Source organism: Acipenser ruthenus, chromosome 38 (assembly GCF_902713425.1).
Source record: "Acipenser ruthenus chromosome 38, fAciRut3.2 maternal haplotype, whole genome shotgun sequence".
NCBI classification, from domain to species: Eukaryota; Metazoa; Chordata; class Actinopteri; order Acipenseriformes; family Acipenseridae; genus Acipenser; species Acipenser ruthenus.
Genome location: NC_081226.1, coordinates 5,868,320 through 5,940,408, shown reverse-complemented (window position 1 = coordinate 5,940,408; position 72,089 = coordinate 5,868,320). Strand labels below are relative to the sequence as shown.

The window sequence follows — 72,089 nt, the reverse complement described above, 5'->3', positions numbered from 1 at the left end:
GGTAGAGCGTCAATAACTAAAGGCAAACGTTTGCTGTATTTATTTTAATAAAAATATGTGCAGCCCATTTACACTGTTATTTCAGAAATGGGATTTTTCACTGGGAACTACATATTACACAGAAATGGGTACATTTCACGGAAATTGTGAAATCTGCATTTCACGGAAATTGTGAAAGCCTCAGTCCTGAAGATCGTTGGTATGTTTCAACCGTCGAAGGCACGAAAAGCTTTGATCTCAGCAGCAGCTTTAGAAGCCAGGATAGCAAGGTTCTTATATGAGATCATTAGCGCCGCGCTTTTATGCAGGACGCAGAGTGTAACTGCAACTAAACATGGTTTTTCACCACGCTGTGCACGTGTTTCTTTAGCTGAAAAACGACATTATAATTGGCATTGCACATACGGGACATGTCTTCGGTTTGACCCATCTCTTATCTTTAAAATAATAACCCTATTGAAAGACCGTTTCAAGAGATATTGTCACAATGTTTAGCAACTGCTATTGCAAAGATATAATGGTCGAAAAGCGTAGTTTAACACAGAAACAAAGTTGAAACTGTAACTATAGCGACACGATCATCAGTAGTACTCAGGGCTCCAACACCTGTTTGACCACTGGCACCAAATGTGACACCTGATCCAAAATATGAATGATACCTGATATATCGAGTGACACCTGATCCAGAATATGAATGATACCTGATACCAATATCGAGTGACACCTGATCCAGAATATGAATGATACCTGATACCAATATCTGATGACATCAGTGAACTTGACTCACTTTCTTCTCTTTAAAGGCGGTGATGATCTGAGGCTGGTGAATGGAGGCAGTCCCTGTGCTGGGAGAGTGGAGATTCTTCATGCGGGACAGTGGGGGACAGTTTGTGATGATGAGTGGGATATAGAGGATGCAGGAGTTGTGTGTAAACAGCTGGGCTGCGGATCGGCTCTTTCAGCACCAGGCGGGGCTCACTTCGGAGCCGGTTCTGGTCCAATCTGGCTGGATGAGGTTTCCTGCAGGGGTTCTGAGTCAGCTCTGCGGGACTGTGGATCTGGAGGGTGGGGAGTGAGTAACTGTGATCACGGTGAAGACGCTGGAGTGATCTGTTCAGGTAGGAAACACTTAAATATAAATCTCTTGGGCTATGAAGAGTTTGGACAAAACATTAGAACCACCTTCCATCTGTAGCACACATGTTTTAAATGGGCCGCGCATCACATGACCGGTTTCTTTTCTTTTTTTAAATGGCATCCCTGACCTGTATTGTGCAATGTAAAAAGCGGGCTCTCCCTGTTGCAAATCACAATGGGCAAGATAGGGCTGGGGGTTATCAATTGTTTTGCAGGTGCTTCCATATTTTCTATTTTTTTTCCTTTCAAAAACATTTAATTGCCATGGTGTAAACTGTAGCAATGTGGATAATTGTTGTAAAATTGCTTGAACAGTAGGGGTGAATATCGTATTCCTTCGAATTTAAAACACACTTTTTAAACCATTTTTTTTATAAAAAAAAAAAATAGTCTGCATCATAAATTCGAGTACAGTATAATGATGCGTGCAGTAAAATCACCAACAAAAAACAACACTACTTGAGTACACAAGCAGCAATGTGACTGACTGACGAGAAAAGACGAACAAAGACGGCACTGACCGATCTAGAATCATCCGTGACATAGAGCAGCCATTTTCTAAGAAGCGTCATTATTATTATTATTATTATTATTATTTATTTCTTAGCAGACGCCCTTATCCAGGGCGACTTACAATATACCACATTATTTTTACATACAATTACATTATTATTATTTTTTACATACAATGACCCATTTATACAGTTGGGTTTTTACTGGAGCAATCTAGGTAAAGTACCTTGCTCAAGGGTACAGCAGCAGTGTCCCCCACTGGGGATTGAACCCACAACCCTCCGGTCAAGAGTCCAGAGCCTTAACCACTACTCCACACTGCTGCCCTATTATCTTATCTTAATGAAGAATTAGTAGCTTTTACAATTTCAGCGTTTCGTTATTAGGCTCAGTTTTAACAAACAGTACCAGCTTGGACAGATCGGAAATGCTGACCAGACCCCTGTATTTTCCGACATGCTAAGCAATACCACAGTTCACAAATTGAGAGAAAAACATGTGTGAGTAATCACGAGTAGAAATGAGAAGCACCACATCACTGTAATTATGTGTGATAGCAGACGGTTGCAAACTGCTTCCATATGTGTAATTGAGGTTGTGTCTTTGTAAATTCATTTGATGTTTTATTTTTTCCTCAAATTGAGGGTGGGAAATTGTGCTGCGTCTTAAAATTCGAGGGCGTCTTAAATGTGAAAGAATACGCTATCTATATTACACCAACATACACACAATCTACTCTGGCAAGTCTTCATTCCAGTTCTCACATTGTGTCCTTCCCTCACCTCTACAATTGAGTACCAATCAATGGCAATTAGTTTCCTCAGCGAGTGTTTTATAAGCCGACTGGAAGCGGATTTTCCTCTCATCCAGGACGCTGTCGTTTTTACTGCCGTGTTGATGTACCGAGGCCAGAATCTTAAATTATCTTTCAGCTGTACCTGAAGAATATCCTGTAACACAAAACTGAAACTGAGCTTTCTGAAAAAAAAAAATAATTCTAGAAAATCTGCACACACAAATTTATTTGAAAATATTCAGAACCCCCTTCAATACTTAGATCCACAAACAAGGCTGTCGTTATACACGTGTGTTGGCTGTTTGATTAGTCAATAAAATATACAAACAAATAAAACATTTCATTGTATTACCTGTTCACCAGAAAACAGGGATTGTGACCCTTTTGTCTTCTCCAGATCCACACAACGTTGTGGTATCTGAACCCAGTATAAAATGCATGTTTCAGGAAAATAATGTAGGATTCTCACATTGTTTCATTCTTCTTATGAACTGGAATATGATACTAGACAATGAATGATAACATATAAGGGCAAGGGCAATTTATTTATTTACAGAGTTTCAACCTCTTTAAATAGATGTACAAATAACCCTCACTACTTTTTGTAATAGGCCGTTATAACAGTTTGCCTGCAGGATCTTGGCAGAGGTTAGTGCTGCAATGTGTCCGCTAGGTGGCACCAAAACACTGTTCAAAGTTTTTACATTCCAAAGGTCAGACTAATGCATCCTGTTTAGCTGCATTAATTGCTGCATTGATTAGTGAAAAAAGAGAAATAATTAGGCTTCCTCTGCATGTGATCAAAACCTTTTGTTATCCTCCTCACTCAACAGCTTCCTCATTAGAAAGTATCAGAACTCCCTCACATCTTTTTTCTGATATGGCAGGGCAGCTTGCTGATCTTGTCGAAACCACAATACAAATTCACTCTGTTGTTAATATGAGCTAATCTTATATTGCTGCTCTTTCAACTAAGCTCAATGTCCTTTGGATAGGACAGGAAGTGTGTTGTTTGAATAAACAAAGACAGAAACTGACGTTTTAAATTACCAATCCCACACTGCTACTTGTCACTAATGACGGTTTTGCTCATTTCACATCTATAGACTACTGCACTGTGGCAGCATAAACTGTTCACTGCTCTGTATATATATATAAAAGAAGCATGACTACAAACAAAACAGGAATAGGCAGGTCTTCATTTTGTTGCTTAATAATGGATCATCTAAAAGCCTTTCAGTCAGTATGTGATTGCAACACAATATGAAAATGAACCAGAGAGATAAGTGAATCAGACTTGTCAGGTGCCCAGAGTTTTATAATGACGGAAATAAAGATGTTTAGGTGGCAGCCTTACTGACAGGATCCTTTATTGCTCTCTTGAACTCTCTGATTCAAAATATGTCGTCTTGCTATCTTGCTACATCAATGGCATATTATTTACTTTTAATTTAATATATTTGAATTACCATGTCATGTTCGTATGAGGTTCAGTGAAAGAACTAACTGAATAATAATATTCAGATGTTTTCCAAGGTGTAGTTTGTTATTGACTGTTAACTGTTGTTGCTTTGCTCCCAGAGTCTAATGTCTGCAGTTTTGTGATTTCAGGACATAGAGCAGTGCGGTTAAGTGGTGGCAGTGATCTCTGCTCTGGGAGAGTTGAAGTACAGCATGTAGAGACCTGGGGAACGGTCTGTGATGCTGACTTTGACTGGCAGGATGCAGAGGTTGTCTGTCGGGAGCTGAAGTGTGGAATTCCTAAAGAGGTGCTGGGAGGAGCCCCTTTTGGAGATGGGCAGGGTACAGTCTGGTTCGAGGAGATGCAGTGCCAGGGAAAGGAGCCCCACATCAGTAGGTGTTTGACTTCAGCCAGCAAGAAGCAGAGCTGCACACACAGGAACGACGTGGGCCTCGTCTGTTTCGGTGAGTCTTTAACTTTGTTTATTTACCCGGGGCCATAAATATTATGGGTGGATATCAAGCAAGTCATTTAGACAAATGTTTCAACGAGAATTCTGTATCAAAGTTTTTACAACGTGGGCTCTGTGATTTTGCTTTAGGAGGCTCAAGTGTAAAAGAAAGTAAGACATGCAAACTGAAAACTTTTTTTAACCAGACAGCATGTTTATATTACCCCTGTACAGCCTCATTACATTGGTTATCAGTGTGTGAATGGCCTTGCTCTGCCTTATCTGTCTGAACTGCTCTCTCTTTACATCCCTATCCACACTGCATTCTCCTGACACAGGGCGCTTGCAATTCCTTAGCAAAGGGAGAAAGAGCCTTTTCCTATTATCCTCCTAACCTAACCTATTTGGAACTCTCTGCTGGCCTCAGTCAGATTTCTCTTTAAACTGTTTTGTGAGTTGTGAGCTGCTCTGAGGAGTTGTCTTGGTGTTGCTGCTATTGTTTTAAATTGAAAATATATATTTTTACTGTGCTTCTTTTAAAACTGCACAAAGGAGACCTATACAACTAATGGAAGCTCACACCAGGACATATGGAAAGTAATAAATACAGGGAAGCTCAGGGTGCTGAATAGCATTTGAAATGTTTCTCCCCTGGACAATGTTCATACGGGAATAGGTTTTGCAGCATTGTGAGAGGTAAATGCCTGCCTAAATTACATGGTAGACTATTTTTATAAATAAAATGCCATTTGAAACTGTAATAAACATCCTGTGTACATCCAATACAATCTCAAGAAGCTTAGCATACAATAAAGCATTTTTATATGCATTGGATACAATGGAGCCATTACTTTCAATAGAAATTGACCAGCTTGATACCGCTAGCTGAATGCTGCTTCATTTTTGGCAAGCCTGTTGTTGATCATATACCCGAGGGTGTGAGGGATTGGGTTGTTCTAGATGAGTGTCACTCTTCAGAAGTCTGTAATTAAATGAATACTGATGCATAACTATTAGAAAGCTAAAGAAATGCATGCCCACCAATCATGCCCTTGCAGCCAATATTACAAGACCATAGCAACCCTTTTGTGATTGATAGCTAGAGTAAAGCAAACCCCATGTCCTGGTTCTCTGCTTGTGCTGTGCCCTGCTCACACTCTGCTGCCCTGTGTGCAGGGTACACTGAGTACAGGCTGGTGGGTGGCCCGGACTCCTGTTCTGGTCGAGTGGAGCTGCAGTACGATGGTCAGTGGGGGACGGTCTGCGATCGCTATTGGGATCTACAGGACGCCACAGTTCTCTGCAAGCAGTTGAATTGTGGGTACGCTGTATCAGTCCTGGGGCAGGCCTGGTTTGGTCAAGGCAGCGGTGATGTACGGGCTGATATATTCGACTGTGATGGCAGTGAGACACACATATCAAATTGCTCCATCTCTGCATGGGGACGAGGTGCCTGCACTCATAGCAATGATGCAGGAGTGAATTGTTCAGGTGAGTAGTAATCACTCTAATGGGTGGAAGATTGAATAGGTAACTTAACATCCTATCTGCTAAACATATCTCGGTATTCTAGGTATTCAGATCTTCTACTGCCATCTGGTGGAATTGTAAATGAAATCAATTTACTGTTACAGTATTTTTTTATACCCATTAGTATTGATTAATTGTTCCCATATTTGGGGTGTATTAGATGTGTGCAGTTTATGATATTTTATACATTATGTATGCATACAAATAAAGCAAACGGTCCCACATTTAAGCTTATATAGTTTGAAATGCTATTTACACTTTTAATTAAGTTCTCAATTATCCATGTTGGTTCTGAGTTCTAAAGCACAAATACCATAATGAGTTTATTCATTTCTCTATAAAGCTAAATCTCTGAATAGCTTTGAGCTTGCTCCAGGTGGAAGAACAGACAGTGCCCAAACAACAGAATTACTCTGAAACCATGTTTATGTTTTAACTGATTCAACATACAAGATAACAAACTGTAGACTGATGTAGAAGCTGTAGATGAGGTAAATAATGGTGCTGTTCCTTCAGCTCTGACGTGTTTCATTCTCCCCCTGCTTACTCTTATTATCTTCAGGTCCATTGCTAACAGCACAAGCAGGTCGAGTCAGGCCTCTACCAAGTAAATGCAACACCAGTAATGAAGGGACCACGTTCTGCTCAGGTTAGTGCATTTCAAACTCTTGTGTTAATAAGTTATATCAATGTGACTATACTGACATTACTGCCTGACATTACTACAGTCTGTGACAAGGATTCTTATTTGAAAATCGGCATGCATTATCATAGGGTTATTATTTATATTATTACTAACTGATTCTGTGCCTAAGCTGCAGTGATTGTGTTATTGATGTGTGCTTGTGATTCTGTCCCCCTAGATCACACGGCCCTCAGGCTGGTTGGGGGAGGAGGTGCCTGCGCTGGGAGGGTGGAGGTTTATCACAACGGCTCCTGGGGGACGGTCTGCGATGACTCCTGGGACCTGGCAGATGCTGAGGTGGTGTGTAAGCAGCTCCAGTGTGGGACGGCACTCAACGCCTCAGTGTCAGCCTCCTTCGGCCAGGGGACCGGACCCATCTGGCTGGACGAGCTGCGCTGTCAGGGGAACGAATCGACTCTGTGGGAGTGTGCCTCAGGAGGGTGGGGGCAACACAACTGCAGACACAAGGAGGACGCGGGAGTCGTGTGTTCAGGTACAGGACTGTAATAACTTACCATGCCTAACCAGCCCGCTGCCAGCCCCCCAAAAAATAAATGCAAAATTCTCATTTAGTATGCTGATGTATCAGTCACTACTGTGCCATCTTACTACTGTGACTCTGTATATGTTACACATGACTCTGTGAATCATACCCTTACACTTCAATTCAATAACTGTACCAATAGAAAGCTGCAGCAAAGTAATCACACAAACAAAATTCATTTTGTGTCTTCATACATGCACAGGAAATGAAACTACAGGCTATGCTCATTAAAAATACATTCACTGTATGCACATGTAATAATGTAAATTTGACACACAAATTGACTCTGCTAGATAACCTCAAGTTGCTTCACAATTGAGTAAGCGCTTCTCCAGATAAATGTAAAATAGATGAAGACGGGTAATTGGTTTTAAAAGAAAGGGAAAAGGAAGGAATATAAATGAAAACATAAACGCACAACAATGGTTTTAAAATGTTTTACTTGAGCTGTTTGTATTTATTCATTATGATTGCATTTGTACTTACTTTCATTGCAATTTGTTTAACATTTCCAATAATTAAGAAATGTACCAAGGAGTATGTATGCTCGCCTCCACCGGGCAGGGGGTAGTTCATCCATTTCATGATTTCACTTTTACTGAAAATCTTTTAATGAAGCAGAAGTTTTGTAATCTGGAATGTCTACATGCATCTTGCTAACGTATTTCTATTGTTTGTGACACAGAGTTCAAGAAGCTGAGACTGTCTCGGGGCTGTTCTGGACTGGCAGAGGTTTTCTACAATGGCACCTGGGGCAGCGTCTGCTATAACGGCATGGATAAAAACACGGTTAAGATGATATGCCGTGAGGTCAACTGTGGAGAGAGTTCTGAAATATCAATGCCACTTCCAGCATCTAGCACTGTGCGCAAGTGGCTTGATAATGTTGAATGCAGAAGGCATGACTCTACACTGTGGCAGTGTCCATCTTCACCCTGGGGTCAAAACGACTGCTGGATCAATGAGGTGGCTGAGATTGACTGCAAAGGTAAAGATCTCTCTCTGTTTTTCTTCTGCTGGTGACCTAATGGCTCAGCAGCTAAACAGCACCCGAAAGACCACAGCTTTAAATCCTGTTCCAGTGATAACCGGAACATGCCTCCCCGAACACCAGCAATACAACGTGAGGTTGTGTTATTGGAGGCAGTGCTCTTTCTAAGAGGGGTCTAGTTGATGTCTCCAACCCTGGAGCAGCAGATACTGAGCCCCGACCAAACTCACTGTAATACCCACCACACTGGAGAGGCCAGAGCAGGGCTGTGCTCAGCTACAGTGTTATTTGTTAATTGATTTAGTTATTTAATCAGGATTAATGCACTACGTATTCCAGCTTGTAAACTCATTCCTTCAGTATGAGTTTACAAGATGAAACTTTAGGGGTACAAGTTGGCATACTGCACCTGTGAGCTTCCCTGTGGACATGTCTCCACTATACTCACCACCAAGAGACAAAATATACCCATGCTTTAGCAGTGTGAATAAAACACAATTTTTTTGTTTGTTTTTAGCAGTGGAAAAGAAGCCAACTGTCTCCAGCATACCCAAGACCTGCTCTGAAGACCTCACTCAGGAGCACTGCTCAGGTGGGTTTGTATTTCATTGACTTGACCCTTGAATTATTAGATTCATTCTAACTGATATCACACATAGAAATATGCAATTGTAAAAGTAATGCATACAATTAGTCATTTTACAGAGACATACTGTATTAAGTACAGGTAGGGAAGGGTATCCAAACATGTCAAAGATGTCTTATTCCTACACAGTTGTGAATTATTACCTGTTTACCGTTCATTTGAGATAAATTTGTAATTTATTGTAAAATGCAGTGCTGATTAAAATTAGCAGTCTCATAGTTTCCAATAGTAAAGAGACTACAAAGCAGGACAACTCATAACAGACTGTGGCGGAGTGTCCCGCCCCTATGTATTATTATTTGTATTTTTGTTTGCGGCGCAGTTAAAAGCACCGCGTCTTTTATTATTTATAATTTAAAACCCCGTGAGGATGCATGACTGATCAGCTACTGATTATTTAACTAGCTGACAGTCATGCATCCTTACCAAATGCGTGCAGACTGTGGCCGAGGGGTAATAAGATAATTAACAGCTAGTTAACCCCTCAGCCAGAGTATAAGAACCTGCAGCTGCCCGTGCTGCGGGGTGGAATGTACAGAGGAGAGTACGGGGAGAGAGCGAGAGCGAGGAAACATAACGACATTTAAAAATGACTGCTAAACAGTCTTTGTTTATTCGTTTGGCCCTTGTGCCTTTTTGTTTTGTGTTTTGTTCATTGTTTAAATCTTTTGTTTTTGTTTATTTGATTAATTAAATACGCTGAATGCAGTAGCATTCAGCTTCACCTGCCCATCCATTGTTTCGTTTCTGTACTTCCTGGTCCGTGACGTCACCACACCTCACCACTGCGAGCCAGACTGTCACATATGGTGTCCTGCGAGGGACAAACAACGCCTCCAAGAGCTGGACCAGGACAGAAAAGTGCGTTTTTGTTTGTTCGTTTTTTTTCTCTCAAATTAAATAATGGGAAGAAGGAGGAAACAGCAGCAGCAAGTGCAACAGCGCAGGGCAGGTCGCAAGTCCCGTCGGGTCTCTGCTGTGCTGGACGTCTGCCTCACCTGTCTGAGGGGTGAGGAATGGTGCTTTGCCGTTGGTGAGGTTGGGCATGTAGCACCCGACCAACCCCCTCCATGGCAGGTGAGGGAATAGCCTGAACATCCTGCGCCCATGTGGGAGGAGGATGGCCCAGAGCAGGAAGCGGAGGATGAGGGGTCGGTCCGTCCACAGCCCAAGAGGGGGAAGGCCGAGTGTCCACAGCCCAAGGCTCCACTAGGTGAGCCTGAGAGGGATATCGTGGACGCCCTCCCTGCTGTGATCAACCTCCTGTGGGCAAGAGATGGGGAGCGCTGGTAGGCCTGGGAACAGAATCACCACCCAGCATCCCTCCCAGAAATCGCAGCCATGGTGCTCAACTACCTGGCTGCAGATATGGGAGGGGCCCCGCTGCTGTTTCCAGCGCCAGAGGGAGAGGAGCCATCGCTGCCTTCTCCAGCGCCAGAGGGAGAAGAGTCATCGCTGCCTTCTCCAGCGCCAGAGGGAGAAGAGTCATCGCTGCCTTCTCCAGTGCCAGAGGGAGAAGAGTCATCGCTGCCTTCTCCAGCGCCAGAGGGAGAAGAGTCATCGCTGCCTTCTCCAGTGCCAGAGGGAGAAGAGTCATCACTGCCTTCTCCAGCGCCAGAGGGAGAAGGGTCATCGCTGCCTTCTCCAGCTCTGTCTCCACCACCACCAGGAGCAGAGCAGCAGGAGCTGCCTCTGTCTCCACCACCACCAGGAGCAGAGCAGCAGGAGCTGCCTCTGTCTCCACCACCACCAGGAGCAGAGCAGCAGGAGCTGCCTCTGTCTCCACCACCACCAGGAGCAGAGCAGCAGGAGCTGCCTCTGTCTCCACCACCACCAGGAGCAGAGCAGCAGGAGCTGCTTCTGTCTCCACCACCGCCAGGAGCAGAGCAGCAAGAGCTGCCTCTACCTCCGCCACCTCCACCAGCAGAGGGTGAATGCTTGCTGGTTCTGCCTCAACCGCTGTGGGAGGATTGCTTGCCCCTCCCACCTCCACCAGCAGAGGGTGAATACCTGCTGGTTCCGCCTCAACCGCTGTGGGAGGATTGCTTGCCCCTCCCACCTCCACCAGCAGAGGGTGAATTCCTGCTGGTTCCGCCTCAACCGCTGTGGGAGGATTGCTTGCCCCTCCCACCTCCACCAGCAAAGGGTGAATACCTGCTGGTTCCACATCCACCGTCATGGGAAGGACTGCTCCTGCCCTGCCTCGCACCGCCCAAGGATGCCTGCTTTGCACCGCCCAAGGATGCCTGCCTTGCTTCGCCCAAGGATGCCTGCCTCACTTCGCCCAAGGATGCCTGCTTCGCACCGCCCAAGGATGCCTGCTCCGCATCGCCTGGGGCTGCCTGATGCTCCGCATCACCTGGGGCTGCCTGTTGCTCTGCATCGCCTGGGGCTGCCTGTTGCTCCGCATCGCCTGGGGCTGCCTGTTGCTCCGCATCGCCTGGGGCTGCCTGTTGCTCCGCATCGCCTGGAGAGCCACCAGTTACATGGTACGAGGGAGAAGTGGAGCTCCCGCTGCCGCCTCCATGGCCAGGGGCTCCTCTCCCGAGTTCGCCTCCCGACGGTCCGCTGCTGCTTCCGTCGCCTCCCGACGGTCCGCTGCTGCTGCCGTCGCCTCCCGAGGGTCCGCTGCTGCTGTCGTCGCCTGCCGAGGGTCTGCAGCTGCTGTGGTCGCCTCCCGAGGGTCCTGTTTTGTCTGAGGTCGCTACCAGTCCTGCCGTGCGGCAGGAAATACTGTGGCTGGAGCCCCATGAAGGGGAGCTGCCGGTAACGGAAAAGGGGGGAGAGGTCAGAAGACCAGCTCCCCCAGCCGCACTTTCACGGCAGGAAATACTGTGGCTGGAGCCCCATGAAGGGCAACTGCCAGCCATGAAGAAGGGGGGGGGAGGTCAGGAGACCAGCTCCCCCCGCAACAATTTCGCTGCAGGAGAAAGGGTGGCCGGAGCCCCACGGAGGGGAGCTGCCGGCCATGAAGAAGGGGGGGCAGGTCTGGAGACCACCCCCAAAAAATTTTTGGCCAGAGGAGCCGGCCTGTGCGCGGGCCATCGGAACGCTACGGCTGTTTGGGTGGGAGGGGAGATGCTCTGTTGTGTTTGAACTTCCCTCTGGCTACTATGATGTGGAGAACAGTGAGGGGAACCCCATCCAAGGTAAGGGGGAAAGGAGTCTACAGTGGGGAGGGATTGGGAGGGCCCCTCAGATATCCTGCCCTGCTTCAGCACAGCACACCCTACTGCCCCAGGAGCAGCACGCTGTGGGGTAGCCTGTAACTGCCCCACTCCCACCTCTTCCAGCAGGTGTCACTACCAGGCAGTGGAGTTTGAGAAGTTCTGAATCTCTCAGAAAACACCCATGGCACTCTAATCACACCCATTGCTTAAACCAATCCCTGACCCCAGATCTGTGTGAACCCTCCCACTGTGTAAACCCAACCAGTCCCTGATTGTGCGTGTGTCTTTGGCAGGTTTTCCCCTCACTCCCCCTGGAGAGGAGAGTGCCCGGGCCGCACTGCCCCCTGAAGAAGGACCCGCTGCACTGGAGCCCCCTAGAGTTCTTGATCTGTAAGAGCGCCATTAACTGTAAACCTGCCAGACAGTTTCACTGCAGTTCCAGCCTTCCTCTGGGATTTCACTGTGAAACTCCATTGGCTGAATATTTAACAGGCTTCTCATAAAAGTGCTTCATGTAAAAAATGAATGTTGTTGCCCGTTATGCTGCAAAATTGCATCTTGTTACAAACAAGCTGCTTAAATTAAATCAGTAAACATGTCTCAAATGCTAATAGAACTTTGAAAGAAATTAAGAAATTATATTTTCCCTAGAAAAATAAATCGTTGCTTTCTCAAAGATCAGTATTATGTTAAAGAAAAATCCACTGGTTTTGGCAACTAAAATAACTGAAACAGTTCAGAAATGTAACTAATAGCCAGTGGGTGGGTGTTTTCAATGTTTTGGGGGAACACTTTGTTATAACAATGATTTATGTATCCCCCACCTCCATCACCCATCACAATTTTAAAGGTATAAGCCTACACAGACTTCCAAATGTATCCAACAATATTTTCACAAGTTATAAGGTTATAATGTGTACAGGAAAATTGGTTGTCAGTCTGCTATAAGAAATTCTCAATGCTAGAGAAAGACATAAGAATATATCTGGCATCTTATTAAAACCAGAAAACGTATTTTAATTCAATATTTTACTGTGAAATTCCCCATTAGTTGATTCTGACTCTGTTAAGGTGTAGCTGGGGAGTAATCAGATACTAGTGTCTGGGAATAGTGCATTAAAATTATTAAAAATAAATAAATATTGTCTGAATAAAAAGTAATCGGTATATTTTGTATCCTTTTTTCTAGCAATGTCTCTCCTTGTCTGGCTTTCTTTTAAATCCAGTCCATAGTCTTTAAATACAGATTGTGTTTTAATAGGGGTCTGTGTTCCCTCTTTCAGCCTGTAATTGTGGTGGTGTGCAGTGTTGAAAGTGATCTGGTTTCAAAATGGATTGTTTTGAAAGTCTATAGTAAAGTTTGGACTTTGAAAATGTTCTGTGACCCAACTTTTGGCAGTTACCCTGTTTGTAATTCATTTAGAGCTTGTTATACAGAATAAATACACATTTAAATGTGTTTATTTTATTATTTTAATATGTCTGTTCTGCTTCAATGTACCCTTTCTAAGTGTATAGCATTTCTTGCAGAGTGTGCAATGGCTTGAAGGCTGTATTTAAAGAATAAAATCTCATTTAACATCTGGCCCATGCCATGTGTTTTTATTGTAAAATGTTTTCATGTAATAAACTGAATTGATTTAAACTGTTTAATGATGTACAAATTAGCAGAAATGAGAAATGTGGATTCACAGATGTATTTTTTAAAATGATATCACATTGTCTTTAAAAAAAAATAATGTAGAGACAAAACGTTTCAGACAAGGAAATATTTATTATCTCAAGAAAACATACCAGAAACAGAAGCAGTTTCTTTGCAGACAATGTACTTGTTTCTACAACATATGAGGCTTGATCCATAAAATCTAGCAAGAGTCTAAGCAACTTTTAAAAGTTTGGGCACATTTTTCAAACAGCTTGAAATTGGGAACGAAATCGTAAATTCTGGACATTGATAAGATTGCTGCTGGCTTTTATAGTTCAGGACCACTGTTAAATAAAGTAAAAGAAAGTATAAAGTAAAACAAGATATAAGATCCCATTGAAACGCATTGTACTTTCCTGCCTTCTTCAGTATCGTTTGAAATTAATTTCATTGTAATGAATATATAGTACTTCTCCACACCCCCAAGGGGTTTCACCAAAGCTGGTGTTGCTAAAACTGGAAACTCCCCCCCCCAAAAGAAACATGTACAAGTAATAAGCTTTATACTTGTGTGTTACTCAGACAAATGGTCATCTTCATTACTGGTACTCAACTATACTTGTTACAAAGAACACCCATGATGATTTCTAATGAAAACCCAACGTTCCATTCAAATAGATAGATGTGATTAATATGTTAAGTAAACTAGGGCAGGGTTTCCCAATCCTGATCCTCGGGGACCCCCTGTGTCTGCTGCTTTTCATTCCAACTGAGTTCTCAATTACTTAATCAAACCCTTAATTGAACTAATCATGTCCTTAATTAGACCTTTTTAATTGTTCTCAGCTCCTCAAAACTTGCAGATTTAAAGTTCCTGTATAGTTTAAAAACTATACAGGAACTGTTTAAAAACTGAAAACAATTTTAAAAAAAGGTCTAATTTTAATTTAATTAAACTGATTGCCAGAAAAAAAAAGTTACCTGGTTAAACATGGGCTTTAGTTTCTTATAATTTTGTCTCTGGGTTTGTGTTTTAAATAATGGATGAATAACCGTAGTGGTAACATTCATGGCTTACTATACAGCTGCCCTTGTGCTGTTATTATCTTACAAAAGCACTGCATTGTCATTAGAGATCATTTGTTTAGGGACGTCATGGACCATTTGCAATTCAAACATGGGGAAAGCATAGTGAAGTGCAAACTTTCACTTTGAAATTGATACTTAGAGGAATGATCGTTGGGCACCTCCCCAAAAAGCCCCATCTTTTAAATCCCAGGAAGGAGTCATTTGTGAACTGTTCCTTTTGCAGGATCTACGATGCATTCTCTACATTTTATCTGGGATCAGATGGACTCATTCACTGTCACAAGGTAGACAAGGTGGGTGCTGCTGTCTCTCTAGATGTATATGTAGGGTTGAAAACAGAGACGATTGAATAAAGATCATTTCTAGATTATCTATTACATATCTGGCCAAAAGGTTTGCATCACGTAGAATTTTAGAATAGAGTCTTCATTTTTTTTTTTTAAGAAAATTATATATATATATATATATATATATATATATATATATATATATATATATAACCCTGTGTATGTGTGTGTGTGTGTGTATATATATAGAGAGAGAGAGAGAGAGGGGCTGGAGAGCAACGAGACTGAGCTGTGAGGAGAGACAGATAGATTTTGGATTGAGCTAGAATTAAAAATACCAAACGCAAGTATTAGTTTCCCGACTAATAAATACTAGCGACATGGTTATCTATTTCAGTGCACGAGGCATCTACTCGGAGTATGGATATAACTGAATGAATAGAGCACAGTTTGTATGCTGCGTACCGCATTACTGTTACATTCTATACACGTCAGCTGTATATATTAAGTAAAGATCTCCGTTTTTACGAAGTACATTGATGTGTGTGAGGATTAATCAGAGACTGACATTGTGAAAGGCAGCCGCGACTGTAATGCTCACTGAACATAGCTGCTTGGAATCCTGTTTGGCGCCGAGTAACTGAAGGATACGCCATTAGCAGAGGGAGTTTGCAGATCACTGAGGGAGACGCCATTTCGCTGGGTGAAGCACGGATGTACCGGAGAAGTGTGAGTACTACATAAGAACATAAGAACATAAGAAAGTTTACAAACGAGAGGAGGCCATTCAGCCCATCTTGCTTGTTTGGTTGTTAGTAGCTTATTGATCCCAGAGTTTGAGAAGTTCAAGAATCTCTCAGAAACCACCCATGGCACTCTAATCACACCCATTGCTTAAACTAATCCCTGACCCCAGATCTGTGTGAACCCTCCCACTGTGTAAACCCAACCAATCCCTGATTGTGCGTGTCTCTCTTTGTCAGGTTTTCCCCTCACTCCCCCTGGAGAGGAGAGTGCCCGGGCCGCACTGCCCCCTGAAGAAGGACCTGCTGCACCTGACAGGACTGACTACGATGATGTTGGGGAGGAGTCTCCAGGAGAGGGTGGGGCGCTGTGAGGCTGGCAGTGTGTCTGGAGGAGAATAGAGGGGCAGCTGGAGCCCCCTAGAGTTCTAGATCTGTAAGAGCGCCATTAACTGTAAACCTGCCAGACAGTTTCACTGCAGTTCCAGCCTTCCTCTGGGATTTCACTGTGAAACTCCATTGGCTGAATATTTAGCAGGCTTCTCATAAAAGTGCTTCATTTATGCTGCAAAATTGCATCTTGTAGCAAACAAGCATCAAATTAGCAAACTGTCTCGAATGATAATTGAACGTTGAAAGAAACTAAGAAATGATATTTTCCCAAGAAAAATAAAATCATCAAATCATGAGTGTTGCAAAGCTCTAAGTATTATATATGTATTTTAAAAATCCACTACCAAAGTAACAAACAGTTCAGAAATGTAACTAATAGCCATTGGGTGGGTTTTGTGAAACACGTTGTTATAACAATGGTTTTTCTGTAACCCCCCTCCCCCCCTCACAATTATGAAGGTATATACAGATTTCCAAAAGTATCCAACAATTTTATAAGATTAGAATGTGTAAAGGAAATTCACTTGGCAGTCTGCTGTCTGTGTATTTTGTGTCCGTTTTTTCTAAAAATGTCTCTTCTGGTCAGGTTTTCTTTTAAATCCAGTCCATAGTCTTTAAATACAGATTGTGTTTTAATAGGGGTCTGTGTTCCCTCTTTCAGCCTGTAATTGTGGTGGTGTGCAGTTTCAAAGGGGATCTGGTTTGAAAATGAATTGTTTTGAAATTCCATTGTAAAGTTTGGATTTACAGAATTCCTGTAGCCCAACTCTTGACAGTTACCCTGTTTGTAATTCATTTGGAGCTAGGTGTGCAGATAAAAAATGATTTCTATATTAAAATGTTAGTTTGTTTTTTATTATTTGAATATATGTATTCTGCTTTAATGTACCATTTCTAAACGTATAGCATTTCTTGCAGAGTGTGCAATGGCTTGAAGGCTGTATTCTATTTTTAAACAATAAAGTCTAATTTATCATCTGGCGGATGGCATGTGTTTTTGTTGCAAACATGGTTAGTGTAATACACAGAGAATGTATTCAAGGTTCCTTTAACTGAAGTTACTATATATGTGCAACAGCCTGCAAAAAAAGTCTGCACTCTGTCACAAAAAATAACTGGCCAAAAGTTTGGCATCATCCTTTAGAATTAACTCATTTTGCTTCATAAAGTCGAATGAAACCTGCTGAATAATGTTATGCTGACATATTGACTTACATACCGCTTTGTAGTTTTCAATCTAGTCTCAGTCCTAAAATTCTAGGTGATGCAAAACCTTTGACCATAGCTGTACATTCCCTGAGCAAGTTTCACCGATACCTCTTTCCCTGACAGAACATTTTATGAGACAACCTCTCTTGTTGAACACTTTATTACTGGAGCTCTGGCATAACTGGCTGAGCCGCTGAATTACCAACTGAAGAATCGAGGGTGCAGCTTTAAATATACAAACTTGAGTATTCACTGGCCCTTCCTATGTTAAACACACTACAGGCTAAATATGTTCTTAGGTATGGTGACACGTCATAACCCTTGGTCTCTGGTCACGTGGGAAAGCAGTTTTGATCTCACTGGGAGACTAATCTTGTGGGATTGAGAAACTGCGCTTTACAGAGACAAGATTTCAATAAAAAAATGTCAGCTCTGAGGATGTAGCAGCACTTCTAAATGCATACTATGATCTTTATTGCAATATAATTTATTAGTATGCAGTTATTTGTAAACGAGCAGGAAACAATGCAGACAATTTTTTTTAAATATCCACAAGCTACTGTTTCTGATATCATGTTTGTTTTTTTTCATTTTAACAAAAGGGTTTTCTGTCCGGCTAGATGAATATTTGAATGCTTTTCAGTTATGATTACACAAAGATTTGAACAGAACAATGTAAAGTTGCATTTTGTTTTTCCTGCGGTAAACCAGGAGAAAAAACTCTCTACGTTGGCAACCAAAATCTAAACTCAAGGACCCATCCGTTTATCTTATTTTATATGCTATATTCCTAGGAAAACGCATGCATTAAATGATGTATTTTATAAACACAGCAGGTGAGTGTTTAATATGTTTAAGACACAAAATAATGAATTACCTTGACAAAGCAGACATGAAAACATGTTTTTTCTTTTCTTTTGAGTATAGTTTGACACACGTGGACATATAGGTGAGCTTTATGAAAATCTATAGCCTTACATATAGATGGAATACACACCTTTACTATAGACGAGCTCTTAGGTATATTTTAGGAAATGTAAACGTTACAGCAGCCATTGTATAAGTCAGATATTAGAAAGAGATAGCGAGGCTGCCTTGGTGTCCAGATTAGTAATGATAAACAGAGTGGTTAAGTGCTTGCACACACATGAAGCCTAACACCACAGTCGCTGCATGACATATTAATAAATTAATATCCATCACCGTCTAGCCATTACATTAGCATTAATTATATGCAAACTTTCTTCTTGAAGTGGCATTTTGGATCCCTGGAACTAAAATATTCCTTTTCAAGAGAAAAAAAAAACAAAAACAAAAAAAAAAACGACTTCAGACAAACACGATTTCAAATCGGGTTTGAATGCTAATGTGAAAAAACACAACATCGCTGCCCGATTGAAGGATGTCATCTTGCACGGCCGAGACCAAGAGCATTGCAAGTAACAACAATGCCAGCTTTGAGAGCTTTGCAATTACAATGTTCTTGCTAGCGCTCAGTCCACATGCGTTTGTGTCGCTGTGAAAGTGCTTCGTTGGGCTGCTTTTATTCTCTGCGATGCTACCTTTCCTCGAGGCAAACTGTGCTCTTAATAAGCAGGTGCTGCGATAACACTTCATAAAGGCTCTCGATGAACTAAATGGAGTTTTATGAAGGTGGTCCTAGATCTACAGCTATGGACGAAAGTTTAGCATCACCCTATAGAATTAATCAATTTTGCTTCACAATGTCGAATGAAACCTGCTGAATAATGTTACGGTAACATATTGAATGACAGAGCGTGTTGCAGTTTTCCATATACTTAATGAAAAAAATGACCAAAAAATTGAAATATGTTACATTTTTAAATCTAACATGAAATACAGTATTACTGTTTTTCCGGTAGACTTTATTTGCGATATATAACATAATTACATAAATTATGTTATATATATATATATATATATATATATATATATATATATATATATATATATATATATATATATAACATAACATAACATAACATAACATAACATAACATAACATAACATAACATAACATAACATAATATAACATAATATAATATAACATAGGGCAGCTGGCTCTTTGAGCTAATTATATATATATATATATATATATATATATATATATATATATATATATATATATTATGAAGACTAAATTCTAGGTGATGCAAAGCGTTTGGCCAGAGGTGTAATAGATAATCTAGAAATGATCTTATTCAATTGTCCCTGTTTTCAACCCTATATATACATCTAGAGACAGCAGCACCCACCTTGTCTACCTTGTGACAGTGAATGAGTCCATCCGATCCCAGGTAAAACGTAGAGAACGCATCGTAGGTCCTGCAAAGGGAACAGTTCACAAGTGACTCCTTCCTGGGATTTAAAAGATGCGACTGCTGGGGCTTTTTTGGGGAGGTGCCCAACGATCATTCCTCTAAGGCCCTGTCCACACTACATAACCGATCTGGTGAACCGTACTCGAAACCGCTCTACTTAATCTAGCTTAAAGCGTCCACACTGAAGTACCGTTTCATGTTTAGTCAGGCTTAATGCGTCCACACACCATTAAAATAGTTTAGTTACAATTCCCAGCAGCGCAACGAACCGTGGAAATTAATACGACAGTATCCCACCATGCACTGTATTTTATTTTAAAATAATGTGTTATGCCCCATATTAACAGAGGTCCATATTGCATAAATGAAATATAACAAGTATTGTGGGAAAAAGTAAATCCGAACACACACACACACACACACACACACACAAGTAGGGCTTGAAGTTTTCAGGTTTTATTTTTAATTAGGTGAAGTCCCTTTAAATAAATTGAGCGGATTCTGTTTTATAATTAAACTCAGAAAAGCTGTTAATTACAAAACAATCATTGTTTTTACCTTCATATCTTGTCTGAGCCTAATTCTGGTCCTCTTAATTTTATTTCAAACAGAGCTGAGAAATTACGTAATTTGTTCATCCCCGATCCTACTTTTAACTCGCATTTCATTTTTGCAGTCGCCTAATTTAACGCTGTGTTATTATTATTATTATTATTATTATTATTATTATTATTATTATTATTATTATTATTATTATTATTATTATTATTTATTAATTAATTAATTAATTAATTAATTAATTTCTTAGCAGACGCCCTTATCCAGGACGACTTACAGTCGTAAACAAAAATACATTTCAAGGATCACAGTACAAGTAATAATACAGTTAAGAGCAAGATAAATACAATGACTTTGGTTCTAGCAAGTACAAGTACGATTCAAGAAAAATACGATTTTCCCCACTAGTTTAACAGAGATGTCCTGAAAGATTTTTTGAAGCATAAAAATGAATACCTAGTGCGGAGTGCACACTGATAGCAAGTCCTTCCGGCGCCTGCTCAGAGTATTTCACCAAACATACCACAAAGCATTTGGGGATATTGGAGGATACACAAAAATGTAGTTTGGTATTACAGCGTCCACACTTCTGATAAACCGCACTACCTGATGCGATCTAATTAGAACCGGATTCGAGACTACCTCCTGAGGTGGTCTCGAGTCCGGTTCTCTAGTACGGTATTAAATGCTGCGTAGTGTGGACGCAAACCGTATTTAGCACTTTTAAGCCGGCTTAAATGCAACTAATACGGTTTAAAGGCATAGTGTGGACAGGGCCTAAGTATCAATTTCAAAATGTTGTTGGAACAGAAAGCAGACTGCACCAAAATCGCACGTGCATTCATTTTGCACTTCACTATGCTTTCCCCATGTTTGAATTGCAAATGGTCCATGACGCCCCTTAACAAATGATCTCTAATGACAATGCAGTGCTTTTGTAAGATAGTAACAGCACAAGGGCAGCTGTATAGTAAGCCATGAATGTTACCACTACGGTTATTCATCCACTATTTCACTGGGCGTGAGCTGGGGGGGGAAGATAAGGCAGAAGAAGGAGCAAGGAGCAGTTAGTAGGACAGAATGTGGTCACCGACTGGGGCCGACGCTGTCGACATCCCAGGGGCGGAGGACCCGGCAACCGAAGGAGGAGATGAGAGAGGTACCCAGCATCTGAGGCTTCTGTAAGGGGCGCTCGTAGAACCCCTGATTGGCCGAGACATCACGCTGCCTGGGACCTGAAAATAAGGACAAAGCATTGAGGTTAGTATAGGACTCGGCACGAGTGACCACGTCCTGAAGAGAGGCAGAATAGAAGAGAGCCTCGAGTGAGATGAGCGCAGGAGCTGCGACAGTACAGAGTTTGGCCGGGGGTCCGCTCTGACTCACGCGGTGAGAACCCCTGAAGGTAAGGGAGGCGGCTGCCTAGCCCTGAGGTCGGGGAAGTGAGCCTCACTTGCCCCCCAAAGGATGGACCCCCGGCACCTCACGAAAACTCCCACACCGTGAGACAAACAAGACAGCACATGCCAACACATAACATAAACAAAAGACCAGAAGGATGAACAGAGGGAGATTAATAAATTTGTTAGTGGGATGTGACTATGTATATACCTGCTGCTCAGTGGAGAGGAAAAAACCCCTTGTGGCAGATTAGGGGAAAACCTCTGGTGGCCCCGGCGAACAGGTAGCCCCCACTCCGGGCATGCTAGCGATTTTAAAATGGGCTGCAACTATATCAGAGGAGATGAATGAACGTAATAATCTACTGCGGAAGAGGACCAGCGGCCCATGGTCTTGATCAGACTGTGGTTGATGCTGGATCTTGCAGCGGAGGTAGCTGCACCTATGCGAAATGAATGGGGAGAATACAGCTGAGGAGGGAGGCCTGCGCTAGAAAGGAGGGTGGAGAGGTGGGCTGATTAGGAGATCTTCGTCGCTGCAGGGAAGCTTGAAGCCGAAGAAACTGTGTATTCTGAGCTTCCGAGGAAGCCGAAGAAGGCTGTGAGCGATGTTGGCCCTCGCAGCAGAGGGGGCTGTGCCTACGGAATGATTGGGGGGGGGGGGGGGGGGAGGCCCGCTCTGGAGGCAAGGTAGGTTGGAATCCAGTGACAAGTGATCCTAGGAGCGAGAGAAATCAATGAGGGGGTGAAGTAGAGGAGGGAGGCTTGCTCTGGAGGGTGGAAGGTGGGTTGAGAACCAGCGACGAGTGATGATAGGAGCGAGAGGAATCAATGACCCGAGGGTCCTGGGGGGGGGGGGGGTTCTTGCTGGGGAGATACCTTGATGATGAAAGGGGCAGATAGGGGACTCTACTTGACAGCTGAATGGACTAACCACGTTGAAATTGATCCCTCTTGGAGGTACGACCGAATGGTGAAGTAAATCAGAAGCAGAAGAAACTGCGAGTTCTGAACGTAATAATCTACTGCGGAAGAGGACCAGCGGCCCATGGTCTTGATCAGACTGTGGTTGATGCTGGCTCTCGCAGCGGAGGTAGCTGCACCTATGCGAAATGAATGGAGAGAATACAACTGAGGAGGGAGGCCTGCTCTAGAAAGGAGGGTGGAGAGGTGGGCTGATTAGGAGATCTTCGTCGCTGCAGGGAAGCTTGAAGCTGAAGGAAAGCTTGAAGCTGAAGGAACTGTGAATTCTGAGCTTCTGAGGAAGCCGAAGAAGGCCGAGAAGCAGATGAGATACCTTGACGTTGAAAATAAGGGGCAGATAGGGGAATCTGCTTGACAGCTGAATTAACTGACCGCGCTGAAATGGATCCGTCTGGAGGTACACGACTGAATGATGGAGTAAATTAGAACTGTGGATTCTGAGCTCCTATGGAGACCGAAGAGGGCTCAGATGCAGATGATCTCCATAGGTAGATCCTTGTATGGGGAGAAGTGGCGTTTCAGAAGAGTAGAATGAGCAAACTGAGAATGGTCATTTATGCGGACAGCGGGAAGGTGAGGCAGAAGGGAAGGCTCTTAAGAATCAGCTGTTAGGCAGATGAGGAGATCTGTTGATATGGGCAGGCGGGAAGGTGGGAAGGTGCAGCAGGGGGGGGGGGGGGGACTTTGAAGATTCCGCAAAGAGTCAGACAAACTACTGGTATGGAGAGAATGGTGGGAAGAAAAAATCCCTAGCTGGACGATGAAAGCCATGATCTGGTTTGATTTGAAGGAATAGGATGAATCCGATTCTGGCACAGAACGTTTAAAACACTGACCAAGCTGTACAATATGAAGCTGTCGAAGGAGGGAGAGAGCTGCAGATATGAAATGCTGAGCAGATTGAAGGAGGTTACTGAGAGTATGATTCAGTCAAATGACAGCTGGTGAATCGGGGTGGGCACGCAGCAGACGGGACCAGTCGACGGAACTTGAATACTAAAAGTGGAGGCCGAAGGGGAGCTGGAACTGTAAATCGACTGCTGGGGAAGCTCAGCACACTTTGTGCTCCATTTACTGGAATGGAGGGCAGAGATGAGATGTTGACTATCCTATGTGTCAGTTAATACGGGATCGATCTGCGGTCTGCTACTATCATGTCTGCTTGAAATGGAAAAGGTGAACTCACATTGAGAGACTGGGTTTCACAACTCCAGTTATTCTCCTAGAGTGGAACTCCTTAACTCATAAACAAGACAGATTTCCAGTCTCACCGCGTCTCTCACCATGTATTAATGCTGTATTTGAGAGGATGTGTGGACATATGAATAGATTTCTGAGAAAGACAAGCACCTCATATTTTTGATTAGATGGGGATTAGCGTTAGCCTTGACTGCGGAATGCTTCCACGATCTGCGTATTGGAGGAAAGCGGAAGCGTTGGAAGATCTGGAGTAGTGCAGGTACAGATTTAGACTGAACTAAAGCAACTTGCATGCTAGAACAGTGAGTAGATCTGAAGAGGGAGCAGAGATCTGCTGCAGTGAGGAGCAATTAACAGTAGAGGACGGGATCTGCTGAACGGTGCAGAGATCTGAGGAAGTAAACAAAGAAGTGCTGTCAATAATGAGCGGTGGTCTGCTGTAGAGAGAGAGAGAGATCTGCTGAAGCAGTGATCTGTTATTGTGAATGGTGGACTGCCATTGGTAGAGCGAGGTGGTCTGCTGCAGAACGCAGATATCTGCTGAAGCAGGGATCTGTAATAGTGAATGGTGGATTGCCATTGGCAGTGTGATAATCTGCTGTAGAGCACAGCCATCTGTTGAATGCGGTGGATATTGGACTGTGAGTTAAAGTGATTTGGATGAAGCCAGAGATGGAGAATACATAGAGCTGAGGCCGCTGTAGAACCTAAGGCTCTGAGGCTGTTGAAAAATCTATTGATTTGGTCGGGAGCAGTCTGCCTCAAAGGGGGGGGGGGGGGGGGGTAAGAGTTGAAATTGAAGAATGTCATTTGATATAGATAGACAGGGGATGAGGCAGGAGGGGGAACTCCCGAGAATCCATCCGAGTGAGAACTGCGGGAATAGATAGAAAAGCTGTAGTGTCCGAGCTTTGCAGCGAAACCAAAATGGTTTAATGTATAGAGAGAGCTTGTGGTATTATACTGCCATCCAGAGGTTATGATTGGAATTACATCATTGACTTGAGTGAATCAGGGTAGAATCTATGAAGTTATTACGATTAAAATCCTTGTCTATGTAGAACAACATTTGCTTATTCCTTTAGATTTGAATAATAAATATTCTAGACATGTTTAGGACAGATAGTCATGAATATAAATAAGTTAACACAGTATTTAGATGTCATGGTTCGGCGCGTTGAATTCGTCTCCGTCAGTTGTGAAAGCGCAGCAACAGGAAGCCGGAAGAATGCAGTGCTGAGGCGCAGAGCCTGCTGAAGCTGCCTGGTCACCATGACGACTTACCACTCCCCGCAGTCACTCAATAAGGGCGTTGCCGTGGTAACCATAGTCTGTGAGGCGCCGGTCGAAAGTTACAGTACAATAGTGTCGTTGGAGAATGTTGTGACTAGTCAAGTCACGAGCCGCCATTGGTTAAAAATGGAGTTTAGAATGGGCTGGATACGTCTTTAAAAGGTTGAACGTAGCAGATGGAGGTCCAGGGTAAGATCTTCTGATGAAACGGTAATTGTGCTGGCTCTGTGGGAGCGGGGGAGGGGCGTCTGATTGCAGGCGAGGAGTAAAGAAAGATTCCGCCGACAAAACTTCGTAGTAGAATTAAATAGAGCTAAGGTAAGGCAATCACAGACAACGGGAATGAGGATGTCATGTTGAAGGAGCTTGAAAGTTTAACGGAGGACCAGACTTTCTGATAAGGTTGCAGACAAGTTGAGTAATGAAGCTGCGCTTTGGACGGCTATGATGCCGAGGTGGAGACTGGATGGAACAGGAAAGAGTAACGTTGGAGCCGAAAAGAGAAGCTGAATGAAAAGAAAGATCACCTGAGCAGGTAAGAAAATGATTGATAATATCTTGGCAGCGATGTGCAGAGAAACGACCTGCGTGAGCGAGGCAACGAACTTTAGATATTAGCGATGAAGCACGAAACGACGGCGTCTGAGCGTTTGGTGCAAGTGATCAGGTCTTAAATAGAAAATAGATACTAATTAACGGGAGATTAGAAAATTGAAAGATTAGAGATTAGCGCCCCCCCCAGCTCTACGCCCCCCGAACCTCGCAAGCTAACATTTAAAACACAAACCCAGAGACAAAATTATAAGAAACTGAAGCCCATGTTTAACCAGGTAACTTTTTTTTCTGGCAATCAGTTTAATTAAATTTAAATTGTTGACCTTTTTTAAATTGTTTTCAGTTTTTAAACAGTTGGAGATTTCAAGTTAACTATACAGGAACTTTAAATCTGCAAGTTTTGAGGAGCTGAGAACAATTAAACAGGTCTAATTAAGGACATGATTAGTTCAATGAAGGGTTTGATTAAGTAATTGAGAACTCAGTTGGAATGAAAACCAGCAGACACAGGGGGTCCCCCGGACCAGGATTGGGAAACCCTGCCCTAGTTTACTTAACATATTAATCACAACTATCTATTTGAATGGAACATGGGATTTTCATTAGAAATCATCATGGGTGTGCTTTCTAACAAGTATAGTTGAGTACCAGTAATGAAGATGACCATTTGTCTGAGTAACACACAAGTATAAAGCTTATTACTTGTACATGTTTCTTTTGGGGGGGGATTTCCAGTTTTAGCAACGCCAGCTTTGGTGAAACCCCTTGGGGGTGTGGAGAAGTACTATATATTCATTACAATGAAATTAATTTCAAACGATACTGAAGAAGGCAGGAAAGTACAATGCGTTTCAATGGGATCTTATATCTTGTTTTACTTTATACTTTCTTTACTTTCTTTTACTTTATTTAACAGTGGGCCTGAACTATAAAAGCCAGCAGCAATCTTATCAATGTCCAGAACTTACGATTTAGTTCCCAATTTGAAGCTGTTTGAAAAATGTGCCCAAACATTTAAAAGTTTCTTAGACTCTTGCTAGATTTTATGGATCAAGCCTCATATGTTGTAGAAACAAGTACATTCTCTGCCAAGAAACTGCTTCTGTTTCTGGTATGTTTTCTTGAGATAATAAATATTTCCTTGTCTGAAACGTTTTGTCTCTACATTATTTTTTTTTAAAGACAATGTGATATCATTTTAAAAATACATCTGTTGATCCACATTTCTCATTTCTGCTCATTTTAACATCATTAAAACAGTTTTTTTAACCAATTCAGTGTATTACATGAAAACATTTTACAATAAAAACACATGGCATCGGCCAGATGTTAAATGAGATTTTATTGTTTAAATACATCCTTCAAGCCATTGCACACTCTGCAAGAAATGCTATACACTTAGAAAGGGTACATTAAAACAGAACAGACATATTAAAATAATAAAATAAACACATTTAAATGTGTATTTATTCTGTATAACAACCTCCAGATGAATTACAAACAGGGTAAATGTCAAGAGTTGGGTTACAGAACATTTTCAAAGTCCAAACTTTACTATAGACTTTCAAAACAATCCATTTTGAAACCAGATCCCTTTTAACACTGCACAACACCACAATTACAGACCGAAAGAGGGAACACAGACCCCTATTAAAACACAATCTGTATTTAAAGACTATCGACTGGATTTAAAAGAAAGCCAGACAAGGAGAGACATGGCTAGAAAAAAAGGTACAAAATATACAGCTTACTTTTTATTCAGACAATATGTATTTATTTTTAATAATTAGAATGCACTATTCCCAGACACTGGTATCTGATTACTCCCCAGCTACACCTTAACAGAGTCAGAATCAACTAATGGGGAATTTCACAGTAAAATATAACAGCAACATTTTGGCAATATTGAATTAAAATACGTTTTCTGGTTTTAATAATTTGCCAGATTTATTTTTATGTCTTTCTCTAGCATTTAGAATTTCTTATAGCAGACTGACAACCTATTTTCCTGTACACATTATAACCTTATAACTTGTGAAAAAATTGTTGTAAATCTGTGTAGGCTTATACCTTCATAATTGTGATGGGTGATGGAGGTGGGGGATACATAAATCATTGTTATAACAATGTGTTCCCCCAAAACATTGAAAACACCCACCCACTGGCTATTAGTTACATTTCTGAACTGTGTCAGTTACTTTAGTGGCCAGAAACAGTGGATTTTTTAACATAATACGGATCTTTGAGAAATCAACAATTTATTTTTCTTAATTTCTTTAAAAGTTCAATTAGCATTCGAGACGTGTACTAATTTGATTTAACCAGCTTGTTTGTAACAAGATGCAATTTTGCAGCATAAAGGGCAACAACATTCATATTTTACATGAAGCACTTTTATGAGAAGCCTGTTAAATATTCAGCCAATGGAGTTTCACAGTGAAATCCCAGAGGAAGGCTGGAACTGCAGTGAAACTGTCTGGCAGGTTTACAGTTAATGGCGCTCTTACAGATCTAGAACTCTAGGGGGCTCCAGCTGCCCCTCTATTCTCCTCCAGACACACTGCCAGCCTCACAGCGCCCCACCCTCTCCTGGAGACTCCTCCCCAACATCATCGTAGTCAGTCCTGTCAGGTTCAGCGGGTCCTTCTTCAGGGGGCAGTGCGGCCCGGGCACTCTCCTCTCCAGGGCGAGTGAGGGGAAAACCTGCCAAAGAGAGACACACACAATCAGGGATTGGTTGGGTTTACGCAGTGGGAGGGTTCACACAGATCTGGGGCCAGGGATTGGTTTAAGCAATGGGTGTGATTAGAGTGCCATGGGTGGCTTCTGAGAGATTCAGAACTTCTCAAACTCCACTGCCTGGTAGTGACACCTGCTGGAAGAGGTGGGAGTGGGCCAGTTAGAGGCTCCCCCACAGCGTGCTGTTACTGGGGCAGTAGGGTGTGCTTTGCTGAAGCGGGGCAGAATATCTAAGGGGCCCTCCCAATCCCTCCCCACTGTAGACTAGTCCCCCTTACCTTGGATGGGGTTCCCCTCACTGTTCTCCACATCATAGTAGCCAGAGGGAAGTTCATCAGAATCAAAACTCCCTAGGAACAGGAATCAAGGTTAGGTCTGGAGTTTGACCTGCTTTCACCCACAGTATATTAGGAGGCTGTGTGGTCCAGTGGTTAAAGAAAAGGGCTTGTAAACGGAAGGACCCCGGTTCAAATCCCACCTCAGCCACTGACTCATTGTGTGACCCTGAGCAAGTCACTTAACCTCCTTGTGCTCCGTCTTTCGGGTAAGACGTAATTGTAAGTGACTCTGCAGCTGATGCATAGTTCACACACCCTAGTCTCTGTATGTCGCCTTGGATAAAGGCGTCTGCTAAATAAACAAATATTAACTCCCTCCTATTGTCCACTAACAGTTACAGGGTTCAGAGTGCTAAATAAAACTGTTTACATAACATTAAGACTGATCCATCAAATGCAGAAAAACTACTTGGCACCCTAGAATCAAATACTGCTCAACGGGCATGGCGGGGGATGTTGCACAGTCCTGGGACTTACCTGCACAAACAATATGCAGTGACTGAGGGTTTGACAAACGTGAGCTAAATTAGGAACCTGATTGAATACATTTACTTTCTCCAAGACTGGGTTTGGTGCAGGGCTACTCTACAGGGCTTGTCTGCAAGACCTCACCTGATAAATCTTCTGGGTTACTGTTCATAGGGACGGCATCGTCATAGTGCCCTGGGGTCTCTCCTTCCAGAGAGGGCATCGATTCACCTAAAAGAGACAGAGAACAGCATTAGTGTTACAGACCAGAGAGAGCACTGCTTCACCTAAACCAGACAGAGAACAGAATCTGTGATACAGGTGAGAGAATTGTTTCTTCATAGGTTTGTAACACAGCACCCCCTTACCTGGGATGGGGTTCCCCTCACTGTCCTCCACATCATCGTAGTCAGAGGGCAGCTCATCAGAAAGGAAACTTCCTGGAACAGGAGACGGGGTTAGTGCTGCCTGCTTTCACTCAAATTCACTACCTGCTACTTGTTGCACACTGACTACTATTGTAGCTGTTGTTCAATGTTTGGATTACTGAATTCAGGATAGGAAATTAAAACAGTGGTTTTGTGATCTACACCCTAAGTAATTACATATTAAATACTGTGTGCTGCTCTGTTCCTGTCTGTCTCCCACTCTTTGTAGTGTTTCCTGTGATGAGAGGTTTACAAGTCTGCTGCTTGGAGTCATGTTTGTGGATTGTGTGGCAGTGTGATGTGTGTGTTGGCTCTCTCTTTCTCCACTCCCCCTCCCCTCTTACTCACCTCTCCCGGGCGCATCATAGGATCCCTGTCTGGCCAGTTTGTACTCAATCTCCTCGTAAACGGCTTCATGGAAGGGGTCAAGCTCCTCCTCAGCAATCCCTATGGGAGGAAACAGGCTCTTATTCACAGTGACACAGCTCTGCACACACTGTACTGAACAGCACAGCCTTCAGTGATCCACAGTGCAAGAACACCATTTCTTTTCTTTATTTAAAACTGCCATTTTAACAGCTCGTTAATGACAGAACTTGTCAAGATTGTGTCCTCTGTTGCCCCTACTGCAGCAGGCTGGTATCGCACATGTGGGTCAAGACAAGCTTTTTCTCTAACCAGATCATTAATAAAAGAGAATGATTTATAAATTGTCATCTGAGATGCACAGAACAATGATCGCTGCTATAAAGGATCTGGGTAGTGCATTTGTGTTGTCTGGAAAGCACTGCAGATTTAAAATGCCGGTGTAGGGCATTACTGAATACAATCCTAGAACAGCGCTCTAGGACCTGAGTGTGTCACCTTCCTGAGCTCGCGTCTCTTTAAAGGGATTTGTTCCCTACCTCTCCTCAGCATCCTGTTGTGCTGCAGCAGCCCGGCTAACAGGACCAACACCAGCAGAGCTCCCAGTACGATGCAGGCTATCACTGGGATGGTCATGTCTCTCTGTGGCTGCAGCCCGGATGGAGAGGTTCCTGTTGGAGAAGAAGACAGACAGACACTTCTGTAACCAGTTGGGTACTGTACTGTAAATAAAGCTGTATTCACATTGCTTACATAGGAAAGCCCTAACTGAGGCCTCCCATCGTTTATCCACACGACTCCCAAATTCAGAACGCTACACAATAAGAAACATTTCCCCCTAGAGCTGTGCTTTTGTGTTTATGTTTATAAGAGAGTAGTGTCTGTGAAGTTTAAAAGAAGCTGCTTTTACCTGTTTTCAATGGAGAGCTGATAGTAGTTGGAACACCTGTACAACAAAATGAAATGACTGTTAATATTTGCAATGTAAGCAAGTACTCCCTGCCTAACACAACAGAGCCTCTCCCCAGTACAGCTAATTCCCCATCTCCCCTGCTCAGATAACCCCCCCTCTCACCTGCACAGGTAACCCATGTGTCCTCTTTGTGGTCGCAGTCATTGTGTCTCAGTGGAGAGTGCCGGCAGTCCCACAGGTGCATCTCGCTGCCCCTGCAGTTCACCTCATCCAGCCAGATAGTGCCGTTCCCTTGTCCAAACGTAGCCTCACCCCCCCCTGTGCTCTCTGCTGCCCCACAGCCTAGTTGTCTGCAGACCACCTGGGCGTCCTTCAGGTCCCAGGAGTCATCGCAGACTGTCCCCCAGGACCCCTCGAACCGCACCTCCACCCGTCCGGAGCAGGGACTTGAGCTTCCAGCTAGCCTCAGCTCTGCTGGCTCTGGAATAAAACAGCAGGGCTTACTGAATCAGTTCAGCCCAGAGGCTGCTGTGTGAGTAGAAGAGAGAGGCTTGATATCCCTTTCTGGAAAAAAAATCTAGGTAACCAGTCTCAGAGATCAGAGGCAATCACAATTCAGTGTTGAATTATTAATTTAAAAAGACTCTTTAGTATTGGAAACTATAAGAACCGCTCATTAAAATTAGTTTACAGTAGAAATTTAAAGGCCAAACGTTGACAATGTTGTCTAAAATGTCAATGCATGTCACTATAAGGTCATGCTTTTGCAATTTTATGCATTATTTTTAGACGCTGTTAAATAAAAAATAACCTGAGCAGTGCTCTTGAGTGAGGTCTTCAGAGCATGACTTGGGTATGCTGGTGACAGACGGCTTCTCTTTCACTGTTAAAAACAAACAATTAAGTGAATTCAGTGTTTGGGGAAAAAAAAGTACATTGCATTCACACTCTGCTGAAAGAATGCTCCTGCTTTGTGTCTTGTTTGTTTTGAGCTGAAACAAGAAATGATGAATGCAAATTATTCTGAAGATATTGCTGTAGGGGTGTCCATAAGGCCTGGACATATTTCTATTGGGATCTCTTAAGTTTCATCTGCTCTCTATTCTAAAGAGGCCCTGCTTTTCTGTACTTTAACACATCCCTGCTCTGGCCTCTCCTCTTTGATGTGCAGGGGTTTGATCAGGGATCTGGGGACGCTATCTGCTGCTCTGCTTCCAGAAGTGTTGTTAACATTCACCAAGCAGAGGGAACATCAAATGGACCTCTCTTAGAAAGAACAGAATCCTCCAATAACACAGCTACCATGTTGTGTAACTTGCTAGGGGCAGCATGTCCTTGTTATCTCAGGAGGAGGATTCAAACCTGTGGTCTTTAACTGCTGAGCCATCAGGTGACCAGCAGAGGAACAACAGAGGGAGATCTTTACCTGTGCACTCAATCGCAGCCACCTCATAGTTAAAGCAATTTGTCTGACCCCAGGGTAAGGATGGACACTGCCACAGTGTAGAGTCGTGTCTTCGGCAGTTCACTCCATCAAGCCATTTGTTAACAGAACTCAACCTGGATTGTGCATCTCTAATGGCAGCACTTTCTCCACAGTTCAGCTGCTGACATATCACTGAAGCTGTAATCTGTGTCATTCTGTTGCTGCAGACACTACGCCAGGTGCCATTGTAGAGAACCTCTATTGGTCCAGAGCAGCCTTCAGCCAGTCTAAGATCCTTGAACTCTGTCAAAACAACATACAACCGTGAAAGTAAACTGCACTGCAATGAATGACATTCAGAACTATCCTGATTATAATACTGCTGCGAGACAATATTAAAAAGTTTTTTATATAAAAAGTTTTAATACAATCAGCTAGAAATTGGAGAGGTGGTATAAATGGTTTGAAATCTTCATGTATTACAGGATCACCAGTAATCTGCACTGCTTACTGAGCTCCTCCTCTCAGTTTAAATAAGTTGTATGTAGTAATTCATATTGCTTTGGTTTCCACAATTATTATATTAATGGCTAATATAGAGATGGCTCAGTTTCCACTGGTTAGGTATAGTGAGTTATTGCAATCCTGTACCTGAACACACGACTCCCACGTCCTCCTTGTGTCTGCAGTTGTGTTGCCCCCACCCTCCTGAGGCACACTCCCACAGAGTCGATTCGTTCCCCTGACAGCGCAGCTCGTCCAGCCAGATGGGTCCGGTCCCCTGGCCGAAGGAGGCTGACACTGAGGCGTTGAGTGCCGTCCCACACTGGAGCTGCTTACACACCACCTCAGCATCTGCCAGGTCCCAGGAGTCATCGCAGACCGTCCCCCAGGAGCCGTTGTGATAAACCTCCACCCTCCCAGCGCAGGCACCTCCTCCCCCAACCAGCCTGAGGGCCGTGTGATCTAGGGGGACAGAATCACAAGCACACATCAATAACACAATCACTGCAGTTTAGGCACAGAATCAGTTTGTAATAATATAAATAATAACCCTATGATAATGCATGCCGATTTTCAGATAAGAATCCTTGTCACAGACTGTACCCATGGCAGTAATGTCAGAATAGTCACATTGACATAACTTATTAACACAAGAGTTTGAATTGCACTAACCTGAGCACAGCGTGGTCCCTTCATTACTGGTATTGCATTTACTTGGTAGAGGCCCGACTCGACCTGCTTGTGCTGGTAGCAATGGACCTGAAGATAATAAGAGTGAGCAGGGGGGGAATGAAACACGTTAGAGCTGAAGGAACAGCACCATTATTTACTGCATCTACAGCTTCTACATCAGTCTACAGTTTGTTATCTTGTATGTTGAATCAGTTAAAACATAAACATGGTTTCAGAGTAATTCTGTTGTTTGGGCACTGTCTGTTCTTCCACCTGGAGCAAGCTCAAAGCTATTCAGAGATTTAGCTTTATAGAGAAATGAATAAACTCATAATGGTATTGAGTGCTTTAGAACTCAGAACCAACATGGATAATTGAGAACTTCATTAAAAGTGTAAATGGCATTTCTAACTATATAAGCTTAAATGTGAGACAGTTTGCTTTATTTGTATGCATACATAATGTATAAAATATCATAAACTGCACACATCTAATACACCCCAAATATGGTAACAGTTAATCAATACTAATGGGTATAAAAAAATACTGTAACAGTAAATTGATTTAATTTACAATCCCACCAGATGGCAGTAGAAGATCTGAATACCTAAAATACCGAGATATGTTTAGCAGATAGGATGTTAAGTTACCTATTCAATCTTCCACCCATTAGAGTGGTTACTACTCACCTGAACAATTCACTCCTGCATCATTGCTATGAGTGCAGGCACCTCGTCCCCATGCAGAGATGGAGCAATTTGATATGTGTGTCTCACTGCCATCACAGTCGAATATATCAGCCCGTACATCACCGCTGCCTTCACCAAACCAGGCCTGTCCCGGGACTGATACAGCGTACCCACAATTCAACTGCTTGCAGAGAACTGTGGCGTCCTGTAGATCCCAATAGCGATCGCAGACCGTCCCCCACTGACCATCGTACTGCAGCTCCACTCGACCAGAACAGGAGTCCGGGCCACCCACCAGCCTGTACTCAGTGTACCCTGCACACAGGGCAGCAGAGTGTGAGCAGGGCACAGCACAAGCAGAGTACCAGGACATGGGGTTTGCTTTACTCTAGCTATCAATCACAAAAGGGTTGCTATGTTCTTGTAATACTGGCTGCAAGGGCATGATTGGTGGGCATGCATTTCTTTAGCTTTCTAATAGTTATGCATCAGTATTCATTTAATTACAGACTTCTGAAGAGTGACACTCATCTAGAACAACCCAATCCCTCACACCCTCGGGTATATGATCAACAACAGGCCTGCCAAAAATGAAGCAGCATTCAGCTAGCGGTATAAAACTGGTCAATTTCTATTAAAAAAATTAGCTCTATTGTATCTAAAAATGCTTCATGGTATGCTTACTTTCTTTACACTTGAGCCTCCTAAAGCAAAATCACAGAGCCCACATTGCAAAAACTTTGATACAGAATTCTCATTGAAACATTTATCTAAAGGACTTGCTTGCTATCTGCCTATAATGTTTATGGCCCGGGTTAATAAACAAAGTTATAGACTCACCGAAACAGACAAGGCCCACGTCATTCCTGTGTGTGCAGCTCTGCTTCTTCGTGTCTGTACTGCGACAGTCATAGAGCCGGGATTCGTTGCCAAAGCACTGGATCTCCTCCGACCAAAGTGTACCATTCCCCTCCTTGAAATGAGCAGCTCCCAGCACCTTTTGAGGAATTCCACACTGCAGCTCCCGACAGACAACCTCTGCATCCTGCCAGTCAAAGTCAGCATCACAGACCGTTCCCCAGCTCTGCCCATGCACTACTTCAACTCTCCCAAAGCAGAGGTTGCTGCCACCACTTAACCGCACTGCTCTATGTCCTGAAATCACAAAACTGCAGACATTAGACTCTGGGGGCAAAACAGTTAACAGATAATTACAAAGTGCACCTTGGAAAACATCTAAATATTATTATTCAGTTAATTCTTTCACTAAACCTCATACAAACGTGACAAAGAGCGAATGAATCCTAGACAACAATCTCCCTCCCGATCTCTGAGGGCGCTGTCTAACAGGAACAGAGTGCCTTGTACTGGTTGGTCTGGCAGTTCATTCCAGGGTCAGTCGGAAGCCAGCCATCTAGGAAGGGGGCGGAATCACGATGCCCGAAGTCATTGCCCTAAAGTGGTAGGCGATGTGTCAGTCATGGATTGGAGGAGACGTGACTAGCTATCGCTGGGGGCATGACTAAGGGTATAATTGAGGATGTGACGATGTAATCTGTTCCTCTGATGTGGTTATGAGAATGAGTGAGAAAGGAAACGGACTGTGACAAGCGAATCGTGAGTGTTAAGTGTTTTGTTTGTTTGTGGAAACTAACTGTCTGTGTTTGTCACTGTTAGACGGCTAACATGAACCGGGAGCTGTCGCTACAGGCCAGCATCAAGCCCGGACTACACTGCACGACTGTCACTGTATTACCTTGCACCGAACCTGCACTCAGAGCACTCACTGTCAGGAGAAGTGTCTGTGTTGTGTGTTGTTCTTTGTATTATTATTTCGGGACTGAACCCTGTGGTTTATACACATCGTTGTGTAGAGCCTGCATTATTATTTAACGGTCTCAAGCAGAACAAGAGAAAATAACCGTAAACTTTGTGTCTGTTGTTTCTGGAGCACCTGCGTCACCTGTACACCTGAGCACTGCAAACCACTCGATCACAGCACCTGCATCACCTGTACACCTGAGCACTGCAAACCACTCGATCACAGCACCTGCATCACCTGCACACCTGAGCACTGCAAACCACTGGGTCACACATGGTAATTAAAATAAAAGTAAATAATATGCCATTGATGAAGCAAGATAGCAAGAAGACATATTTTGAATCAGAGAGTTCAAGAGAGCAATAAAGGATCCTGTCAGTAAGGCTGCCACCTAAACATCTTTATTTCCTTCATTATAAAACTCTGGGCACCTGACAAGTCTGATGCACTTATCTCTCTGGTTCATTTTTGTATTGTGTTACAATCACATACTGACTGAAAGGCTTTTAGATGATCCATTATTAAGCAACAAAATGAAGACCTGCCTATTCCTGTTTTGTTTGTAGTCATGCTTGTTTTATATACTGTATATACAGAGCAGTGAACAGTTTATGCTGCCACAGTGCAGTAGTCTATAGATGTGAAATGAGCAAAACCGTCATTAGTGACAAGTAGCAGTGTGGGGTTGGTAATTTAAAATGTCAGTTTCTGTCTTTGTTTATTCAAACAACACACTTCCTGTCCTATCCAAAGGACACTGAGCTTTGTTGAAAGAGCAGCAATATATGATTAGCTCATATTAACAATAGAGTGATTTTGTATTGTGGTTTCGACAAGATCAGCAAGCTGCCCTGCCATATCAGAAAAAAGATGTGAGGGAGTTCTGATACTTTCTAATGAGGAAGCTGTTGAGTGAGGAGGATAACAAAATCGCATGCAAAGGAAGCCTAATTATTGCTCTTTTTTCACTGATCAATACAACAATTAATGCAGCTAAACAGAATGTATTAGTCTGACCTTTGGAATGTAAAAACTTTGAACAGTGTTTTGCTGCCACCTAGCGGACACATTGCAGCACTAACCTCTGCCAAGATCCTGCAGGCAAGCTGTTAAAACGGCCTATTACAAAAAGTAGTGAGGGTTGTTTGTACATCTATTTAAAGAGGTTGAAACTTGGTAAATAAATAAATTGCCATTGCCCTTATATGTTATCATTCATTGTCTAGTATCATATTCCAGTTCATAAGAAGAATGAAACAATGTGAAAATCCTACATTGTTTTCCTGAAACATGCATTTTATACTGGGTTCACATACCACAACGTTGTGTGGATCTGGAGAAGACAAAAGGGTCACAATCCCTGTTTTCTGGTGAACAGGTAATACAGTGAAATGTTTTATTTATTTGTATATTTTATTGACTAATCAATCAGTCAACACACGTGTGTAACAACATCCTTGTTTGTGGATCTAAGTATTGAAGGGGGGTTCTGAATATTTTCAAATACATTTGCTTATGCAGAATTTGTACACTTTTTTTTCAGAAAGCACAGTTTCAGTTTTGTGTTACAGGATATTATTCAGGGACAGCTGAAAGACAATTTAAGTTTATAGCCTCGTGTAGTAGCGCCCAGATTTATTAGTTTGCGCTCAGTTGGCAGGTGCTTTGTTACAGTTTGGGACACTCTACCAACAATGGTATTGTGCCCCGTCTTCATACAACACACAGGTGTATAATCCAAAAGAACAAGAAGGAAAAAAGCGAAAGGAAAAAGGAAAACAAAATACTTTAAGGAAAAACTACAAAATAAAGTGTGCAGGTTTTTTTCCGAGGTTCATTGCTCCCTCTAGCGGTGGGAGCCCCGAGGAACAGGCACTGCTCTGCACCCTCTCATATACAGTGGGATGGCTCAGTCCCATTAAACTCGCTACCTAAAATAGTTTTCCAATAAATGAACCTGTGTGCTTTGCTTGCACCCCGAGTCTGTACGCCTGGCGCTGAAGTGCCACTCCGTCTCTCCGAGTCGCTGCTCCAGTGCCTCTGACTGTTCAGGATTCGGCCGTGAAGTCACGCTCCACTATGTTTCCTGCATGAGCCAGAGAGGATATAAAACAGCGCCTTTTTATTAATTCATTCACCCCGTGTAGTCCCACCCCCCAGCCAATGACAGAACGTCAGCCGATTTCCTCACAGCTGAGTCCCGTCATAACACATTGCCTGACAGCGTGGGAATACACGGAGAATACAAACCCCCTACAGGCTCCCGCATGCACCTGACGGTCAGTCCAAATCCCTCCCCTCTCACATATCCTCCCCCTTAGAATGGCACCACCGGTCCATTCGAAAATCCTACACCTCTATGCCTTCCCGAGAGAAAAAATCTGCATTTTGGTGCAGTTTTCCTGCTCGGTGGACAACCCTGAAGGCATAGAGCTGCAGTGCCAGGTACCACCATGTGATACGGGCGTTGTTATCTTTCATTTGGTGGAGCCATGCCAAGGGGACATGATCTGTGATGAGGGTGAAGTGTCACCCCAGGAGGTAGTACCGGAGTGACTCGACTGCCCATTTTACTGCGAGACACTCCTTCTCGATGGTACTGTAGTTCTTCTCGCGGGGAATGAGCTTCCTGCTGATATACAGGACCGGGTGCTCGCTTCCCTGCACCTCCTGAGACAACACTGCACCAAGACCTGTCTCAGATGCATCCATCTGTAGGGTAAACCTCCGGCTAAAGTCCGGACTGCACAGCACTGGCTTGCTACACAGCCTCCTCTTCAAGGCGAGAAAGGCCCTCTGACACAGCTCCGTCCACTGGACCGTATTTGGGGCAGCCTTCCGGGTTAGGTCTGTCAAGGGAGCGGTGAGAGTAGCAAAGTTTGGGATGAACTTACGATAATATCCCGCCAGTCCCAAGAAAGAGCGCACCTGGGTTTTTGTGGTAGGAGTCGGCCAGTCAGCCAAGGCTTTCACCTTTGCAACAAGCAGTCTGATCTGGCCGCCACCTACCCGATACCCCAAATACTCCGACTCACTCTTCCCAATTGCACACTTCTTTGGGTTAGCAGTGAGCCCGGCCTCCCGCAAGGATTGCAGCACTGCCGCTACCTTACACAGATGACTCGGCCAATCCTCACTGTGGATAACCACATCATCTATGTAAGCAGCGGCGTACTGCTGATGGGGCCGCAAAATGCGATCCATCATCCACTGGAAAGTGGCCGGCGCTCCATGCAACCCAAAGGGCATGGTAGTAAACTGGTATAACCCGAAGGGAGTCGAAAACGCTGTTCTCTCCCGTGATTCTGGGGTTAGGATTATCTGCCATCCCCTTCATTAAATCCAGTGTCGTCATAAAGTGAGCTGTGCCAAGACGCTCCAGCAACTCATCAACCCGGGGCATGGGAAGATGAGTTGTGGTCCAGTGGTTAAAGAAATGGGCTTGTAACCAGGAGGTCCCCGGTTCAAATCCCACCTCAGCCACTGACTCATTGTGTGACCCTGAGCAAGTCACTTAACCTCCTTGTGCTCCGTCTTTCAGGTGAGACATAGTTGTAAGTGACTCTGCAGCTGATGCATAGTTCAAACATATTAGTCTCTGTAAGTCACCTTGGATAAAGGCGTCTGCTAAATAAACAAATAATAATGGGATAAGCATCAAACTTTGATTTTTATTGACTCTCCTAAAATCAATGCAAAATCGTGTCGACCCGTCTGGCTTATCTACTAAAACGATTGGACTATTTCAGTCACTCTGGGACTCTTCTATTACCCCCAGCTTGAGCATTTCCTCAATCTCCGCTTTCACTACCTGCCTTTTACGTTCAGGTTTGCAGTATGGCCTTTGACAAACTTGTGTCCCCGGCTCAATTTCAATATGATGATAGGCTACTCGAGTCTGCCCCGGGACTGGAGAGAACACGTCAGGAAAAGCAGCCACCAGATTGTGAACCTCACGTTTCTGTCTTGGTGTCAGGTTATTACCAACCTGAACCGACCCCATCCTCGCCAAGACAGAAAGATCAGGTCACAAATCAGTGACGTCATCTGTGGGTGTTGCTAACAACGTCTCCCGTTGCACCCAAGGCTTCAGGAGGTTCACATGATAAATGTGCTTTTCCCTCCTTCGTCCCGGCTGGCAGACCTCGTAATCCACCGTACCAACCCGGCATGTAACCTCAAAGGGTCCTTGCCACTTTGCCAGGAGTTTAGACTCAGAGCTGGGTAATAATAAAAGCACTTTATCTCCCGGCTGAAATGTGTGCAAACGGGCCCCTCTATTGTAATTGGTCTCCTGCCTGTGTTGTGCCTGCTGCAGATTGTCACAAGCCCATTGACCTACAGACTCAAGACGCCTGCGCAGATCCAACACATACCGGACCGTATTGGTCGAATTGTCCTGCTGTTCCTCCCACATCTCTCTGATGAGATCGAGCATGCCCTGAGGTCTCCGACCATACAGCAGCTCGAACGGGGAGAACCCAGTGGAAGCCTGCGGTACCTCTCTAATCGTAAAAAGGAGGGGAGGAATCAGCTTATCCCAGTTGCGCACATCACTTTCAATGAACCTACGCATCATGCTTTTTAGAGTTTTGTTAAAACGCTCCACCAAACCATCAGATTGAGGGTGATAAACTGATGTCCTGATGGTCTTAATCCCCAAAAGTTTGCATGATTCGCGGACCAGCCGTGACATAAAATTGGTTCCTTGGTCGGTAAGCATTTCTCGGGGAATCCCCACCTGGGAGAAAACTTTAACAAGCTCGTCAGCGACAGATTTAGCGGAGGCAGAGCGAAGTGGTATGGCCTCTGGATAACGCCTAGCGTAATCCAGAATAACCAGCAGGTGCGTGTATCCCGACGCACTTCGCTCCAGCGGTCCAACTATATCTACCCCAATACGCTCGAAAGGAGCTTAGTGGCAAGTGGCAATGGCACAAGGGGAGCTCGTGGCACGGCTCTGGGGCTGGCACGTTGGCACTCTGGGCACTGCTCACAAACCCGCCTCACATCGCCATCCAAACCCAGCCAATTGAACCGTGCCTCAAGTCTCGCTTTAGTTTTGTCCCTACCCAAGTGACCAGACAGGGGAACAGCGTGAGCCAAGTGCAATAAATCTTCCCTAAAAGGCTTAGGGACAAGCAACTGGCCACGCACCTCCCCGGTCTGGTGCAATTTATCAACCCGATACAGCAGGTCACGGTCAATTTCAAAGTGTGGGTACGCGGCGACACAACCAGGTTCAACCACCCGACCATTAACCACCACCGCTTGATCAAATAGCCAACCTAGTACATCGTCACGTCCTTGCTCGAGTCGAAAGTCACGGGAGCGAGCTAAAAAATCAGCTCCCATGGCTTCCAACTCGGGGTCGGGTCGATCCCAAGCAGAGGCGGAAGGACCAGGCTCATGTGCTGGCTCCTGCGCCTCCCCCCCAGAATCTTCGCCAACCGCCCCCACCCAAACATGACCGGACTCCCTCCATTGCCAACCCTCATTCTTGGTGGCCCGGCGTTCCCTTTTTGTTTTACGGGGTTTAAAATCTGTGACAAAACCAAGCCGGGTCGCGGAAGGGAAAGATATCTCCAATTACTTCCTCCTTCTCTGTCAATGGGGAAGGCGGGGCAACCGCAGCCGCTACCCAATCATTGAACTGCGGGCAGTCCCGCCCCAAAATGACAGGTTGTGGCAACTGAGAAACCAAGCCTACCTGTATGCGTGTTGTTTTAGTGCCAAATTTCAGTGTTATCCATACCTTAGGGCAAGTGTGAATATCCCCATGTATACATTTAATGTTAACCCGTCCCAACAATCGCTCATGCCCCGGTGAGATCAACCCTTCTTGTATCAGAGACTGACCACACTCTGAATCCAAGAGAGCCCGAGTTTGTGTCCCTTCCACTGTCACAGGAAGAACAAAACTCGTTTGCTGGAGTGACTGAGATAATTGAACATGCTTACCTGACCCAGTGAGGTCACGCTCCATGGCGGGGCAGTCGCGAGCCAGGTGACCCAGGTCGTGGCACGTCCAACACCTCGGTTGGCTGCTTTCTCTCCCTGAAGCCTCTGCCGGAGGTTGAAAGACAGGAGCAATCAAAGGGCTCCAACGATGTTGTGGCCGCCCGAGACCCTGGCCCGACACTGCGATCGGCCGTGGGGCCGCCCACCCCGTCCCAATTCCCGGACTGGGAGCTCCCGCAGCCACAGCCCATCTAAATGGCTGCCCCCCCGCCCCCCCGAGTCCCTTCACCGAGGCAGCGGATTTGTAGGGTGCAGTGCTAGGAGGCAGCGGATGCCGAGGCAGCGGATGCCGAGGCAGCGGATGCCGAGGCAGCGGATTTGTAGGGTGCAGTGCTAGGAGCGGGCTCAGCTGCCTGGTATCTCTCAGCCATGGTGACTGCCTCATTCAGGGTTCCGGGTCCCTGTCTCTGTACCCACAGTCCCAGGACCGGTCCCAAAGCCTCCAGGAACTGCTCCAGCACCACCAACTCCACAACCCGATCCTTGGAGTTGGTGGCAGGGTCCAGCCATCCCACGGCATAATCGCGGAGACGGTGGGCCAGTGTACGGGGATGTTCCCTCTCCCCTAACTTCCCCTCCCGGAGTCTCCGTCGGTACCTTTCAGGGGTGGCTCCGACTCTATTGAGAATAGCCGTTTTTGGGGTTATATAGTTCCTCATCTCCTCCGCTGACAGAGTTTGGTCAGCAGCTTGCGCCTCCCCGGTTAACTGCGGCAGAAGGTAGCTCGCCCACTGGTCCTGGGGCCACTGATTGGCCTCCGCCAGAGCTTCAAACAGGCGAAGGTATGCCTCCGGGCGATCCTCCGCCATCATTTTAGTAGGCTGCTGCCATCTGGAAGCAGCCTCAGTCCCTCCCTGCAACGCCACTGTCAGTGTCTGGCACAGAAGGGCCATCATCTCGGCAAACTGTAGTGCATCCATTCTGATTTTTTTTTTTAAATGGGCACTGCTGTGTCTTGGCAATGCCAGTTCATCCCACTCTGACACCACGTGTAGTAGGGTGTGGGAAGACACAAGACAGACACAAATTTCAAATATGAAATGCCGGCACAGGCGCCCAGATTTATTAGTTTGCGCTCAGTTGGCAGGTGTTTTGTTACAGTTCGGGACACTCTACCAACAATGGTATTGTGCTCCATCTTCATACAACACACAGGTGTGTAATCCAAAAGAACAAGAAGGAAAAAAGTGAAAGGAAAAAGGAAAACAAAATACTTTAAGGAAAAACTACAAAATAAAGTGTGCAGGTTTTTTTCCGCGGTTCATTGCTCCCTTTAGCGGTGGGAGCCCCGAGGAACAGGCACTGCTCTGCACCCTCTCATATACAGTGGGATGGCTCAGTCCCGCTAAACTCGCTACCTAAAATAGTCTTCCAATAAATGAACCCGTGTGCTTTGCTTGCACCCCGAGTCTGTACGCCTGGCGCTGAAGTGCCACTCTGTCTCTCCGAGTCGCTGCTCAAGAGCCTCTGACTGTTCAGGATTCGGCCGTGAAGTCACGCTCCACTATGTTTCCTGCATGAGCCAGAGAGGATACAAAACAGCGCCTTTTTATTAATTCATTCACCCCGTGTAGTCCCACCCCCCAGCCAATGACAGAACGTCAGCCGATTTCCTCACAGCTGAGTCCCGTCATAACACATTGCCTGACAGCGTGTGAATACACGGAGAATACAAACCCCCTACAGACTCCCGCATGCACCTGACGGTCAGTCCAAATCCCTCCCCTCTCACACCTCGGTACAGCAACACGGCAGTAAAACGACAGCATCCTGGATGAGAGGAAAATCCGCTTCCAGTCGGCTTTTAAAACACGCAATGCGGAAACGAATTGCCATTGATTGGTACTGAGTTGTAGAGGTGAGGGAAAGGTGAGAACTGGAATGAAGACTTGCCAGGCTAGATTGTGTGTATGTTGGTGTAATATAGATAACGTATTCTTACAAATTTAAGACGCCTTCGAATTTAAGACGCAGCCCACATTTCCCACCCTCAATTTGAGGAAAAAATAAAACATCAAATAAATATGCATTTATAAAGACACAACCTCAATTACGCATATGGAGTCAGTTTGCGACCGTCTGCTATCACACACAATTACAGTGATGTGGTGCTTCTCATTTCCACTCGTGATTACTCACACCTGTTTTTCTCCCAATTTGTGAACTGTGGTATTGCTTAGCATGTCGGAAAATACAGGGGTCTGGTCAGCATTTCCAATCTGTCCAAGCTGGTACTGTTTGTTAAAACTGAGCCTAATAACGAAACGCTGAAATTGTAAAAGCGTCTCTTCGAATTCCTCAGGAAGATAATGACTCTTCTTAGAAAATGGTTCCTGTACGTCATGGGTGATTCGAGATCGGGCAGTGACGTTTTGGTTCGTCTTTTCTCGGCAGTAAGTCACGTTGCTGTTTGTGTATTTGGGCAGTGACATCTTTGTTCGTCTTTTCTCGGCAATCAGTCACATTGCTGTTTGTGTACTCAGGTAGTCTTGTCTTTTGTTGGTGATTTTAATGCACGCGTCACTATACTGTACTCGAATTTAAGACACAGGCTACTTTATTCTTCCAGCTCGATTAACAAAGACACCTGGCTATTGCTCGTGCACGATATTTTTAATTTTGTGAAATTATGTATTTGTGAAGTCAACCTTATTCAGTCATTTATAGATAAAATCTGTGTGGATGTGTGAAATTGTATTTACATTATGAGAGACAGAGATTATTAAATAGGCCTAGGTATAATTTTGTAACGGTACAATGTGTGCTATTATTATTATTATTATTATTATTATTATTATTATTATTATTATTATTATTATTGTTATTATTATTAGTTTTGATTAAACAGTAACTTATACTAAGCCTATTGTTCAGGTAGAAAGGAGCTGCTGTGTGTAGAAACAAACAACGATGCAGAAAGTTATCAGCAGTAACATTAGATTCTTACCATATTTTAAATACTGAAAACACAACTATGGCTGGAAAAATAAGTGTATTGGGAGATTTACATTTATATTTGGAGACATTTTAAAAATACTATAATGTGACTTAAAAAAAGAAAATCGAATCAATGAAGTAAAGATTATTTCATCTTCCCTCGTATTGCTGATTTGAGAGAAATCAAACCTTAATACGAGCAGAAATATCTCTTTACACAACCTCGCCTACCTGACGTTTTATCTTTATATATTTACACTCTATTAACCAACATTTCCTCTGTCATTTTATAAACGGGTCCAGCAGCCGGTAACTTTATACATTTTCTGATTACTTCATACATTTAATCATGGACGTGGTTATTTGATAAATAAAGTATCATGTTAAAAATGACAGAGAGATCTGATAGACCCATCAGCCTCGGGACTATTTTGTGTTTAACATGTGCAAACAGCATAATGGCTTCATGAGATTCAGATCGGCGAGCTTTTCACCAAACCACTGGTTTAAAGAGTTCAGTGCTTCACGAGGCTTCACTTTCCCCACTATTTTGTAATGATAATAAATAAACAAAATTAAACTTAAATAAAAGATTTCTTTAAGGCAGGCAGGCAGACAGACAGACTGCAGCACTTTGTATTTAGGGACCAGCAACTCGCCTCATGTGTACTTCTTCACCTGCATGAGGAGGACACTATCCTTTTATATTCACCTGCCTTCAATCAATGACCATATTGAATAATTGGTTGGTCAACCAATCAGGGTCCTGCAGTCTTACATGGCTGGAATGGAGGGAGCTAGGGACAGGGCCAGATTAACCCATCACTGAACTCTAGGCAAACATACACTTGTAGGCCCTACCCTCTAACATGAATAACATCAAACAGCAGACATGTACACACGTTTACACTTACTCCCATACACGTGCCATTTGTTAAGATCAGGTTTACCATATATCGTTGTATCAATTTTTACACTTGTACAGTAAACTTTTCTTTTCTCACAAGGGTTTAGGATAGCATTCATGGTTTTGATCAGAATCTGCGAATTATGCTGTATTATGATGAATTCATTTTGAAGAAACTTTCACGCAATGTTCTGAACTGAACGAGCGAGTATTGAACAAAAAGAGACACCAGGTCAAATGTGAACCAGGGACCGTAGACAGCTTTAATCCGAAAATGTGATACTTCTATTTTTAAAATGTACAAGTTCCAAAACTGAAACAGGTCCACGACAAAGTTTGGTTTCGATTAAACATACTGAAAGCAAATTTGATATCCTGAGTCCCCGCCTCTCCCAGGCAAACGCGGATTCTGACAGGAAACAGACCACACCCACAAACATAGAGACTTGGGAACACAATTACTAAAACAAGTGAATACTAATGTAAAAAACACAACAGCATACGAAACACTGCACTGCTGATACGTGCTTTACTGTAGAAGTGGTTGCTTTGTTTACATGGCCTGGCTTGCTAGATGTGTTTTATAACTCCAGTTCAGGACTATTCTGGTCCCCGCATCGGCACCGCAGCACCAAATACACTTTAAAGTGGCTTCTTTTCTGCTTTTCAAGACACAAAATCATCTATAACGTCATCAAAATCAAGCGAGGTGGTGATTTTGCAAGCAACACAAGTGAGACTTATTGAATATGTGTCTGGGATTTCATTTGCATGACACATAAATCAGTGTGATGAGCTGCACATTGGAGGAGTGCTACAGAGGGCAGGTGGTCCTGTTTGTCTGACCCCTGTATATTGAGTAAGTATTTCTGTGATGGAATGTGTGTCTCTTACCTGAACAGATCACTCCAGCGTCCAAGGCGTGAGTGCAGAAAGAGGTCTCACCCCACCCCAATGACCCACAGTCCCGCAGGGCATATTCAGAGCCGTTGCAGGAAACAAGCGCCAGCCAGATGGTTCCAGAACCGGCTCCGAAGTGAGCATTGTGTGGTGCTGATACAGCAGATCCACAGCCCAGCTGTTTACACACAACTCCAGCATCCTCTATATTCCAGCCACCACTACAAACTGTCCCCCACTGTCCCTCATGAAGAATCTCCACTCTCCCAGCACAGGGACTGCCTCCATTCACCAGCTTCAGATCACCACCGCCTTTAAAAAGAGAAAAGGGAATCAGAGAAGGGAGTCTGCACAGGCCCTGCCACAAGAGAACACGAGTTTATAATCACACACTGTTTACACTGCATGGAGTTGTATTATTCTCCATATCACAGAGCTTCCCAAGTAAACATCAGCAGTAAAACTCCTCTATATATATTTCATGTATAGAAATGTTTTCATGATGTTCACACGCTGCATAAGGCGTGTGCTAAGAAGGGTTTCCACCAAGTCTCTGAGATAACACTAAAGCAGGTAAAGTACCTGACAAATATTAAACTTTTCTAGAAGCATAGCACAACCCTGATAAGCATGCATACATCATACATAATTATTCAATATGAGAAATACAAGCTTACTATTATAGGAAATGTAATTGACATGTATTTGATGCTTCATATTTGGAACTCAAAATTATGGTTCTGTTCGTTCTAGTAGTTTTATTTGTATTTGTATTTTATTTGACTATCTGAGGCTCTTTGTAGAACTTGACTAAGTAATGTTTCCTGAGAAATATCAGTGGGACTGTATAGTTCTATATATTTCAGAAGCTCTTAATATTCTAAGAATGTACAAAAGCAGCAATTCCCTAGCCAATTGTTTTTTTTGTTGTTGTTCATATTCCATTACCTAGACTCACCAGCAGGGGTCAGTATTATTTGTAATTGCTGTGCCTCATAATAACTGGCAGTGGCTTATAAATATAAGTTTTAAAGAAAACGTAAAAGGCCTGGAACTGATGATATACAGCTCAGTACCAGCAAAACAACATCTACTGTATCTCCTAACTGATTTATTTGTGACACTGACTGTCCTGGCAGACACCACTGTAGACACCTAGTTAATGTTCCGCCCAGGCGTTTAGCATCAATAATACAGCAATAAGGGCTGTTTCTGAGGACACTGTAGTGCTTAATGACATGGAGGTGTTACTCTTGGTCCAAAGAAGCAAAGTGAATGACAGAATAAAAGGCAGCAATGGTACAAGAAGCTCTACAATGCCCAGAACAGTGATGTTTTTACATCAACATATTTCTAATTTTTATCAACCGTATGAGATATTTTCAAAACTATTTATTATTCAAACACTAACAGGAACATTATGTCATTAGAATTACACAGCAGTGTGCATTACAAAATGCAGTGAGCAGTATTGTGTAGAATGAGTAACATCCTACGGCATTGCTTTTGAATGCTACACAATGTAAAGTGCAGAGCGCAATTACTGAGTAATGGAAACAGAAATACCAGACATCAACTTTCCATACCCATCTGTGTACAACATGCAAGTCAGCAGCTTTATTTATTCATTTCTTAATACATTCAAACAACACTATAATAAACACATAAATGATCTTCTCCACACATATATTCACAATGCAGGAGTATCAAGTTATTCCCGACAATGTTAAGGATACATGGAATACATTTAGATTTCAAGTTTCAAATTGAGAGTTTCTTTTAGTTTTCTTTTTATAGAATAAACACGAGAGTCATGTTATAACAGCAATAAGCCACTCCTCGTGCCTCACAGCCCACCCAAGTGTGCAGTTATTAGTAACAGCACCAAACAACACGGAACACAACCAGAACACTATACAAGTGGAACGGAACCCAACCAGAACACTATACAAGTGGAATGGAACACAACCAGAACACTATACAAGTGGAACGGAACACAACTAGAACACTATACAAGTGGAACAGAACCCAACCAGAACACTATACAAGTGGAATGGAACACAACCAGAACACTATACAAGTGGAACGGAACACAACCAGAACACTACACAAGTGGAACGGAACACAACCAGAACACTATACAAGTGGAACGGAACACTCCTCGTGCCTCTCAGTCCACCCAAGTGTGCAGTTATTAGGAACAGCACACAGTATATATGAAGATCAGATTATAAAATGGGTATGCTATCATACCAAAGCACATGGAATACAACCAGAAGACTATACAAGTGGAAAAAAATACATTGATTATTTTTTTAAAACTTTTTATTGCATTTTAATTATTTAGGAGGCAATAACCAAATACACAGTAAACCCTGTCTAATGTTGTCCCTCTACACACCAGCATTCTGTATCGGCATCATTTTTTAGGGTCCCAGAAAAAGAGATTTACCTGGTTTAGCAACTACTGCATGATATAAAAGTAATTTTGTAAAGTTAGAATTTCAGGGTATAGTCCTACGTCAACAGAACTCCTACAGATTTTCAAAGTGTTAAATTAGTTTGTCATTTATACCTTTTTCAGGTACATTACTACATTTCACAGCAGCTCCCTCTATCAAGCAGCACACTGTATTGGGCAGCACACTTTTCTGGTCCTATGCGATGCCGGGTTAGACAGGTTTCTCTAGACACTCTTGCAGGGCTTCTCAAACCCGGTCCTCTGGACCCCATGTGTCTTCTGGTTTTCATTCCAACTGAGCTCTCAATTACTTAACTACAAACGCTTAACTCAACTTATAATTTGCTTAATTAGACCTTTTTAATTGTTCTCAGCTCCTAAAAAGTTGCAGAATTTAAGTTAACTTGAAATCTCCAGGTGTTTAAGAACTGAACACAATTAAAAAGGCCTCATTAGGTCAATTATTAGATCAATTAAAGGTTTAGTTAAGTAACTGAGAGCCTATTACCTTTGCAGTGCATATATACCTATAGCTGTACCCTTTAACTACAGACCCCAAGATTTAATTCTGAGGCTAAGCTCTAAGAGTGTTATTTAATGGTGTTACCACTAACTTTATTTCAGTCATATAGTGTTACTGGAACAAAAACAACAGTATCTACCGTTTCTGATTCCTCTGTTATATGTAAAAGCAAACATGACTATGTGAAAAAGATATTGCAGAGTGCAGCAGTGCTGCACAAGAGACAGCGTGGTGATAAACACCAAAGCACCACAGAGTGTCCTGAAACCCTTTCATTGCTTCACAAAGTTTGAGAATATTCACACCTGCTGGGTCTTGCTAGTTGTAAAGCACTATCAGGTAATACATTAGTTCTTGATTCCTGATCATTGGAAATCTGTTTTACTAATCCGATCCTTGAGTCACATGTTCAGTGTATCTTTATTTAAAAATCAGTAATTTACAAGACTGGTTTCTCAACTGAATAAAAATACAGAATTAGCTCAGTATACAAACAATTTATACAAGATGTGTTTTTCATTTTCTTAAGTGAAACGTTTGTCTTCTGGACTACAGTATTTTTAGCTTTATTCACTGTAGAGATGCCCTTCACAAGATAATGGGTTTTCATAACTGTGAAAGAGGATGTGGGTGTCAAGTCGTCACGTGACAGATGGAGAGGTACTCAAGATGTGACGCTGCAACGCCGCCCAGGCATTTATTTACAATGATTTTAGCTGTAGTTGCAGGTAAGTGCCCCCATGGATTCAAACACAGGGTCGCTGGGGTCCTGGATCCAGGAGGGCCCGCTTCGACCCATAGCTCCCCTGGGTCCACCCCGGAACCCTCCCTGCTCCCCATGCCCAGCACTCTTAAATCAAATATCTATTAGAACATTTTTGATGTTTGCTGGAAAGACCTAACAGAGAAACATAGAAGTGAGGGTAGTGTTATTTGTTTGCATTGTTAACAGGCTGTTCATCTATATTTGCCCTCCTTGTACTCACCAACACAGACAAGGCCCACATCGTTTGCATGTGTGCAGCTTGGCTGCTCCCTGGATGAGGTGGGGCAGCCATGGAGCCCGGACTCATTTCCACTGCACTGGATCTCCTCTGACCAGACCGGACCCTGCCCCTTACCGAAACGAGCAGCTCCCAGCACCTCTAGAGGAATTCCACACTGCAGCCGCCGACAGACAACCTCTGCATCCTGCCGGTCAAAGCCAGCATCACAGACCGTGTTCCAGGCGCTCCCACGCAGTACTTCAACTCTCCCAGAGCAGAGATCGCTGCCACCACTGAGCCGCACTCCTTGACCTGGAATCATAAAACTGCAGATATTTAGACTCTGGTGCCAAAGCAACAACCTGTAAATGGTTTGCAGATTTAAATCTATGGTGAAGATAATTTTGCATGCAATAAATGTGAAGCCTGTTTGTGATTCCATCATGTAAAACTTGTTAAATAGACAAGCATAATTGCAGAAGTATCAGGTTTTTGGTACTTGTTTCCTAATGTATTTATGTGTCTATTATTCACTTAATTTCTTAATTTGTAGTAGTTAGTTTCACTATTTCAGTAGTTGAGTATGGCTTTTACCATGGCAATGGAAGTAATCATTAGGGCATCAAAATGGGTAGTAGGAGGAGAGCGCTTGGCTTCTGGAATGCGACTACCACCAATTCGAGCATACATGGATGACATGACAACCATGACTACAACAGTAGCCTGCACTAATCGATTATTGGGCAAATTAACCAATAACATTGAATGGGCATGAATGCAATTCAAGCCCACTAAATCAAGGAGCATCTCTATAATTAAAGGTAAAGTAGTAGATAAAATGTTCTACATTAATGGTGAGGCAATACCAACAGTGTCTGAGAAGCCAGTGAAAAGTCTTAGACAAAAAGCAGTGGAAGGGTTAGCATAGACAGCAGCGCTTTACCAGGCAAACTAAAACTCTGGTGCTTTCAGTTTGGTCTACTGCCGAAGTTGCTGTGGCCACTGACTGTGTACGAGGTTTCTTTGACAACATAGAGAAGCTGGAAGCTTTAATCAGTTCATACATCAGGAAATGGTTGGGAGTTCCACGCTGCCTCAGCAGAGTGGGACTTTATGGTAAAAGAATACTGCAGCTACCAGTCTCTGCTCTAACCGAGGAGTTTAAGTGCGCCAAGGTCAGACTGGAAATGACATTAGTAGAGTCATGCGACAAATGCGTAAGGGAGGCAGCACCTGTGTTGAAAACTGGAAGAAAGTGGGCGGCAAAGAAAGCTGTGGAAGATGCAAAGGCTGCCCTTCGAATTGGTGATATCATGGGGCAAGTTCAGCATGGAAGAGGGGGTCTTGGTCTCCGTTCAGCTCCTCCTACATGGCACAAGGCAGCCCCAGCTCAACAGAGGAAGCTGGTAGTCAATAAGGTGCAAAAGCAGGAGGAGAGGATGAGGTGTATAAAGGCCATTTCCAGGCCAAGCAGGGAGAATGGATGAGATGGGAGAGTGTGGAACAACGCAAGATTGGCTGGCAAGACCTATGGTCAGTGGAACAGAGCAGGATCAGTTTCCTCATCAGGTCAACATATGATGTTCTCCCATCACCACAGAACCTAAACCTCTGGGTAGGAGAGGATCCCTCATGTCCTTTGTGTTCATCACCTGCAACATTAAGGCACATTTTGACAGGATGTAAGGTGGCTCTTAGCCAAGGACGGTTTACTTGGTGCCATGACCAGGTGCTGCGATGTTTAGCCTTAGCATTGGAATACAAGCGTAACATGACCAATAAGTTGCCACCTGTTCCATTAAAGCATTACACACAAAAGACAACATTCCTCCGTCCAGGAGTGCTACCACCAAGAAAAGGTGTCAAAACCAATCCTTGCCCAAGACAACTGGAAGCTGCTAGAGACTGGAAAATGCTGGTAGATGTTGGTCAAGGGCTTATTTTTCCTCCTGAGATTGCCACCACTAACCTTCGACCAGATATTGTCTTGTGGTCTGGATCAGCACGCCTTGTTCACCTGGTAGAGTTAACAGTGCCATGGGAGGATGCTGTAGATGAGGCATATGAGAGGAAGAAACTGCGGTATGCTCAACTAGCCACTGAAGTGGAACAGCGAGGATGGAGAGTCTGGGTTTACCCAGTGGAGGTGGGTTGTCGAGGATTTGTGGCACACTCTACAACCCGGTTTCTCAGAGACGTCGGATTCAGTGGCCAAGAGTTGCGTCGCACAGTGAAGAACTTATCTGAAGCAGCAGAGAGGAGCAGCAACTGGCTGTGGTTGAGACGGAAAGATTCTGGCTGGGGATCTCAAGCACAATAGAAAGAAAGAAACGCTGATGTACGGGTAAGTAAGCTGGGCTGAGTTGAGTGGGGGGACAGAGGGGGGTGATGCTGGGATGCCAGAATCACTGTCTAGCCCTCTTGAGGTGTCGTGGGCTAGTCAACGAAACACAGAGGATGGAAGGTGCCCACTTGAAGACCTCAGAGATGTACCCTACTTAGCTCAATCCAGACGGTTGTCATGCTGATGTGCTGGGGAGGCCGCACTGTGGTTGATCCCCAGAGCCAGCATCGCAGCCGTTGTGTGTGCTGATGCGCTAGGGAGGCAATAAGCTGATCCCTGGAGCCAGCATTACACTTCAGCCATCAACACCAGACAGAAGGATATCTACATCATCATATGGAAGGAAACGTAAATTGATGGAGACACAGATGGATCACATTAGTTTACTGTAAAGCTACGTCTTAGTTGGTGCTTATTTTGGCGAGAGCCGAGTTCAAATCAGCATGAAGTTTTAACATCTACTCTCGTGTAATGGAAATCATTGCATTATAAAAATACAGTAGTTGTAATTACATTTAAATATATATATATATATATACACACACACAAAAATGGCAAAACTCGCTTAAAGCAACTGTTTTAATGCACCGCGATGTATTGGCTGCTATTGTGAAACGGCTCGCTCCTAACAGACCGTCCAATAACTGCTAACATAGGTTACAGGAAGCCACGTGAGAGCACTCTGCTATTGAACGCACGGCTGGTTTACCAAGTATTATTTTACAATTTTTTTTAATTTGCAGAGCAAACTTTTCTTCTCACAAGGGTTTAGGATAGCATTCATGGTTTTGATCCGAATCTGTGAATTATGCTGTATTATGATGAATTCATTTTGAAGAAACTTTCACGTAATGTTCTAAACTGAACGACTGAGTGAACCTGACAGAAACAGTCCCAGTGAAGACAGTGTGCTAAATACATTTAAAAATAAACCCTGAAGCTTACTTCTAATCCTGTAGAGGAGCTTGATAACCACGTTTCCCAATGTATTGAACAAAAAGAGACACCAGGTCGAATGTGAACCAGGGACCGTAGACAGCTTTAATCCACGTTGTCGTCCCATTAAAAATGTGACACTTCTATTTTTTAACATGTACAAGTTCCAAAACTGAAACACAGGTCCACGACAAAGTTTGGTTTCGATTAAACATACTGAAAGCAAATTTGATATCCTGAGCCCCCGCCTCTCCCAGGCAAACGCAGATTCTGACAGGAAACAGACCACACACACAAACATAGAGACTTGGGAACACAATTACTAAAACAAGTGAATACTAATGTAAAAAACACAACAGCATACGAAACACTGCACTGCTGATACGTGCTTTACTGTAGAAGTGGTTGCTTTGTTTACATGGCCTGGCTTGCTAGATGTGTTTTATAACTCCAGTACAGGACTATTCTGGACCCCGCATCGGCACCGCAGCACCAAATACACTTTAAAGTGGCTTCTTTTCTGCTTTTTAAGACACAAAATCATCTATAACGTCATCAAAATCAAGCGAGGTGGTGATTTTGCACGCAACACAAGTGAGACTGCCCTGCCTACACTGACAAGAAAAGAAATGACTGTGTTGAAACAGTGCCAGTGTCAGTGAGTAAAGCTCTACTTTGCCTACGCATTAATCCAGCCCTGACTAGGGAGACAATTTCCATGCAAGGATAGGAAAAGGTAACCCAATCCCTGCCAGCCCATCACCACAAACACACAACACATACATTCATAGTTTACATTAATATTGTGAAACAGGGGACACTTCACAGTGTCACAGAATTACTGATGAAAATAATCATTCTGATGAAAAGTCAAGAGAGTCTGGTGTTTACACACATATTTATACTGTATAATCGTAGTATTTGAGTTTCCTGATTGCAAAGAGAACGACTCGGAATGATTGCAAGCATCATACAAAGGGAAGGGGGCTGTCAATCAAAGGAAGACTAGAAACTTAACCTGAAGATACTTACCCTTTAAGTATAGCTACAATCCAATGATTTCTAAATTGATAGATTACAAATGTATCTCAAAACCTGTAATACATCCACACAAAGTGCAACACATTTGTAAACTGGATCACAATGTTTTCCAAAAAAAAAATAAAAAATATTGGAAGGAAATTAATCTTAAATACGCAGTGTCCGAGATGAAGACAATGGCAGAAATAGCAGTAATCTGTGTTGATTGTTTTAATTACAGAAGCACCTGCCAACCGAGCATGTCTCTAGTCTGTCATATTTAATGTCTTGCCCATGAAGATGCTTTTATGTATTATTGAATATGTGTCTGGGATCTCATTTGCATGACACATAAATCAGTGTGATGAGCTGCACATTGGAGGAGTGCTACAGAGGGCAGGTGGTCCTGTTTGTCTGAACCCTGTATATTGAGTAAGTGTTTCTGTGATGGAATGTGTGTCTCTTACCTGAACAGATCACTCCAGCGTCCAAGGCGTGTGTGCAGCTAGAGGTCTCACCCCACCCCAATGACCCACAGTCCCGCAGGGCAGATTCAGAGCCGCTGCAGGAAACAAGCGCCAGCCAGATGGTTCCAGAACCGGCTCCGAAGTGAGCATTTTGTGTTGATACAGCAGATCCACAGCCCAGCTGTTTACACACAACTCCTGCATCCTCTATATCCCAGCCAAAACTACAAACTGTCCCCCACTGTCCCTCATGAAGAATCTCCACTCTCCCAGCACAGGGACTGCTTCCATTCAACAGCTTCAGATCACCACCGCCTTTAAAAAGAGAAAAGGGAATCAGAGAAGGGAGTCTGCACAGGCCCTGCCACAAGAGAACACGAGTTTATAATCACACACTGTTTACACTGCATGGAGTTGTATTATTCTCCAGATCACAGAGCTTCCCAAGTAAACATCAGCAGTAAAACTCCTCTATATATATTTCATGTATAGAAATGTTTTCATGATGTTCACACGCTGCATAAGGCGTGTGCTAAGAAGGGTTTCCACCAAGTCTCTGAGATAACACTACAGCAGGTAAAGTACCTGAGAAATATTAAATTTTTCCAGAAACGTAGCACAACCCTGATAAGCATGCATACATCATATATAATTGTTCAAATACAAGCTTACTATTGTAGGAAATGTAACTGACATGTATTTGATGCTTCATATTTGGAACTCATAATTATGGTTCTGTTTGTTCTAGTAGTTTTATTTGTATATTTAGAAGCCTGTTCAGAATATTTGGGAGGCTCTTTGTAGATACCTAGTTAATGTTCCGCCCAGGAGTTTAGCATCAATAATACAGCAATAAGGGCTGTTTCTGAGGACACTGTAGTGCTTAATGGCACAGAGGTGTTACTTTTGGTCCAAAGAAGCAAAGTGAATGACAGAATAAAAGGCAGCAATGGTTCAAGAAGCTCTACAATGCCCAGAACAGCGATGTTATTACATCAACGTATTTCTAATTTTTATCAAATGTATGGGATTTTTTCAAAACTATTTATTAAGCATCATGTAATTAGAATTACACAGCAGTGTGCATTACAAAATGCAGTGAGCAGTATTGTGTAGAATGAGTAACATCCTACGGCATTGCTTTTGAATGCTACACAATGTAAAGTGCAGAGCGCAATTACTGAGTAATGGAAACAGAAATACCAGACATCAACTTTCTATACCCATCTGTGTACAACATGCAAGTCAGCAGCTTTATTTATTCATTTCTTAATACATTCAAACAACACTATAATAAACACATAAATGATCTTCTCCACACATATATTCACAATGCAGGAGTATCAAGTTCTTCCCGACAATGTTAAGGATACATGGAATACATTTAGATTTCAAGTTTCAAATCAAGAGTTTCTTTTAGTTTTCTTTTTATAGAATAAACACGAGAGTCATGTTATAACAGCAATAAGCCACTCCTCGTGCCTCACAGCCCACCCGAGTGTGCAGTTATTAGGAACAGCACCGAACAACACGGAACACAACCAGAACACTATACAAGTGGAACGGAACCCAACCACAACACTATACAAGGGGAACGGAACACAACCAGAACATTATACAAGTGGAACGGAATCCAACCAGAGCACTGTACAAGTGGAACGGAACACAACCAGAACACTATACAAGTGGAACGGAACACAACCAGAACACTATACAAGTGGAACGGAACACAACCAGAACACTATACAAGTGGAACGGAACACAACCAGAACACTATACAAGGGGAACGGAACACAACCAGAACACTATACAAGGGGAACGGAACACAACCAGAACACTATACAAGTGGAACGGAACACAACCAGAACACTATACAAGTGGAACGAAACACAACCAGAACACTATACAAGTGGAACGGAACACAACCAGAACACTATACAAGTGGAACGGAACACAACCAGAGCACTGTACAAGTGGAACGGAACACAACCAAAACACTATACAAGTGGAACGGAACACAACCAGAACACTATACAAGTGGAACGGAACACAACCAGAACACTATACAAGGGGAACGGAACACAACCAGAACACTATACAAGTGGAACGGAACACAACCAGAACACTATACAAGTGGAACGGAACACAACCAGAACACTATACAAGTGGAATGGAACACAACCAGACACTATACAAGTGGAACGGAACACATCCAGAACACTATACAAGTGGAACGAAACACAACCAGAACACTATACAAGTGGAACGGAACACAACCAGAACACTATACAAGTGGAACGGAACACAACCAGAACACTATACAAGGGGAACGGAACACAACCAGAACACTATACAAGGGGAACGGAACACAACCAGAACACTATACAAGTGGAACGGAACACAACCAGAACACTATACAAGTGGAACGGAACACAACCAGAACACTATACAAGTGGAACGGAACACAACCAGAACACTATACAAGTGGAACGGAACACAACCAGAACACTATACAAGGGGAACAAAATACATTGATTATTTTTTTGAAACTTTTTTTTGCATTTTAATTATTTAGGAGGCAATAACCAAGCACACAGCAAACCCTGTCTAATGCTGCCCATCTACACACTAGCATTCTGTATTGGCATCATTTTTTAGGGTCCCAGAAAAATAAGTTTACCTGGTTTACCAACTACTGCATGATATAAAAGTAATTTTGTAAAGTTAGAATTTCAGGGTATAATCCCACAGATTTTCAAAGTGTTAACTTAGTTTGTCATTTATACCTTTTTCAGGTACATTACTACATTTCACAGCAGCTCCCTCTATCAAGCAGCACACTGTATTGGGCAGCACACTTTTCTGGTCCTATGCGATGCCGGGTTAGACAGGTTTCTCTAGACACTCTTGCAGGGCTTCTCAAACCCGGTCCTCTGGACCCCATGTGTCTTCTGGTTTTCATTCCAACTGAGCTCTCAATTACTTAACTACAAACGCTTAATTCAATTAAAAAGGCCTCATTAAGTGAATTATTAGTTCAATTGAGGGTTTAGCTAAGTAACTGAGAGCTCGGAAGGAAGACCAGAAGACACTGGGGTCCCGAGGAGCGGGTTTGAGAGCCCCTGCACTATATGATGCGACGCATTCTGTAACAAAGCAATACTGAAAGAAACTAGAATTCAATAAGAAACGTTTCGACTAGAAGTCTTTATCAATGTCTTCAGTCCAAACAAAGAGTTCTAATAGAAAGGATCCTCATTTATTTATTTATTTATTTATTGTATTTCTTAATTCAGCACTATTGAGTGTTTAATAGCTGTGGATGGATCTCTGTAATATGTTTTACAAATGCTCCATTGCTGACTGACTGCTTGTTGTATGAAACACATTTCATATAAAGATATTTAGCTGAAATATAAATTGTTAGTGTTCATAGATATAGTATAGTTCTTTATTTTATTTCAATACTGGAATATTCCAACTGTAGGATTTATTTTCTTCTTCAGACATTGTTTGAATGAAGGGCAGCAAAAAAAGCCTTTTTCACTGTTTTGCTTTTCTTATGAAAATAAACATTCAAAATAAACTGCGCTATTTTACTTTTCCTATTGCCCCTAAATGCATTTGCACTGTAATACCCTGACACACCCAGGGCCAGCAAGGAAACACAATGTAGCATAACATGAAATAATAATAATAATAATAATAATAATAATAATAATAATAATAATAATAATAATAGAATGAATTAAGAAAAAAAATAAAAAACATTAAAACTTACAGTAGACCTATAAGGTTATGTCTGGTTTGACTTTGCCAGTAACTATGCTGACACAATTAAAAAAATAATTATAATAATTCATAATACATTCATATGTGTTGTGCTGTTATTATTTTTTTAAGTTGTAAAAGTCAGTTGAAAATCTTGCTAAATTGTATTTCTATCACCGAGTCAGATTAGCCAGTCACAATTTCTTCAAGTCAGTCGTGAAGCCTAAATTCAGCTGTACCTGGGTAGCATTTCACACAATGTTTTAATGTAGATATACCAGTATAAGAAATGAACCTGAAGCAAAAGCAAAGATTCTGTTTTCTGTTTTTATATCTGTATATATTATATGTACAAATGTTAAATAATAATAATAATAATAATAATAATAATAATAATAATAATAATAATAATAATAATAATAATAATAATAATAGCAAATAAATATACCTGTATAATAATCAGGGAACTGTTTAGTATAAGTACTGCTTAATCACAACTAATAATAATAATAATAATAATAATAATAATAATAATAATAATAATAATAATAATAATAATAATAATAATAGCAGATAAATATACCTGTATAATAATCTCCGTCTCTCATAATATAAATGCACGTTTTACAGATGCAAAACAGATTTCATCTGTAAATGATTGAATAAGGTTGACTTCACATATTACAAATACAAAATCGTGCAGTTACGATTAAAATAGAATGCATTCTTCCAGCTCGATTAACAAAGACACCTGGACGTGCAAGCGATTTTCAACTAGGGCTTTTTTTTCTTTTTTTTAATTAATTAATTTATTTTAGTTTTAATTATGTGAAGTTATGTATTTGTGAAGTCAACAGAGATTATTATAGATTTATCTGCTATTATTATTATTATTATTATTATTATTATTATTATTATTATTATTATTATTATTAGTTTCGATTAAACAGTACCTTATACTAAGCATATTGTTCAGGTAGAAAGGAGCTGCTGTGTGTAGAAACAAACAACGATGCAGAAAGTTATCAGCAGTAACATTAGATTCTTACCATATTTTAAATGCTGAAAACAAAACTATGGCTGGAAAAATAAAAGTATATTGGGAAATATTCATATTGATATTTGGAGACATTTTAAAAACACTATAATGTGATTTAAAAAAAAGAAAATAGAATCAATGAAGTAAAGATTATTTCATCTTCCCTCGTATTGCTGATTTGAGAGAAATCAAACCTTAATCCGAGCAGAAATATCTCTTTACACAACCTCGCCTACCTGACGTTTTATCTTTATATATTTACACTCTATTAACCAACATTTCCTCTGTCATTTTATAAACGGGTCCATCAGCCGGTAACTTTATACATTTTCTGATTACTTCATACATTTACCCATGGACGTGGTTATTTGATAAATAAAGTATCATGTTAAAAAATGACATATAGATCTGATAGACCCATCAGCTCCAAGGCTGTGTTTTTCGAAGACAGTATAATGTTTAAATAACTTTTTGTTAAATCATTTAAATATTTCCTGTACATTTCCAATATTACATTGATGATTAAGAACCCTGCCACAGCTCTCTGCTAGAAATGAACCCAACATCTGCACCTGGGTGAATAAAACCAGCAGCACTGAGATCACTGATATACAAGCACACAAGATTACACTGCATCCTAATGGGCAGTTCTACCCACCAAGTCACTCAGTCCCTGGACCACTGAACCGGACTCCCTGTCTCAGAATAAATAACCGACTTCATTAAAAAACTATAAAGAAATAACAGCGTGGAACTTACTGGCTGGTGAGTGCAGAAGCAGGACAGTGAGACAGAAGATGGGCATGCAGCTCTCCATTGTTATCAGGACAGATGAACCCTCCTCTGAGCGAAGTCAAGACCTGTGCTCACCCCCTTGAGCCAACACAGCAACTGAGAGGGTGCTGAACGCCCCATAACACCAGCAGAAACACAATCCCCCCACCCCACCAATCACACTCAGCATGTCCTTTTTGAGACAGAAAACAGGAAGATTTCAAACAGGTGTGTTGACAAATCAGAGGGCTCTTTTCAGTTCTATCCATATATATCACTAATACATCACTGTTTCCTCCCAGACCGCCCAGAGGTGATGAAACACACGATATGGAGGAAAGGGGGAGAGCTCTGAAAGATAGAAAAAGAAAAAAAAACATATTTTTGTAAATTTGTGTTTATGAAAAGCTGGAGAAAGCTGGGTGCAGAGAGCAAGGAACTTAGTAGTTATCTCTGAGCTCTGGGTTCAGACCCCAGCCAGGCTTCACTCTGCCTAAAGGCCTGGGTTTCGATACTCTTGCATTGCATATCTCTTCTGGGATGTCTTCTGTTTTTGTGTGATTGAAAGCTAGGATTTCCAGAGCAGTGCTAAGTTTATGAAGCCGTTGTAATACCCAATTCTGTATCCCTACTTCTCTATGCCCTGTCCGTCACACAGCAGAGCCTTGTCTGTACAGGGCCGGGGCGGGATCAAAAGCTGTATTGCATTTGCAGACATGCCTGTCCTGTAGGATGCTTTCAACATGTAAGATACACACCAGGTTATATAGGCAGTAGTTTCTGTTACTTCTTTGGCAACAAGGCTAACATTGCAATAATTGTGAAAAATTACTTATCTGATCTGGTCTACCCCATGGTGACTGCTCCTATTTGGCAGAAATGGGGGTAAATCTTGGGTAAGAACAGGTGTGAAGTATAAAGGCAGGCAATTCTGAGGTTCTGCAAGTCCCCTCTCCTTAGATCTTATCACTACAGATTGGGAGCTCTTCTTCACAAGCAGCTGTGTGACGTGAAGCTGTGGTCGTCTGTGTGCTGAAGCTGCTGATAACTGCTGCACAGAGTAACAGCACAGGGAGACAGTGTAATGAGAGTATTAGTGATTGACAAGATGCAGAGAGCTGAGAATGGGATCTTTTAGTTCTCATGAAGGTACAGCGCTGGGTGATGTACATGGAGTGCTTTAATGCTCATTAAAATCCTGTAGAGCGTCATACAAATATTATAATAGGAATCATTAAACTATCAATGAAAAGCAATAGTGAACTGTATTTTCAGTGGTAACAAGCTACACCTCAATTTCCCAATGGGACATTTTCCATGTATAATATTAACTATCATACATACAGTAATGTTCCAAAAAACCAATGCATTTACCAGTGATATACTGTGCCATTATAATATTGCTTTGGCAAGCCAAGCTCTCTGATTGGCTGAAAGGCCTGTACAATTCTCCTAACAATCCAGAGGAGGCGGGTCCGAAGGGGCGTTTAACCTATAAGAATTTCGAAGTGAGTCTGTTAACAACTGTGAAAAGTGTAGCGGGGCCCTCTGGTTTTCTCACTGCTGGTATTGTAGGCTTTAATAGTATTAGTTATACTGCCCCACTTCTATACGAATTCCTAATCCGTACATAACACAGAATACCTACTAAGCACAGGATCTGTAAATGCTGTCAAAACCACACTGTGTGTCAGAATAGGGCTCTAACCACAGCCTGCTATTCAGAAGCCTGCATGGCACGAAACAAACTTTTTAATGAGGAGCAGCATGTCCCCTAGTGGCTCAAGCAGTAAAAGCTTTTTCACTGCAGAATCTCTTTGTTCAGTTTACTGCTGGTAGAATTATCAGCCTTCCTCCTCTGAAATGGCATCTCTCACAGAGGCGTCTGTCACATCCACATCACGTGGTGCTTGGAAGGGCTCTAATGCGTTTATATTTTTGCCTGTATAGAGAAATGAAAAAAATTAAAAAATCACTGATTACAAAGCAGTAAATAGAAAATACATAAAGTACCAGAGGTATTATTATTATTATTATTATTATTATTATTATTATTATTATTATTATTATTATTATTATTATTATTATTATTATTATTAGTTTATTTGGCAAATCAAGGTTACAGTGCTAATACAATATTTAAATTCAGTGTAGCTTACAGTAAGTGCAAATACAACTAGAATGCACTATGAGATAAGAAGAAACAATTTAGGATTAAGAGCATTTGTATCTACAATGACCTAATTGTAGTGCAGTAGTGCAAGGATAGTGCATCAGCTGAGGATCCAGTAACATGGTGCTGAGGTCAGGCAAGTCCAGTGAAGCCTTTTGAAGGAAAAAGTGATCTCGGAATTCAGGCATGGACAGGTATTCCCGCGTTCCAGATTACTGACTGACAGTCCATTTCTTGTGACAGTATTTTCATTGTAATAAATGGAAAGGAAAGATGAAAAAAGGAATCAGGTAAAAATGCTGACATTGAAACCCCTGAGTCTGGAGGCCGCAGCTGCTACAGATTCAGCAGACTCTGCAGGCTCCCATGAATCACATTACACAAGTCTGATTGTGCCTGTTTGCTCCCACTTATCACCCCTTAGGCAAATTAAGAACCCATCAATGAATAAAATGTACATACAATCACATGTTGATAATGACAAAGTTCAATTTTTTTGCCTCACCCAAACAGTGATCTTACACAGAAGTGTGAATGACTGTCGCGGGTCTGGGTCTGCGGTTCTGACCTGGGAAATGCGGGTCACATGGGTAGTCTGTAACAACCTGTGCCTTCATTTTAGTGCCTTGCCCTTTGATCAATATTGGGCCCGCGGTCTTTTACAAAAGCACCCTCCGAAAAAGGCTTTGACGATTGCGCAATAAACTCCAATACAACATAACTTGCCTTTACTGAAGCATCACTTTCAGTTTTTGCTTTACTGAATATGTTCCACTACAAATCAATAGTTTTTAAAAATTCTGCAGCTTTATCTTTTTTTTTTCTTTCCTTCTAACTTGCCATATTTTGTTTGTTTAGTTTCCTCACATCCAGTTCCTTTAAGACCTTACCGGTACATCCGAGTCCTTTAAGAATATTTCAAAGTCTAAACAATGCAAACATCCAGAAATGACTGAAAGGGATGTCAAGGGTTCATTTTAAAAATTATACAAAAATAATGTTTGAATGAAGTATTTATTCCGCAAACAATCTCCGAACTCATCACCGTGGTGGGTCTCGTCTAAAATAACCTAGATGTGAACGAGGTTAGGGTTGCAAGCATGCAAGAATTTTGACTTCAAAAGCTTTGCAAAGCGAAGTACCACAACATCTCAATATATCAGGAGTGAGAGACAGAGAAAGTGAAGGAAAGCAGGGCAGGTGTGATACCACAGGGGCTGATATTAATCTGTGTAACAAAAAAAATCGCATTTTCATATTTTTATAAATATCTTCTTAAACAAGATTAACATCACCCTTATTTTTATTAAGTAACATTTAAAATCTAGATGTATTTTTATTAAAGCCTACTTAATCGTCGTAAAAAAACAAAAAAGCAGGTTGAAAGAACGTTTCCCTCATTTTTCTGACTTTTTTTTTTTTTTTACAAATGTAAAATAAACGTAAAGAAGGTTTTTCCTGCTTCCTCTGGCAAGTGCTCTCAGCTGCAGCCGTTTCTTTCTTCAGTCTTGTCAGCAATGGGCCACATATGCAAATAATACATTTAAAGACTGAAACTTAACTCCCCTACATAGCAAATGCTCCACTACAAGTGCACAGTGTAATGAGAATCAACATCGAATGAATAATCTATCGATACCTACATGCCACTGTTTCTGTTTCAAGTCGATGCCTTCCGAACAGTTGGCTGTGGTTAGAGCCCTATTCTGACACACAGTGTGGTTTTGGCAGCATTTACAGATCCTGTACTCAGTAGGTATTCTGTGTTATGTACGGATTAGGAATTCGTATAGAAGTGGGGCAGTATAACTAATACTATTAAAGCCTACAATACCAGCAGTGAGAAAGCCAGATGGCGGTGCTACACTTTTCACAGTTGCTAACAGACTCACTTTGATCTTCTTATAGGTTAAGCCCCCCTTCGGACCCGCCTCCTCAGCTCTGCATTGTTAGCAGAGTTGTACAGAGGCCTTTCAGCCAATCAGAGAGCTTGGTTTGCCAAAGCAATGTTATAATGGCACAGTATACCACTGGTAAATGCATTGGTTTTTGGAACATTACTGTATGTATGGTAGTTAATATTATACATAGTAAATTTGCCATTGAGAAATTGAGATGTAGCTTGTTACCTTTGAAAATACTGTTCCCCATTGCTTTTCATTCATAGTTTAATGATTCCTATTATAATATTTGTATAAGGCTCTACAGGATCTTAATGAGCATTAAAGCACTCCATATACATCACCCAGCGCTGTACCTTCATGAGAACTAAAAGATCCCATTCTCAGCTCTCTGCATCTTGTCAAGCACTAATACTCTCATTACACTGTCTCCCTGTGCTGTTACCCTGTGCAGCAGTTATCAGCAGCTTCAGCACACAGACGACCACAGCTTCACGTCACACAGCTGCTTGTTTATCAGATTCTGTACAAACCACAGAGTCGGCGCAGCTCTTGGTCTCGCGCTGGTGTGAAGATGAGAGCTGTAAGCTCCCAATCTGTAGTGACAAGATCTAAAGAGAGGGGACTTACAGAACCTCAGAATTGAATGGCGAAGTATAAAATTCTGCTGTGTTGGCTGGTGCTATTTAAAGTTATTTGCGTATAACTATTTTTCTTTAAAGAAAAAAAAAAGCTTACTTTCATGTTTTATACATAGTTGTATGTTAAATTAATGTCTGCAATCGCTGTTCCCCTAGTACATTAAAGCCTCTTTCACACTGGCATGCTTTGTCCGGGTTGTGACCTGGTGTCACGCGGGTGGGCTACGTGATTTCACACTGGGTTTTGTAGAAGCAGGGTCGACCTGGGTGACAGAAGCAAGTAAATGCACGCGCGCAATGCCCAAGAAGCAGCTTCCATCCAAGCTTCTCTGGATTGACTCGTCGGCCCAAATGTTCATCCCTGCTGCAATCTGGCTCATGGGGTGTCTCAATCAACAAAAATATTGCACAACAGAATAAACAGAAATGTTGCTTCTGGAAGTGAAACCTTCATGCAGGCGTGACTGTTTGTTGCTTCGTTGGCTTACGAACAGCCATCATGCATTTTGTCTCGCTCAGTCCGGGTCAAAGTGTGTTGACCCACATCCTGAGGTGGGTCGCTGCCGACTCAGGGTACGTGGTATTGTGACCCGGGTAGCCAGAACCCAGGTTTGTACCCGGGTAGGAGTGTTAGTGTGAAAGGGGCTTGTACCTTCATTATTTCCTCCAAACAACATACCTGCCTCTATACTTACCACCAGTCCTGACCCCAGCCTCACCCCCCATTTCCACCAACAGGGGCAGTCGCCTGGAGTTCTGCAGCCAACTGCGCTCCACTAAGGGAGGATACCTTTCTGGCTACCACTGCTCCCCCCATTATACAAAGGGGATGGGCTCTCCACAGCTCAGACCTACTGCTCAGGCCATCTTAATGTCAGCAGGGAGGGGACATTTATAAAATCACCTTTTCTCCAAAATGTTTAAAATGTGCATTATCAAAGAGGTACTCATCCAATAGGAGTGGGTCAAAGAAACCAATGTGAGGGTCCCCCTTAGCTTTATGAGCATAATAACTACGCTCATATTTGACTTCAGAACGGTTTGGGGGCTACTAGACCTCAGTTTTGCCATTATTTCAAAGCTGTTTGATTCAACTGACCTTATAGTAACCCTATCCTGCCCATACATGGCAGAAAAGGGGGTTTGTACCTCTATTTTATTTACAGTGTTGTCCAGCAACACAATTGGAATTCAAAAACCCAAAATATTTCAGTTAAAGAAATAGCACAGCAGCACACTAACACTTATTACAAGAATGTCTTCGAATTAATTGACTTGTGAGCTTGTTTGTATGGAATAGTGATGCAGCACCCCCCCTGCTGGCAGGTGCAGTACATCACACTTTCAGGTTCATCTACAGTGCTGGTAAACAATGGAGTCCGAAGTGTGTATTGTAGGGCGGAAATGCCAGTGGGACAGTTTTATTAGAATTCACAGGGTTAGGCCACTGGCCCTTTAAGAAAGAACAAACTGATTTCATTGGTTTTACGTTTGGCCTATATAACCTGGTGTGTATCTTACATGTTGAAAGCATCCTACAGTACAGGCATGTCTGCAAATGCAATACAGCTTTTGATCCCGCCCCGGCCCTGTACAGACAAGGCTCTGCTGTGTGACAGACAGGGCATAGAGAAGTAGGGATACAGAATTGGGTATTACAACGGCTTCATAAACTTAGCACTGCTCTGGAAATCCTAGGTTTCAATCACACAAAAACAGAAGACATCCCAGAAGAGATGCGCAATTAATGCAAGAGTATCGAAACCCAGGCCTTTAGGCAGAGTGAAGCCTGGCTGGGGTCTGGACCCAGAGTTCAGAGATAACTACTAAGTTCCTTGCACTCTGCACACAGCTTTCTCAAGCTTTTCATAAACACAAATTTAGAAAAATGTGTTTTTTTTCTTTTTCTAACTTTCAGATCTCTCCCCCTTTCCTCCGTATCGTGTGTTTCATCAATGCTGGGCCGTCTGGGAGGAAACAGTGATGTATTAGCGATATATATGGATAGAACTGAAAAGAGCCCTCTGATTTGTCAACACACCTGTTTGAAATCTTCCTGTTTTCTGTCTCAAAAAGGCCATGCTGAGTGTGATTGGTGGGGTGGGGGGGGGGGGCTGTGTTTCTGCTGGTGTTGTGGGGCGTTGAGCACCCTCTCAGTTGCTGTGTTGGCTCAGGGGGGTAAGCACAGGTGTTGACTTCACTCAGAGGAGGGTTCATCTGTCCTGATAACAATGGAGAGCTGCATGCCCATCTTCTGTCTCACTGTCCTGCTTCTGCACTCACCAGCCAGTAAGTTCCACGCTGTTATTTCTTTATAGTTTTTTAATGAAGTCGGTTATTTATTCTGAGACAGGGAGTCCGGTTCAGTGGTCCAGGGACTGAGTGACTTGGTGGGTAGAACTGCCCATTAGGATGCAGTGTAATCTTGTGTGCTTGTATATCAGTGATCTCAGTGCTGCTGGTTTTATTCACCCAGGTGCAGATGTTGGGTTTATTTCTAGCAGAGAGCTGTGGCAGGGTTCTTAATCATCAATGTAATATTGAAAATGTACAGGAAATATTTAAATGATTTAACAAAAAGTTATTTAAACATTATACTGTCTTCGAAAAACACAGCCTTGGAGCTGATGGGTCTATCAGATCTATATGTCATTTTTTTAACATGATACTTTATTTATCAAATAACCACGTACATGGGTAAATGTATAAAGTAATCAGAAAATGTATAAAGTTACCAGCTGCTGGACCCGTTTATAAAATGACAGAGGAAATGTTTGTTAATGGAGTGTGAATATATAAACACAAAACATCAGGTAGGCGAGGTTGTGTAAAGAGATATTTCTGCTGGCATTAATGTTTGATTTCTCTCAAATCAGCAATACGAGGGAAGATGAAATAATCTTTACTTCATTGATTCTATTTTCTTTTTTTAAAGTCACATTATATTATTTTTAAAATGTCCCCAAATATAAATATGAATATTTCCCAATATACTTTTATTTCTCCAGCCATAGTTTTGTTTTCAGCATTTAAAATATGGTAAGAATCTAATGTTACTGCTGATAACTTTCTGCATCGTTGTTTGTTTCTAAACACAGCAGTCTCTAACTCCTCTCGATACGGGACAGGGCACAGTGATGTGTGCCTGACAGGCATTCGCTGCACCGGGGACGAGTCCCATCTGATAAACTGCAGCCTTCCACAGCAAGTCAGCTGCAATACCAGTAACGGTGCGGCTGTGCTGTGCTCCAGTGAGTGCATTTCAAAAACATGATCTCATAAATAAAATATCCCCATATGTATTGGGGTGTCCATCCTGTAATACAAGGACACTTCTCATGTATGTTTCAGCTTTTATAATAAGCCCTTTTATAGCTAGACTACTTAAAACCTCTCACAAGAACTTCTTTGGAAACAAGCCTGAATGCTGAAAGGGGTTGATCTTAATGCTTCTGATTCATTATTGATCACTGATTCTGTCCCTCTAGATCACGTGGTATTCAGTCAGTATGATGACACACTATTATTGAATTGATTATTGGTCACTGACTCTGATTCTTTCCCCCTAGATCACACGGCCCTCAGGCTGGTTGAGGGAGGAGGTGCCTGCGCTGGGAGGGTGGAGGTTTATCACAACGGCTCCTAGGGGATGGTCTGCGATGACTCCTGGGACCTGGCAGATGCTGAGGTGGTGTGTAAGCAGCTCCAGTGTGGGACGGCACTCAACGCGTCAGTGTCAGCCTCCTTCGACCAGGGGACCGGATCCATCTGGCTGGACGAGCTGCGCTGTCAGGGGAACGAATCGACTCTGTGGGAGTGTGCCTCAGGAGGGTGGGGACAACACAACTGCAGACACAAGGAGGACGCGGGAGTCGTGTGTTCAGGTACAGGACTGCAATAACTCACCATGCCTAACCAGTGGAAAGTGAGTCATCTCTATATTAGCCATTAATATAATAATTGTGGAAACCAAGGCAATATCAATTACTACATACAACTTATTTAAACTGAGAGGAGGAGCTCAGTAAGCAGGGCAGATTACTGGTGATCCTGTAATACATGAAGATTTCAAACCATTTATACCACCTCTCCAATTTCTAGTCGATTGTATTAAAACGTTTTATATAAAAAGCTTTTTAATATTGCCTTGCAGAAGTATTGTAATCAGGATAGTTCTGAGTGTCATTCATTGCAGTGCAGTTTTCTTTCATGATTGTATGTTGTTTTGACATCAAGGATTTTGAGTTCAAGGATCTTAGACTGGCTGAAGGCTGCTCTGGACCAATAGAGGTTCTCTACAATGGCACCTGGCGTAGTGTCTGCGGCAACAGAATGACACAGATTACAGCTTCAGTGATATGTCAGCAGCTGAACTGTGAAGAAAGTGCTGCCATTAGAAATGCAAAATCCAGTTCTGATTACAAATGGCTTGATGGAGTGAACTGCCGAAGACACGACTCTACACTGTGGCAGTGTCCATCCTTACCCTGGGGTCAGACAAATTGCTTTAACTATGAGGTGGCTGCGATTGAGTGCACAGGTAAAGATCTCCCTCTGTTGTTCCTCTGCTGGTCACCTGATGGCTCAGCAGTTAAAGACCACAGGTTTGAATCCTCCTCCTGAGATAACAAGGACACGCTGCCCCTAGCAAGTTACACAACATGGTAGCTGTGTTACTGGAGGTACTGTCCTTTCTAAGCAGGGATGTGTCAAAGTACAGAAAAGCAGAGCCTCTTTAGAATAGAGAGGAGATGAAACTCAACAGATCCCAATAGAAATATGCCCAGGCCTTATGGACATCCCTACAGCAATATCTTCAGAATACTTTGCATTCACCATTTCTTGTTTCAGCTCAAACAAACGAGACACAAAGCAGGAGCATGCTTGAGCAGAGTGTGAATGCAATGTACATTTTTTCCAAACACTGAAAACACTTGATTGTTCTTTGTTTTTAACAGTGAAAGAGAAGCCACCTGTCACCAGCATACCCAAGTCATGTTCTGAAGACCTCACTCAAGAGCACTGCACAGGTTATTTTTTATTTAATAACGTCTAAAATATAATGCATACAATTGCAAAAGCATGACCTTACAGTGATATGTATTGACATTTTATACAATATTATCAATGTTTGGCCTTTAAATTTTTGCTGTAAACTAATTTTAATGAGCAGTTCTTATAGTTTCCAATAATAGAGTCTTTTTAAATTAATAATTCAACACTGAATTGTGATTGCCTCTGATCTCTGAGACTGGTTACCTAGATTTTTTTCCAGAAAGGGAAATAAAGCCTCTCTCTACTACTCACACAGCAGCCTCTGGGCTGAACTGATTCAGTAAGCCCTGCTGTTTTATTCCAGAGCCAGCAGAGCTGAGGCTAGCTGGAAGCTCAAGTCCCTGGGGGACAGTCTGCGATGACTCCTGGGACCTGAAGGACGCCCAGGTGGTCTGCAGACAACTAGGCTGTGGGTCAGCAGAGAGCACAGGGGGGGGGGTGAGGCTACGTTTGGACAAGGGAACGGCACCATCTGGCTGGACGAGGTGAACTGCAGGGGCAGCGAGATGCACCTGTGGGACTGCCGGCACTCTCCACTGAGACACAATGACTGTGACCACAAAGAGGACACATGGGTTACCTGTGCAGGTGAGAGAGGGGGTTATCTGAGCAGGGGAGATCCTCTGTTGTGTTTTGCAGGGAGTACTTGCTTACATTGGAAATATTAACAGTCATTTCATTTTGTTTTACAGGTGTTCCAACTACTATCAGCTCTCCAATAAAAACAGGTAAAAGCAGCACCTTTTAAACTTCACAGACACTACTCTCTTATACACATAAACACAAAAGCACAGCTTTAGAGGGAAATGTTTCTTATTGTGTAGAGTTCTAAATTTGGGAGTCATGTGGATAAAAGAAGGGAGGCCTCAGTTAGGGCTTTCCTATGTAAGCAATGTGAATACAGCTGTTTTGCTTCATTTACAGTACAGTACCCAACTGTTTACAGAAGTGTCTGTCTGTCTTCCTCTCCAACAGAAGCCTCTCCATCCAGGCTGCAGCCACAGAGAGACATGACCATCACAGTGATAGCCTGCATCGTGCTGGGAGCTCTGCTCTTTGTGGTGTTGGTCCTGTTAGCCGGGCAGCTGCAGCACAACAGGATGCTGAGGAGAGGTAGGGAACAAATCCCTTTAAAGAGACGCAAGCTCAGGACGGTGACACACTCAGGTCCTAGTGCGCTGTTCTAGGATGTATTCAGTAATGCCCTACACCGGCATTTTAAATCTGCAGTGCTTTCCAGACAAC

At 42.7% G+C, this 72,089-nt stretch overlaps 3 protein-coding genes and 1 long non-coding RNA gene across 5 annotated transcripts in view; 2 read left to right on the top strand and 2 right to left on the bottom strand.

The window, feature by feature from the left end:
* The window catches only part of LOC131706939 (scavenger receptor cysteine-rich type 1 protein M130-like), a 19,273-nt gene extending 5,767 nt beyond the window's left edge, over positions 1 to 13,506 (top strand). Inside the window, exons 2-9 of one of the 2 annotated variants that reach the window (XM_059008896.1) lie at positions 804 to 1,118; positions 4,058 to 4,372; positions 5,536 to 5,850; positions 6,452 to 6,538; positions 6,753 to 7,067; positions 7,804 to 8,106; positions 8,627 to 8,701; positions 12,219 to 13,506. In XM_059008896.1, the coding sequence (XP_058864879.1) occupies positions 804 to 1,118; positions 4,058 to 4,372; positions 5,536 to 5,850; positions 6,452 to 6,538; positions 6,753 to 7,067; positions 7,804 to 8,106; positions 8,627 to 8,701; positions 12,219 to 12,319 (1,826 nt within the window). In that variant the 3' untranslated portion in view covers positions 12,320 to 13,506. Of the gene's footprint in view, positions 1 to 803; positions 1,119 to 4,027; positions 4,373 to 5,535; positions 5,851 to 6,451; positions 6,539 to 6,752; positions 7,068 to 7,803; positions 8,107 to 8,626; positions 8,702 to 12,218 lie in introns of both variants that reach the window. The other variant, XM_059008895.1, reaches the window with a different exon arrangement.
* A 15,149-nt stretch (positions 13,507 to 28,655) lies between these two features.
* Positions 28,656 to 29,608, bottom strand: LOC131706947 (uncharacterized). The gene is made up of 3 exons (XR_009310891.1): positions 29,537 to 29,608; positions 29,313 to 29,399; positions 28,656 to 28,712 (listed from the first exon to the last, which is right to left on the bottom strand). It is a non-coding gene; the product is annotated as an uncharacterized LOC131706947 (long non-coding RNA).
* Positions 29,609 to 29,936: 328 nt separating this feature from the next.
* On the bottom strand, positions 29,937 to 61,117 carry LOC117433878 (antigen WC1.1-like). Its single transcript, XM_059008853.1, has 14 exons — positions 61,060 to 61,117; positions 55,491 to 55,805; positions 50,724 to 51,035; positions 46,748 to 47,065; positions 35,007 to 35,321; positions 34,167 to 34,481; positions 33,478 to 33,564; positions 32,953 to 33,267; positions 32,302 to 32,604; positions 31,687 to 31,758; positions 31,038 to 31,355; positions 30,873 to 30,908; positions 30,502 to 30,633; positions 29,937 to 30,043 (listed from the first exon to the last, which is right to left on the bottom strand). Exons 1-14 carry the CDS (start codon positions 61,115 to 61,117, stop codon positions 29,937 to 29,939), a joined length of 3,003 nt encoding a protein of 1,000 aa, XP_058864836.1.
* Positions 61,118 to 69,438: 8,321 nt separating this feature from the next.
* On the top strand, positions 69,439 to 71,333 carry LOC131706906 (scavenger receptor cysteine-rich type 1 protein M130-like). Its single transcript, XM_059008852.1, has 4 exons — positions 69,439 to 69,673; positions 69,985 to 70,329; positions 70,748 to 70,819; positions 71,149 to 71,333. Exons 1-4 carry the CDS (start codon positions 69,439 to 69,441, stop codon positions 71,331 to 71,333), a joined length of 837 nt encoding a protein of 278 aa, XP_058864835.1.
* The last annotated feature ends 756 nt before the right edge of the window (positions 71,334 to 72,089 follow it).

Bases quoted from the DNA above. Each gene is read 5' to 3' on its own strand.
- LOC117433878 (XM_059008853.1), bottom strand. From the start codon at position 61,117: ATGGAGAGCTGCATGCCCATCTTCTGTCTCACTGTCCTGCTTCTGCAC. The intron at 33,565-34,166 runs GTGAGTAGTAAC...TATTATCTTCAG, and splicing joins TGCAGGAGTGAATTGTTCAG to GTCCATTGCTACCAGCACAA. The intron at 30,044-30,501 runs GTAGGGAACAAA...TTCCTCCCATAG, and splicing joins CAACAGGATGCTGAGGAGAG to GGATTGCTGAGGAGGAGCTT.
- LOC131706906 (XM_059008852.1), top strand. From the start codon at position 69,439: ATGGTCTGCGATGACTCCTGGGACCTGGCAGATGCTGAGGTGGTGTGT. The intron at 69,674-69,984 runs GTACAGGACTGC...CATTCATTGCAG, and splicing joins CGCGGGAGTCGTGTGTTCAG to TGCAGTTTTCTTTCATGATT. The intron at 70,820-71,148 runs GTTATTTTTTAT...GTTTTATTCCAG, and splicing joins CACTCAAGAGCACTGCACAG to AGCCAGCAGAGCTGAGGCTA.